This window comes from Lissotriton vulgaris, chromosome 11 (genome assembly GCF_964263255.1).
Source record: "Lissotriton vulgaris chromosome 11, aLisVul1.2, whole genome shotgun sequence".
In the NCBI taxonomy this organism is placed as follows: domain Eukaryota; kingdom Metazoa; phylum Chordata; class Amphibia; order Caudata; family Salamandridae; genus Lissotriton; species Lissotriton vulgaris.
Genome location: NC_141699.1, coordinates 11,908,765 through 11,980,853, shown reverse-complemented (window position 1 = coordinate 11,980,853; position 72,089 = coordinate 11,908,765). Strand labels below are relative to the sequence as shown.

The window sequence follows — 72,089 nt, the reverse complement described above, 5'->3', positions numbered from 1 at the left end:
ATAGAGCGGCCGGTAGAGGAGGGGGGATTGCGGTGATCCATAGGCCTTCTATTGACTGTGTGATTGAACCTGCGTCAATATCTGATTGTGAGGCGGGGGCTTTTTCGCTAAAGCTACGCCCTAAGCTGACAGTGAAAGGGCTATTGATTTACAGACCCCCGGGTCCCTCTACCCGCATTCTGTTGAATCTATCAGAGAGAATGGCCCATTTATCACTAATGAGGAAAACGAAAGGAGCCAGGCCCTTATGGACAGGTGAAGAGGCTGGACCCTATTTTAATCTGAACACCAAAAAAGTTGCCTCTCACACCTATATTTTTAACCACACTTGCGGAAGAGTTGAGCACGCTGTTAGTCGTATTCAACAAGGTATTTTTATTTATACCGAACCAATCTTGGAATTAATCAGATTTAAACCAACATATTTTCACACATAAAGACACATGGATACATTAATTATTTACACTGTGAATATAGAAGACATTCAAAATACAAATATGGTCCTAATTCTATTAAACAGAAACATTTAGAAGCAAAATAAGTAATAATTCAAAAACAAGACAAAACCATTTTAAACATGTGTTACATACAGTGAAACATTTTGAACTGTGGGGGATAATTGAAGCAAGAAAAGTAATAAAGAAGAAAGAAGGTAGAAAAGAAGCAAAATTAATTTGTGAATTTTACAGCAGCAGAATGACTACTGTCTCGAAATAAATCAAAACAACTCCTTTCTAACTGGCCGACGCGTTTCGATTCCAGTAAGAAATTTCTGGAATCTCATCAGGGCACAAGTGAAGTTCTGTCTGTCGAGAAAGAGCGGAATTGAATTAAAAATCTGAACACTATAAGTTCTATCTCCCACTATAATGACGCTCAGCAAAAAGAACCTACCAGAGTGTAGGAATTGTAGAATTGCACATGATTTCTAAATGTGCAACGTCAAGCTTCTAAGGCGAATGATCAAACAATGGGCTGGAGGTCACCTACGAATTTAAACAATTTGTGATCAGACATATGTGTGATGTTCATACACAATCCAAAGTAAATGAAATGAATGAAAGCGACATACCGTCCAAAGGTGAATGAGAAATTCCGCCTATCGGCGCTATGTCACCGTAGTGTTTTCAATGGGGAGGAGGAAGGCAGGACGAGGGGCTCTGACTTGCGCTGTGGGAAAAAGGGGGCAGAAGGTGAGGATCAAGAAATATTTATCTGGCAGATCTAACTGTGAGTTGTGTGGGGGGACCACGTACCTTTCTTTTTAACAAATTACGCGGCTTGGCGCTCCGTGGTTGTTTATTGGGGGTGTCCCATCATGGCTTCAAAGTTAAAGAGACGTCCGCTGTGAAAATAGCGGAAGAACATAAAAATACGTCCCTGGGGATCGGTATTTACAAATCAAGAAGCGGGGAGGGAAAGCATTGCGTACCTGTGTCCTGTGGATCTCTGCCTTCTGGCGTTCTGTGCCGAATCCAAAATGGGCGCCAGGTGTGTCCACCTGTATGTAGCTCACAGGTAAAGGACTGGGCATTGTGGGAATTGTAGTTTCTCACCCAATGCGTGTAAAAACAATTTACACGGTGAGGCGCATTTTCTTCAATAAAGGTTTGTGTAGGGGTGACCGATACATATACATCTTCAGGAATTTAAAAAGTGGAGGAATTGAGACATGGCATGACAAGCTTTTGGTTCTGGGTGATCTGAATTTACATTTAGAAGACCCCTTGAATAAGGAAGCTCTACATCTTCGCCATGATCTTCAGGCATTTCAGCTACAGCTAAAATCCTTCGCCCCTACCCATCAGCACGAACACCTACTTGACCCGGTGTTCGCTAATTGGGAGGATGTTGTAGTCTCTAAGCCGCTCCCAGTCCCTTGGTCAGACCATTTTTTGGTACCGGTGGTGATTAGACTCCCGGAAAGTGGCAACCGAGGGGTAGGGAGTGGTACCCACTCATTTAGGAAGTGGAAAACTTTAGATCAAGAGAGGTTTAATAAGGAGCTGACAGAGGGTGGCCCTCCATGTGGACTGGATAGTGACACTGCATGTCTGAATTTGGAGAGGCGCATTACTAAGGCGTTCGATAAGGTGACGTCGCTTCTCCTGAATAAGGAGGGGGCAGGAAACGCAAAACTGCTCCTTGGTTCACCCAGATGTTGCAGTCCATAAAAACGGAATGTAAACGCTTGGAGAGGAAATGGAGTAAGGGCTTTCATAATCAGGATAAATTGGTGTATAGGACACACCAACGGAAATACCAAAAACTGTTGAGACAGTCTAAAGCCACTTACAATAAAACTAAAATTGACTTGGCCGAGAATGCTACCAAATAATTATTTAAAATATATAAGGAAATCTCATCTCTAGCCGAGATGCCCACTCCTAGCAGAGGTGACGCAGAGGAGTGTGATCGAATCGCTACCTACTTCTCTGAGAAAGTGGAGGTGATATATTCATTTATCTCTGGGACGGTAAGAGGCGGAGCAGACTTTGAAGAACAGAGGATAGAGTCTAAAGTAGACCCTAAACTCAATTATTTCACTGTCCCCACCCCGGATATTCTCACGAGGATATGCCTCTATGTTAAATCTGGCTCACCCAGGGATCCTGCTCCGGCTAAGGTGATGGCGGATAGCCTGGATGTACTCGAACATTTTATTAGCCATGTGCTTCCAGTTAGGAAGAAGCCTAACGTAAGCCTGGACAAACTCGACAACGTTAGGCCAATTTCGCTTTTGCCTTTTTTGGCAAAAGTGGCGGAGAAGTTGGTGAATTGCCAACTGATGACACATTTGGAAAATTCTAGCCTCCTCCACTCGTCACAGTCTGGGTTTTGGGCAGGTTATTCAATGGAAACTGCCCTTCTAAGGGCCACAGAAACCATTAGGCAGGGGGCAGATGCGGGACACACCAAGGCTCTAATAATGTTAGATCTGAGCGCAGCCTTTGATACTGTAGCACATTACACCTTGCTGCAGTCTCTAAACAAAGGTGGTGTCTCGGGATCTGCTCTAAAATGGCTAAAGTCCTTTCTGACGGGACGTAGCTTTTAGGTCAGGCTGGGTGCGCACCACTTCAGAGATTTTGAATTGCAGCAGGGTGTGCCTCAGGGCTCTGCCCTGAGCCCCACGCTGTTTAATTTATATATAGCCCCACTCGCAGAGATAGTGGATGGCTTTGGAGTGGGGGCCGTCTCTTATGCGGACGACAACCAGCTGTTGATCTCCCTGTCACAGGCCCCGGAACTCACTGCATCTAACTTCAGGGCTTGCATGCAGGAGCTTGCTTCATGGATGAACAAGAACTGCTTTAAACTGAATGGCAGCAAAACCGAGGTTATGGTGGTGGGGGCAGTAGCACGAGCTGGTCTGCGGAGTGGTGGACCTCGAGTTTGGGTCCAACCTCCGTACCGTGTAACGAGGCAAAAAACCTGGAGGTGTGGGTTGACCCGTCGCTCTCCTATGAAGGACATATAAGAAGGGTAACTGGCATGTGTTTTGGAGTGCTGAAGACCCTGCGCAAAACTTTGGATCTTCTTCCGTTAGAGGCATGTAAGACCATGGTTCACGCGCTTATAACATCACGCCTAGACTATGCCAATATTCTTTATCCTGGTGCTACAGAAAAGAGTCTCGGTCGACTGCAGGTGCTGCAGAATGCCACTGCGCTGCTGCTTCTTAATCAGCCTAGGAGGGCGGCTTCAAAAAAAGCCCTCACCGCATTGCACTGGTTACCCGTGAGGCAAAGGGTGATGTTCAAGACTCTATGCGCTTTCCATCGCATCCTCAATAACGCTAGCCCATCCTATCTGAGGAACCTGGTCATCAGCTATGTGCCACAAAGGTCTTTGAGATCTATTGGCACCGGACTTGTGGTAATCCCCAAGGTCAAGAAGGCTAGGATGGAGTGGGGGGCGCTCTTTTAGGTTCCGGGGCGCTCAGTACTGGAATAAGCTTACTCAAAAACTCAGTCTGGAAAGCTCTGAGACCAACTTTAGAAGGATGCTGAAAACTCACCTATTCTCCTGCAGCATGTAATGGTTCTGTGAGGAGTTCTGCCCCTCTTCATCTCACCCAGCGCGGGGACCCGCCGAGATGGCGTAACCATTGCGCTTTATAAATGCCTTATTATTATTATTATTTTTATTATATCTTGGGGAACAACAGTTGGGGGGGGGTCAGCTCTGACCTGCAAGAGTCTCTAGTGGCTCATTTTACCATGTAACTGATGAATAAATGACATATGCATGGGAATGTACCTTGTCTCCTATCATGAATTACAACACTACTCTGCATTGAAATGAGTGTTGACATAAGGAAGAGAACACCACTGCAGTGCCATAAGCTGTTTTGCTGTCTGCATTTGTCAGTGCTTGGAAGGCATTGTAGAAAACTAACAATGGTAAAAAACAAGGACCCCCTGATTGTGGATCAATTTCCTGGGTCAGGGCAAGCAATATAATGACAAGTAACAACCCCAGGCAAACCAAAATTCAAAAGTGCAATGAAAACCAGCAGATTAAAAATGACACTTTACTAAAAAACGATTTTTATAAAAAATCAGAGTATTTAATAATTTTCTTAATACAAATTACACAAAAAATGCATATATTTTCTAAAAAAACGTATACATAATAATTAAAGCAGACATGAACATAAAATTGAAAAATGATGGTAAGGGTGAAGTAGTGACGGTTTCTTCAACGCGTTTCGACACCAAGTGTCTTCGTCAGGAAAGCACCATCATATAATTAATCTAAAATTAAAATTAGAATAGACAGTCTTTAATACATATTTTTACAGACTTTTCTTCCTAAGTAGATTATTAATTGCCGGTACATACATAGTCATAGTTCTAATTTTTAAAAAATATAACAGTTTTTGAATTTACATTAGGGAGTACCCTGGAGTGGGCTTCGAGGAAACAGAATTCAAGACAGAGCGTGTAAGTAAAGAGATAGCGCATATAGGCCAAGAACTAGATACCCAAGATGAAGGTGACTAAGACTGAATCTTGCCAATTATTAGATGATAACATTTTGTATGAGCTAACAGTAAAAATAACTGCTTGTCTATAGGGCGGTACTGTAATGTTGTTATAGCAGCAAAACACAGGATGGGGGCTGGCCTCATTTCGATATCCATTTTGTTCAAGGCAAAAGTGTCTTCAGATATAAAAGAACTAAACATTAAGGTGCGCATGTGCCAGTGTTATAAAACCTTCACACAAATTATATTTATAACCCGTTTCAATTATGCCTGCCAATTGACTAGAGGTAGAGAGAACAAGGATGCGATTCTATAAGTTTATAAGTAATCTCACCTGAAAAATTTAGTTTACGGCACTGCACCGTCAGGTTCTGATTTGTCTTAGTGATATTTGTGGTAATAGGGCGAGCATGTCAATCACTATGAAAACGCTAAGATCAAAAAGACAAGAATGAATAAAGTTTATATAAAAGGCAAGAGGGGGAAAAAACGTTTGTATGTGGTTAATAAAATTCAAACATTATCCTAGCGGACAGCAAATAATAAAATAGAGTTTACCAATGGAGTCCCCTATTATGTTTAGACAAATATCTTGCGCACTGGCAGGTCACTTTATGTTGAGCAGAGACGTTACAGATTAACAGATGCACTATAGCACCATTAATATTATCTGTTACGGTTACACAACAGTGTGCATACAAGAAGGAGAAATTAGCCCAACCAACTATGTTAAGGTTGCATGAATTAAATTAGCATATACCTAAAAATATTAGTACGGAGATTCCGCTGTTAACGGGGCTGGTCGGACATTCAATTGTGCAGCACGCTTGAATTTTGAAACTGTTAAACATCATTTCTTCGCCTGTCAAAATATTGGAACAGGACTGACAGGATGAACACCTTACTGTACCTTTGATTGGATTATTGCCATCTATTGACTTCTGAATAAAGGGGCGGTTAGTGTTTGTGGTGATATATCTAGAGTGCACTATTAAGTCTTTAATATTTTTATTGCGGCGGTGGGCAAAAAGAGGTTTATCAATACGTTTCTGATTCTGATCTAAATTCAAAAGGTGCCAATTAGAGTTGATTATTTGTTTAATGTTGGAGTCAAGGGTGGAATGTTTAGTGATGCACACTAGTTTAGGTTCTTTATGGCTCTTGGTGGTATTTAATAGGCAATCTCTGTCAAACTAACGCGCCCTTTTATAAGACTCCCTCACCAGCCGATGAGGGTAGCCTCTATCTAAGAATTTATTTTTCATTTCAGTGGCTTGGGCATCAAAATCTCTAACGTTGGTACAATTTCTTCGAACTCAGAGAAATTGTGAGAACAGGATGCTATTTTTTTGGCATCTAGGATGATAGCTCTGGAAATGGAGCAGTGTGTTTCTTGCTGTGGGTTTGATGTATAAATCAACCTCCAGGTTGCCATGACTGTGTCTTCTAAGGATGTCTAGAAATTCTACTTGAGTGGTGTTTGTGTGGGCTGAAAATTTTAGATTGCTATCTGTCAGATTGAGCCATAACAAAAATTATTTCAGAGGCTGTTCCCCATCGGTCCAGATGAAAAAGATATCATCTATATAATGATACCAATGGGAAACAGACTCATAAAAGGGGGCAACTTCATTATAAATAAATTTAGCCTGAAACTGGGACATATAGATGTTAGCTATAGATGGGGCAACAGAGGCCCCCATGCTAACTCCTTTGGTTTGGAGGTATAAAGAGTCTCCAAATTCAAAGACATTTTCTCTAAGAACTATATTCAAGCATTCATGCACAAAAGGTTTAGAGCATGGTATTTGGTAAGTTTCTCTAAACCACATAACTGCCTCTAATGCTTCCTGTTGTGGTATGTTACTATACAATGATTCAATATCCAGCGTTACTAAAATGTGCCTGGATGAATAAAAAGGTAAATGTTCTACTTTTGAGATTGTGTCTCTAATGTATGAGGTAGTGAGAGGAATGAAGGAACGAAGAATGTTATCAATATATTTGGATATGGCTTCAGTGGGTGTACCTATGGTTGACACTATTGGACGATATGGGGGGTCTTGTTGATTCTTATGGATCTTTGGTATCCCATAAATACAAGCAGTTTTTTTATCTGAATGATTAAGATAATCATATTCTTTGTTGGTAATAATTCCTGAATATAAGGCTTTAGTGGTTAATTTTTGTATTGATTTAGTAATTCTTTCTGTGGGATTACTGCGAATTATACTATAGAAGGTATGGTCATTTAACATATTTTGCATATTAGTTTCATAATCCTTAGAAAACGAATTCACCCACAAAGTGAGACAATAACGACCACTTCTTTTTTCATTTGACAGAAAATACTTCCCATTGATAATTCTCGACACCCATCGAGGGGCATTGGTGCTACCGGCAGCAGGAAGGATGCACAGATATGGGCAACTCCATAAGGAACCCAGAGCACCATTTGATAACACTACCTTTGGCCCCTTCCTTACAAACGTATGTATACTGGTTAATGGCTGCATGCCTTGAGGGACACTTTCAGCCAGCCCAGCCACTTATTCCAGCAGCACTTTTCATTCTGTCCAGTTTGCAAGTTTGGACTAAAAAATCATAGCATGGAAATGTTTCTTTATTCATGGATGCCAAGGAGCCACTTGGCAGCTAGGCAAGCATTCATCACGAGTTGTTAAGACTCCAGAAGTTCTTGTAGTGCATCATGGGCATTGTAGGCAGTTGCCTTCAGGTGCCATCTGAAATGGCCGCAATAGGGCATTTGTTAGCAACAAATGACCTTCAAAGTAGCCTTGTTCCTAGAGAAAAGGTTTGCCTATGCTGCACTGGCTGGTTAACAGGGAGGTGGAAGAAAGCCCTGTCTTATCTGTGGTGGGTAGTAACAGGTAATTAATTACAGACTGTGTAGGCATTCTGGAAACCTTTTCCTCCTACTACAATAAAAGTATTGAAAGCAAACTTCCGCAAACAATAGTTAGTGATCTCATCTTCCGCAAGTTATCAACACTAGACCAGGAATATCTGCATCTTCCTATCTCAGCGGTGGAGATTCAACAAGCAGTCAAGGACATGCCCCTGAAGACACCTGGCCCAAGCAGAATCCCATTGGAGCTACACAAATGATACGCATCGTTAATGATATGGGCGCCAGAAAGTGGTGCTTGAGAAGGCAAGTGCTACAGGTGCTTTACCGTATAATTTGAGGGTCTGACCATTTCAGTAATCCTAAAACAGGCAAATACCCTAATGTTTGCAGCTCTTTCCTGCCAATTTTATTAATGATCATTAACACCTTGATGCTTGTGACAAGGTCAACTCGTCATGGGTGTTACCTGCGCTGTGCGTTTGACGAGTTGACCTTGTCACAAACAATGGGATTTTGAAAATTGCAGCACCTCGCCTTCGCCTCGCGTTTCAGACAGCTCCCCGCACAGCTGATTGGAAGCTGTCGCGGAGGGAGACGCGCCCACTCAACAGGCCACGCCCCCTGCAACCTCTACAAAGCGCGCGCTGACTGGAAGCGGCGCTTTGACAGACCTACCCCTCCTGAGGCGGAAAGCCGGGAGACGCTCTACCCATTTTAAAAATTGTATTATTGTGCTCACTTGTGTGTGATTTTAAAACCCTTCCACTCGCTTCGCCTCGCGTTTCAGACAGCTCCCCGCACAGCTGATTGGAAGCTGTCGCGGAGGGAGACACGCCCACTCAACAGGCCACGCCCCCTGCAACCTCTACAAAGCGCGCGCTGACTGGAAGCGGCGCTTTGACAGACCTACCCCTCCTGAGGCGGAAAGCCGGGAGACGCTCTACCCATTTTAAAAATTGTATTATTGTGCTCACTTGTGTGTGATTTTAAAACCCTTCCACTCGCTTCGCCTCGCGTTTCAGACAGCTCCCCGCACAGCTGATTGGAAGCTGTCGCGGAGGGAGACACGCCCACTCAACAGGCCACGCCCCCTGCAACCTCTACAAAGCGCGCGCTGACTGGAAGCGGCGCTTTGACAGACCTACCCCTCCTGAGGCGGAAAGCCGGGAGACGCTCTACCCATTTTAAAAATTGTATTATTGTGCTCACTTGTGTGTGATTTTAAAACCCTTCCACTCGCTTCGCCTCGCGTTTCAGACAGCTCCCCGCACAGCTGATTGGAAGCTGTCGCGGAGGGAGACACGCCCACTCAACAGGCCACGCCCCCTGCAACCTCTACAAAGCGCGCTGACTGGAAGCGGCGCTTTGACAGACCTACCCCTCCTGAGGCGGAAAGCCGGGAGACGCTCTACCCATTTTAAAAATTGTATTATTGTGCTCACTTGTGTGTGATTTTAAAACCCTTCCACTCGCTTCGCCTCGCCTTTCAGACAGCTCCCCGCACAGCTGATTGGAAGCTGTCGCGGAGGGAGACACGCCCACTCAACAGGCCACGCCCCCTTCTACCCCTCCTCTCCCATATAGCCATGTGCAACCATAGGACGCGCAGCGGACGAGCGCAGCGGGCGCGCCGATTGCGCGCCGAAGGCGCGCTTAAGGCAAGCTCGTCTGCGCTCGTCCGCGCCCGGCCGGGCCCAAGGGCTACGTCCCCTGGCTCCTCCAGAGACGACAGACTGGTATACAGTCCAGACCTACTACGTCAGCTACGGCCACCTATCTCTCCTAAATGCGGCAGTCCGCTACACCCTTTGGAGATTCCTCGACGCTGTAAGTACTGCAACTTAGACTTATGTATTTCAACTACCAAACCAACAGACGAGTTAATGAATTACTCCATGCTCCTTTTAAACTGTAGGTCCCTCGTGAAACACTGCCTTGAGATCTCCCTACTATTAGAGGAACACTCTCCTGATGCAATGTTCCTGACGGAGACCTGGCTGAACCAAGACTCTCAGCCAGACCTAGCACAAGCCATCATCCCAGGGTATCAGATAGCTCGAGCAGACCGTCCACTGGGCAGAGGTGGAGGCCTCGCGATTATATATAAAGATAGCTACACTTGTCGTCACTTACCAGAAAATATTGAGGACTGCGAAAATCTCTCTTTCGCCATCGAATTCTCTCCTAATGCCTGTTTTTCCGGCATTCTCATCTACCGCCCCCCCGGTCCTACAGGACAATTCAATACTTCCCTGCTCTCTGTGACCTCTCAGTCGGTTGTCTCCCCTTCCAATTTCTCCCTACTTGGAGACTTTAACATTCATTTTGACAACCCATTAGACCCTTCGGCACAAGAGACCCAGTCAAGCTTGGCTGCATATCAACTCGAGCAACGAGTTCCATCTGCCACACACGAAAAGGGACACCTGTTGGACCCTATTTTTAGTAATTGTGACCAGCTTAAAGTAGGAAACATAACCAGACTTCCCTGGTCAGACCACTTCTTAATAGCCTTTAATTGGACCACAAGTAAACCATCCTCGACCTCATTTACTATTAGGAAAACTCGTAACTGGTCCAAACTCCCTATTGATAACTGGGCACAAACTCTTTGCACTATGAGACCCTCCCTTTCTCAAAACCCAACTGTTAACAACAAAAAATATGAAGAATGGATAACCACCTCTCTGAACCAGGTTCTCCCAGAACACGCATCAAAATCTAAGAGACATAGCAAAACAGCTCCCTGGTTCACAGAAGAGCTCAGGAACCATAAACGTCTCTGTAAAAAGCAGGAGAGAAAGTGGCGCACCTTCTACAACCCTGAAGAAAAAACCATCTACAGGGAAATGATCAGGAATTATAAATTGGCCATTAAATCTTCACAAGCTGCCTTTTACAATCTTAAAATAACCACGGCAAAATCCAAATCTAAAGAAATCTACCGTATAGTCAACTCCCTGATCAAACCCCCGCCTCCGGCTACAGATAACAACAACTCGCCGGCTAAATGCAATGACCTGGCAGAATTCCTCTTCCAAAAAATTAATAAAATGTATCTCTCTTTCCCCAATCCTCCCTCGGACTCCCCCGGCCAGAACCTGTACCTGACCCCAAACTCGACCAAGCGCCTGGAGTCTCTTCCCCTGCTAACACTGGAAATTGTACAGACACTGGCACAACAAATAAAATCCGGTTCCCCGTACGACCCTGCCCCCCCAGGCTCATTAAACCTTGCCAGCACTACTATTTTCCCCACACTCCTGGAGCTCATGAACTCCTCCATAACTAGCAGGACGGTCCCTTCAACATGGAAGCATGCTATGGTGCGGGCCCTGCTGAAAAAACCTTCCCTAGACCCGGCCAACCCCAGTAATTATCGTCCGATCTCATTACTCCCCTGGGCATCGAAAATTCTGGAAAAACATGTTAACACCACTCTGACAACGTTTTTTGAGGAAAACCACCTCCTCGACTCCTCTCAAACAGGTTTTCGTACCAAACACGGGACAGAGACGGCTTTACTGGCTGTGACTGAGGAGGCAAGACGGCTTCTGGATCGAGGGGGATCAGTGGCAGTGATCCTCCTCGATCTAAGTGCCGCATTCGATACGGTACACCACAAAATCTTGTTAACCCGCCTTGCCGACTTAGGAGTGACCGGAGATGCCCTGACATGGTTCAACTCTTTCCTGTCCGACAGAACCTTTCAGGTCTTCGACGGCGCATCACGCTCATCCACTCATCCCCTGGGATGTGGAGTCCCCCAGGGCTCCTCCTTAAGCCCTACGCTCTTCAACGCTTATATGAGGCCACTGGCTGAGGTTGTTTGTCCGCATGGTGTAAAGATCATCTCCTATGCGGACGACACCCAGCTGGTGGTCTCCCTGGCAGAGAAGAGCGGCCTCCAGGCGCCACCAGACCTAGCGGCGTGTCTGGAGGACGTAAAGAAGTGGATGATGAGCTCATGCTTAAAGCTGAATGACGACAAAACCGAGCTGATGATCCTAGGCACAGCCTCCCCTGTTTCCTTAGAGCCGATTTGGCCATCAAGTATGGGAGTGGCACCACCCCCCAGAGACAACATCAAAAGCTTAGGGGTCTGGCTTGACAAGTCTCTGAGCTTCAACACACAGGCCACTAAGATATCAGCCACTTGTTTTGGCCTCCTTAGAGTGATCAAGAAAGTCCTTCCCCTCCTCTGCTTTGAGGCTAAACAGATAATTATACAGGGCCTTATCCAATCCCGTTTGGACTTTAATAACGCCCTATACCTCGGAGCCCCGGATTATACCCTACAAAAGCTTCAACGCACCCAGAACTGTGCTGCTAGAGCGCTGCTGGGCATTCCCCGGAGGACCTCAGTGAGAGCCAGTTTAAAGACCCTACACTGGTTACCTGTCAGGGACAGAGTAAAATTCAAGTCGCTCTGCATTGCCCACCAGACCTTCTGGGAAACAGGCCCAGACATCAACCAGCCCCTGATTTCTCCCTACAGGCCTAACAAATCCCTCCGCTCTTCTACAGCATTCCTGGCTGAGATCCCCAGAATTCGCAGAGCCAGAGCGGGAGGACGTTCCTTCTCGTATAATGTTTCCAAACTTTGGAACTCTCTCCCTCTGCAGCTGAGAAGCAACCCCAATCTGACTACTTTTCGAAAACAGCTAAAAACCTTGCTGTTTAATGCCTAATAAAGTAACCTCAAGAGGGCTCCATCTGTTTTTAGCGCCTGGACGCCTCAGGGCAACTGTAGCGCTCTACAAGTCACATTTTCATTTCATTTCATTTCACACAGCGGGAATATACGATAGCAATGATGCGGTTAAAGTAAAGATTCGCCCTAAAATCCCAGCGATCAGCCAGGTGAAAATAATACAGGCACTTATCCACAGCAATCAAAACAGCTTTATACTGGGAAGAGGCACTTGTTACAATAGCTGGAGTTGAGTAACCACGAGGCAGGTCAGCCTTGTTGTCAGTTGATTTTGAAAAAGCCTTTGATACAGTACACTGGCCCTTCCTACAGCAAGTATCTCCATAAGAGCGATTCTTAACCTTTTGACTTCTGTGGACCTCAACTTAATCATTACTGCACCCCAAGACCCCAATGAGTCATTATTTGTATCCGGCAACCCCCACTGAGTCAGTGCTGGAATCCAGGGTCCCCGTACTAAGCATTTACGAAGATTTAAACTGCAAAAAAATACACATAAAATAAAGGGGGAAAACATTCATAAAACAAATGCACAGATGATTACATATTTAATTTAAATTCACAAAGAAATATAACAAAAATCAAACATTTTATTTCAGTGGGAAACTTGGACCTTTTCTAAATTCAAATGAGGCCACTCATCATCAATACTTCTATGTGCTGAACTTACACGGCTCTCACAACCAACTTAATTTTTGCCTCCAATTTCAATTTCTTCACATTTACAGAAGGTTTGAAATTTTTCAATTGAACATTTTGCTTGTTTATTTAAAATAACTTCATTAATCTGTTAATATTATTTAGTTTTCTACGCAGTCACAGACCACCTGAGTAGGCTTCGCGGATGCCCAGGCGTCCCCGGACCACAGGTTAAGAACCACTGCTCCAAGAGATAACATTTAACCCACTTTTTCGTAAATAGGCGCATGTTCTGGATACTGTCCCCTGGGCTTTCAGTTAGAGTGAGCGGGGTGCTGCAATAGAACGTGGTATGTATCAGGGGTGCCCACACTCCCCATTCCGGTTAGCGGCAATAGTGGAACATCTGGGTAGAGAGGCTGCGCACAACTGATGGGTTTTCACTGGAGGGATGAACATGAAAATAGGATGTCACTATATACAGACAAATGTATACAGATAGCATGTTGCTTTATGTCCAGCAGCCAAATACTTCCATCCCCGGGTTGATTTGGAAGCTATGAATCTATACAGACACTTCTGGTCTTGAAGTAAATTTGGAAAAAATGTATACGTTTCAACTACTGGAGATCTGTCTTTATGCCTAATACATGCTCAAGTAAAAGTGGTAGATAGATAATCATTCTAAAAATCTGTGTCTGATGGTTACAAAAGATGCAACAGGTAATCGGATACTGAGCATTTCCCTGTTCAGGTGCGCTAAGCAGGATATCTAGGGGTGGGCTTTCTTGACATTGACCTCAGTGGTGTGAAGTGCGCTCTTTACCGCAACTGCGTTACCCTGATTTTTGTACACTCTACAAAATTACTTACTTCCTCTTCCACTACAATTTTTCCAGAACCTACACTATCTATTAAGTAAATTCAGTGAAATGGCGGTGCTCAAGACCTGGCTCTTCGACTGATCCAAGGCTCCTCCACCCACTCGACCCCCCAGCGCCTTGAAACCCTCACGGGTGAGTAGCACGCTATATAAACCCCTGATTGATTGATTGTGCTCCGCGAGTTTCCTCTTCCAATGGTACACAGACACAATACGACATCGGGTTGGGGACCCCAAAAATACAATTGTAATATTGGGCCGCCCTTTTAATTCCACACAACCACTGGCTTTTTGGCGACAGAAATTATTCTGTGGTCACACTAGACCTAGAGCTGCTAGAACAGCATGATTTACACGTATTACTATATGAGTCAACTATCCCCTTCACCCTTCCATGTATAACTCAACTGCAATTGTTGGGTTGGTACGAGGTCCTGCAAAACCTCAAGTGGCAGAATATGTACACAAGAAATTGAGGGAGCGACAGTTCACCACAAAATCAGACGGTTCACAGATGTGAATTCCAAAAAATGTCCTTTTATTTGATGATTTTCAACAGAGATGATGATGTTCAGATTAGTAGCAAATCTTCATTTTTTCATAAATCAAAGTGCAACACAAACAGCCGACGCATTTCGTCCACAGACGGACATCATCAGGGCAGTGATCGCCAAAAACATAGAAAAAAATATCAAATTAATAAATTGATAAATTATAAATGTCAGATTTACAGAGTTCAAAAACATAGTACAACAGAAAAAACAATAGGACACCTGCCTATATAACAATATTTTACTCACGACAAAAGAATGGACAAATTAATGATAAGCGCGCTGGGTCAGGACACAGGTGAGAGAGCAGATGCGGAAGGAGGAGGAAGACGAGGTCACACGACGGAGCAGAAAAGAGAAGACGCGGGACCCGGTGACGCGGGACTCGGTGGTGAAGACGCGGGACCCGGAGGTGAAGACGCGGGACCCGACTTGGAGGATTCCGAAAATCCGGACGACGGAGAGGAAAGCTGGTCAGAGGACTGGTGGTGTCCGGAGGAGGCTGGAAGGCGGCCGTAACTCGGAGGAGAGTTACGGCGGGGTCGTGAGTATAACCTGTTCGGGGACACAGAGGGAGGGGGCGGAAGAAGACATAGCGGGAGGGCAGAGCACAGTGGGGCATCACGTGAAGTCTGTGTAATGTACTAAGACAGAATACTTGGAGATAGAATGCACGGGCAAACACACATGGTTCTCTCTTCCTTAGGCACTTAAGCTCACCATCCCCACGTTCCTGTTTCAAGACTCTCTCTTCCCTAGGCACTTAAGCTCACCATCCCCACGTTCCTGTTTCAAGATAAGAAAACACAGTACCATCCTGTACCGTGATAATCCCTGAAAAGTCACAACGGTGTGGTGACGGGAAAAGAATCCATATATGTATAAAAGAACTCCATTCTGATGGTACCCCTATATTGTTTGTTTCTATCCTTCTGTGAGCCTCCGGAAAAACCATCCCGGTCCAGAAGAACCAGAGGGCAAGAAAACAACTTTGCAAGCCTCAAGTTCCTCCGGCTCATCCAAGGAATCATCAGAGGAAGAAGAAACCCAAACTTCCCAACCCTTTCCACTTCCCCTTACTATCAATAAACCCATTTCTAAACCCTTATTGCAGCCTCCACGCCTGTTTATCAAGCCCGCACTCCCACAGTCAACCTCAGTGTTTTTGATATTTACTTCACCACCATCTAGAAACATACAAACGTAAGCTGATGACCATCCCAGTGTATAGCCCCTTCGGGGCTGAAATAATTATGGAATGAACAGGAATGAAAGGTATCTCCAGGTACGCCTGACACCTATGTACAACTGTATGAGAAATGGGATAATGGTGTAGGTTAGTGGTTCTTACCCTATGGTCCAGGGACACCTGGGTGTCCGCAAAGCCTACTCGTGGGTCCCTGGCTGCTTAGAAAATCAAATTATATTAACAGATAAATAAAGTGTATAAAAACAAAGTAACATAATGTGAAATTGAAAATTTAAAACATTTTGTAAATAAGGAATCTAAAATTGGAAGCTAAAAATTAAGTTAGTATCCTCATATTGAATCGTTGGAGAAGTGCAAGTCCATCATAAAGAATATAGTATGGGCAAGTAGTGGCCGCAATTAAATTTATAACAGCTTCAACCTTCCTAATAAAACTAAAATTGTTATTGTTTTATATTTGCTTGCAAATTAAATAAGATAGCTAATCATTTGTTTGATGGATGCTTGTCTCTGTATATTTTGTGCATTGTTTTGTGGTTCAAATTATCGAAAATGCTTATGTGGGGGTCCTCGGGTCAGTAATGATTCAGTAGGGGTCCCAGGAGGCTAATAGTGATTCATTGTGGGGTCCCTGAGTTACCGTAATGATTGAGTGGGGGTCCACAAAAGTCAAAAGGTTAAGAACTACTGACGTTGGAGACATGGACAAGGAAGATTGGACCAAATGAAGCTGGCCTCCTGCACCCTGGTCATATCTGCACAGTCCCAGCTGGTACAATTGAACTATTTCCACAGAATCTACTTTCGTCCAGCCAGGCTGTGGCAAATGGGTAAAAGGCATAATCCCCTGTTCTTTAAGTTACAGAGCTGTGTACGGCACCTTCATTCACACTATGTAGGACTGTCTTGTCATTGCACATTATTGGACAAAATCCATCAAATACTTGGAGATATTGTCCGGTAACCTGTCATTCCAGATCCTAAGATGGCCCTACTAGGTATAATTGATGCTTTTGGGGGGTTTCAGTGAGTAACCCACATATTACTGGGAGTGGGACTCGTGGTAGCCAAGAGGGACATGGCTCAAGAATGGAAGCATCAAACGGCCCCAGCGTTGAATGAATAGTGCTGGGGAACTGACTACTGGCATAACCTGAGAACACAGGGGCAGATTTACAATAAACTGACGCATCTCTGCATCATAGCAGAGATATAAGTTTACTTGTGTCACGCAAAAACCATGGTTGCGCTGAATTTAAAATTTGCGTTCTGGGACTTGTAGTTTTCCCTTTAAATACTGTGAGTCGGGTTCAACCAAATCCCCAGCAAGCACAGAGATTATATTAGAGAAAACGCCAGGGATGCTTGCTGGTGTCATGTCTGCCCTGGAAGCCACGCTCTTGGATAAGGTCAGTGTTCAGTGAGTGGGCGGCCCTGGCTCTGTTCCCCCATCATGGCGGCTCTTCTCAGCCTAGTCTCAAGTCCTTCGTTTGTTTTTATGATGTTCCGGTTACAGCTTGTCCTCTTCGTTCTATGGGCGGAGCTTGTTTTGGGCTTCTTTCGCCGCACGGTTGGGCGTGGGGAACTAGCACCACTTCCTGGAATCACCTCCGTGGAGTCAGCGATGGAGTCGGCGGGGCTGGGGCCGGAGCCGGCGAAGGACCGCGGCGCCAAACGTGAGCAGTGGGTGAGCGGGCGGGGCGGTGCCTCGTGGGGCCCCGTGTGCTGGCGGAGGTGTTCCCTCTGCACTGTGGGACTCAAGTGCTGTGTGAGGGGCTGCACCCTGCCTGCTTGGAGGGGAGGGGCTCCCGTGTGTGTCTGATCACGGCTCCCCGTGCAATGTGAACTCCCTGTGCACTGACCACAGCTTCCAGGGTACTGGGTGAGTTCCTCCCTGTGTACTGAGTGGGATCCTTTTGTAGTGGTCACAGCACCCTGTGTACTGGATGAATTGCTCCATGTCTGCTATAGGACAGCTCCCTGTGCACTGGGGCAGCTCCCTGTGCCAGTTCCCTGTGCACTGGGACAGCTCCCTGTGCACTGGGACAGCTCCCTGTGCCCTGGGACAGCTCCCTGTGCCATGGGACAGCTCCCTGTGCCCTGGGACAGCTCCCTCTGCACCGGGACAGCTCCCTCTGCACCGGGACAGCTCCCTCTGTACCGGGACAGCTCCCTGTGCCAGCTCTCTGTGCCCTGGGACAGCTCTCTGTGCCAGCTCCCTGTGGCCTGGGACTGCTCCCTGTGCACCGGGACAGCTCCCTGTGCACCGGGACAGCTCCCTGTGCACCGGGACAGCTCCCTGTGCACCGGGACAGCTCCCTGTGCACCGGGACTGCTCCCTCTACACTTGGGCAGCTCCCCCTGCACTTGGGCAGCTCCCCCTGCACTTGGGCAGCTCCCCCTGCACTTGGGCAGCTCCCCCTGCACTTGGGCAGCCCCCTCTGCACTTGGGCAGCTCCCCCTGCACTTGGGCAGCTCCCCCTGCTCTTGGGCAGCTCCCCCTGCTCTTGGGCAGCTCCCCCTGCACTTGGGCAGCTCCCCCTGCACTTGGGCAGCTCCCCCTGCACTTGGGCAGCTCCCTTCGCCCTGGGACAGATCCCTCTGCCCTGGGACAGATCCCTCTGCCCTGGGACAGATCCCTCTGCACTTGGGCAGCTCCCTCTGCACTTGGGCAGCTCCCTCTGCACTTGGGCAGCTCCCTCTGCACTTGGGCAGCTCCCTCTGCACTTGGGCAGCTCCCTCTGCACTTGGGCCAGCTCCCTCTGCCCTGGGCCAGCTCCCTCTGCCCTGGGCCAGCTCCCTCTGCCCTGGGCCAGCTCCCTCTGCACTGGGCCAGCTCCCTCTGCACTGGGCCAGCTCCCTCTGCACTGAGCGTGTTGCTCCATGACTACTCTGTGGCAGTTCCGTGTGTAGTTTTGGTGTGAGGGGAGCAGGGTGCTGGTGTTCCCTGCCTTCTGGTGACAGCACACTTTGTACTTGGGACTGTTGCTCCTGATGTACCAGGTACGCGGCTTCCTGTGTACTGACATGGCGGCAGCACTTTGTGTACCACTAACAACTCCCTCTGCACTGGATGAGCTGCTCCCAGTGTGCTCTCCTTGTGTACTGGTGACATCGCCCTGTGTTAATGGGATGGGCTGCTCATTATATACTTGTGACAGCTCCCTGTGTACCACTGGAGCAGTTTAGGGCAACCATTTTGTACCACTGGAGGGAGCAGAACTGCTCCCTGTCTGCCACTGGGGTGTGGACGGAGCTCCTGTCTATCACTGGGGAGGAGCCGAGCAGCTCCCTTGGCGCTACAGGGATGTGCCTGGCAGCCCCCTGTGTACCACTGGAGAGTGCAGAGCAGCTCCCTGTGCACCACTGGAGGGTGCAGAGCAGCTCCCTGTGAACCACTGGAGGGTGCAGAGCAGCTCCCTGTGTACCATAGGAGAGTGCAGGGCAGCTCCCTGTGTACCACTGGAGGGTGCCGTGACAGCTCCCCGTGTAGCACTGGAGGGTGCCGTGACAGCTCCCCGTGTAGCACTGGAGGGTGCCGTGACAGCTCCCCGTGTAGCACTGGAGGGTGCCGTGGCAGCTCCCCGTGTAGCACTGGAGGGTGCCGTGACAGTTCCCCGTGTAGCACTGGAGGGTGCCGTGACAGCTCCCCGTGTAGCACTGGAGGGTGCCGTGGCAGCTCCCCGTGTAGCACTGGAGGGTGCCGTGGCAGCTCCCCGTGTAGCACTGGAGGGTGCCGTGACAGCTCCCCGTGTAGTACTGGAGGGTGCGGGCCAGCTCCCCGTGGAGCACTGGAGAGTGCCGGCCAGCTCTCTGTGTAGCACTGGAGGGTGCAGGGCAGCTCCCCGTTTAGCACTAGAGGGTGCGGGGCAGCTACTTGTGTAGCACTGGAGGGTGCAGGGCAGCTACTTGTATAGCACTGGAGGGTGCGGGGCAGCTCCCTGTGTAGCACAGAGGGTGCGGGGCAGCTCCCTGTGTAGCACAGAGGGTGCGGGGCAGCTCCCTGTGTAGCACAGAGGGTGCGGGGCAGCTCCCTGTGTAGCACAGAGGGTGCGGGGCAGCTCCCTGTGTACCACTGGAGGGTGCGGGCAGCTCCCTGTGTACCACTGGAGGGTGCCGGGACAGCTCCCTGTGTAGCACTGGAGGGTGCGGGGCAGGTCCCCGTGTAGCACTGGAGGGTGCGGGCAGCTCCTGTGTAGCACTGGAGGGTGCGGGGCAGCTCCTGTGTAGCACTGGAGGGTGCGGGGCAGCTCCTGTGTAGCACTGGAGGGTGCGGGGCAGCTCCTGTGTAGCGCTGGAGAGTGCGGGGCAGCTCCCTGTGTACCACTGGAGAGTGCCGGGACCGCTCCCCATGTAGCACTGGAGGGTGCGGGGCAGGTCCCCGTGTAGCACTGGAGGGTGCGGGGCAGGTCCCCGTGTAGCACTGGAGGGTGCGGGGCAGCTCCTGTGTAGCACTGGAGGGTGCGGGGCAGCTCCTGTGTAGCACTGGAGGGTGCGGGGCAGCTTCAGTGTAGCACTGGAGGGTGCAGGGCAGCTCCCTGTGTACCACTGGAGGGTGCGGGCAGCTGCCTGTGTACCACTGGGATGTGCCATGCATCTCTATATGTACCTCCTGGAGGGTGCGGGCAGCTCCCTGCATACCTTATGGAGGGTGCCTGGCAGATGCCTGCGTACCTCCTGGAGGGTGCCGCATCTTTGCGGTAGCACAAGTAATAGGGAAACAGACAACGAAGGTAGTAACCAAGAACAAGCACTGGCGTTGCCAATAGGTCTCGCAGTAGGAAAGTTTGAGCTATTGGTCTTGTAAATGACATTTTTTTTTATTTATGTGTTGGTTTTGAAAATAGCTAAATTAATAGCTTTGTCATTTTCAATGCCAATAGTTATAACGTTCGCAAATGGGATACCTATAGCATTTGTAATGCAACATGTTTTGTATTTACGTGACTTGGACGTATTGATATTACAAATTACAATGGCTTTTAATTTTTTAAAATAATTAATACTTAAATAAAAGTGATTGTAATTTATAATGGCAATAGCTTAAACTTCTGTAAATAACTTTTGTGAAGATTATGTTCAGTGTATTTTATTGTGATGAAAATCCAAGAACAGAAATGAAATATTAACTTTTTTTGTGACATTTGTAATAAAGCTTGAAACATTGAGAGAACATATTTGAACCAGTTGTTGTTAATTGGTTGCAGAGATTGATGCAGGGGTTGTGCTGAGTGATGCAGGGGTTGCGCTGAGTGATGCTGGGGTTGCAAGGGAAAAACGAGTCTAACAGAGGGCAGAAGGGCAGAAAAACGCGGCCGCGAAATAAAATTAAATAAACGCGGCCGGGAAATGAAATTAAAAGCGGCCGGGCCGGCGCATTCCTTTGTACTGAAGCAGGGGGTGGAGGAGCGGATGCCTTTGAAGTTAAGCTCATGGCCTCGCCAAACAAAAATTAGCCTGTGAAATAAGAGCTGCTTGTGTCCAGAATGGCAAAGTAATTGAATAAAAAGAAAGCAAAAAAACAGAGGTGGGGGTATAACGTTGGCAGGGTAATAAATCGTCTTTGATTCGTACTGCCAACGACACAGGGCCGGATCCCTAGGAAGCCTTTGCTATAATTATAAAATCAAGTTTAAACATAGATAACGACCCCATCCTACCCTTAAACGCGACCAATTATTATGCACCTCTCAGAGCAAAATACACAAAAGCTGCTGCGCAGTGTGCCGACATACGTGTATAACCCAAAGTGCCCCCACCACACGTGGACCCATGTGTGAAAGGACTAGCAGCCCGTCCTGATCATAGCAAGATGGCCCGTTTAATAGTTGTTCAAAAAAGCACCATTGTTGGTTAATCTACACCCGAAAGTACGCAGGGATGTCACACTCCCTTCTTGGCACTTGAGAACTTTGAAGTGCCAGGTCGCTAGAGCAAGCGGTCAGGGGCCATGGTGCAATTAAGTGTTTGGATTGTGGCAAGCTGCGTGTAGGACAGTTTAAAGTGCAGGTCTGTGGAACAATACATCAACGACAAAACTGAATTTAAAGTGCTGGATAGTGGGTGAAATGGCTACTGTATCCTGCTTTTTGCACCACGTCCAGAGATCTGAAAGGCAAAAGCAGGGGCATGCACGGTGCCCCGTTTTAGGTGTTGGCACTTGTGGCGCATTACAACATGATCACAAAGCAATGGCTGAAGGGGGCTGACCGGAAGTAGGGAGCTCAAGGGGCTGGGCCAGAAGCCCACTGTATGTTAAAACAAAAAAAATCTTGGCTGCATTAGTATATTAAAGCAAGACCGACCAGCTTTGGCGTGCGGGCAGAATCAAACACTGACACACAATTGCACGTCAGAGAGACACACACACAGACTGACACATACTCAGAGGCACACACACCATCCCCTTCCACGACAACAGTCTTGCAGAGCAGCAGACCTTGATGAATGAGATCTCATTAAGGTGATGTCAGTGCCCAGCAAATAAACACGGCCCGGATGTCAGGCGGGACGATTGTTGTTAAACTGCTGGTAACCTGCGCATTTGTCCCCAGTAGCAGCAGATTGCAAAGGAGTTGACTCACTGCGCAGCAGCTCTCGGAGGGCTGGAAAGATCAACGGCAGAGTCCAGAAGTCAATTACGAGGTTTTTGTTCAGAGCGAGGGTTTTAATAAAAGTACAGCGTCGCCAGCCTCTTCCTTGTCCTCAAGAATGCCCGAAGCGGAGGGAGCGGGTTTCTTTTTTTACGCAAGGGGCACTGGAAGAGGGCACTTTTGAGTTAATGAATGAAGGAAGGCTCCCAGCCCTCCAGGCCGTAAGCGGAAGTGGGGCCGAGGGGAGGGGTATTGATTTACACATATCTATAGAACAGGTTTTACGAACAAGGTGAGAAGCTCCCCCTGCTTACACAAAGGGGCTTGTGGGAGGAGCTGGGGGGCCGTGGGTGCACGCTTAGCGGGGAGGGGTCTAGGGAACAGAGATGTGTGGGGGAGAGCAGATACCCAACAAACCGAAACTGCCCCTCCCACACCGCAATAAACGTGTGCCCACAAACATTGCATTTCAGTGCACAGAAGACAAGACCCTCACATCACTTGATAAAAGCCCACTATGAAATTGTAGACTAGTTCACGAACACCCACAAAACAATCTGCCACTGTGTTTGGTCCATTCAATCCAAGCGAGGCCTCTTTCACACGCCCCATCCATGGGTGTCATCAGATAGTTAATTGTAGTTTCTGTTTCCTTCTTCTCCATGTGCACATTTCTTTTTTCTTCAGTAGTAATTTACATTTATTTTAGATTGTTGTCATCTGACGATGCCTGATAATAGTGATCTAGCAGAGTGACTGCAGTGAGAATGAACATCCTGTCTTTGACAGGGGTGGGAACAGTAAGGTTTAGTGTGTAGTGTCAGGGAGATCTGGGTGGTGCATAGATGTGTAATGACAGGGAGCTGTGAGGCAGGGCATAGGTGGGAACAGCCAAGGGAATCTGGGGGTGGGGCATAGGTGTGCCCATCCAGAGTCCTGTAGATGGCGGGCATACATGTATACAGTCAGGTAAATCTGGGAGCGGCAAAAAAAAATTACAGGAGAAAACCTGAATTCTTTCCTTGCAAGTGTTTGGAGTTACTGAGAACACACCCAAATCAGCTGTTTAGAACAGGCAGAAAGAGAGGTGCTAATCACAGATAACAAAAGCTTCATTAGCATGACTAGAGAGAGTAACTAAAGTACACATTCTTAGTTCATTTTGACGTTAATTAAACACCGTGGTGGTTATAAATTGACAAGTCTACTAGACAAGGGTTCAATTGATGAATCAGTGTGGCCCGTTTCTTCAGTTGCCTGTAAACAGGCCGCCATACCCTGCAAAACACTTGCACAGTGGTCTGTGCAAGTTAACAAAAAACAAAAAACACCAGCCCTCGTTTGCATATTCGTGACACTTTAAAAAAAGCCTTTGATGCAGCAGAATCTGCATTAAAATAAACAATAAAATTCAAGCAGCGGTTCGAGGTCCAGTCTTCATGCCCTTCATCCTTCTGAGGCCAGTTAGACAAGTTACAGTTCCTTGTCACTGCGGTGCCTACGGGCGCCCAAGAGACATGAGCGGGGGTCAGGCGCTGTCTGGGGAGGGGTGAAGGGGTGTTCTTACAGTTGGGCATCGAGTACATACAATTCCGTGGAACCTGCAGCGCGCATGGAGGACTGACTTGCACCCCCTCCCTGGGCCTCCCCACCACCACCACCCCCCAAGTTCACCCGGCGGCAGGAGTGGAGCAACGTGCGAGAGGATGGGTGATTGGGAGGGGGGTTACACGGGGTATTTTATTTAATTTATTTAATGCAATTTTATATAGCGCGAACTTTACCCGAAGGTGTCGGAGCGCTTTACATAAGAACCAGTTGCAAAACATAAGGACTGTGGATTACTGCGTTCCATAAAAGATACAAACAAACAAAAATTGCAAATGTACAAGATTTGGCTTTAACGTGTGTAGGGTGGGGGCGTTATCAATTCAAGTTGGGTATGCGCAAATACTGGGAAATGGCAGAGGATGGATGTTTTGCCGGGCTCGGCCCACTGACATGTAACTATCTGTGAAGGAATAGAAGTACCACAGAAGGTTTAATGAGCGAGGCAGCCACGGGAAGAGGCAGCGACAGGTCTAGTTACAGGGCTAAAGGGGGGGGGGGGGGGGGGGGAGGGGGACACGAGACCCTCCAAGAGAAGGAATTTTCAGATAAGGAGAATGGGGTGGGCTGGCTATGAGCCATTGGGCGGTCCCTCAAATCTGGTTTATAGGGGTGAGACGGCGAAAGTTTACCTAGCACTCCGCCTTGCATCTTTCCAAGGCCAGTTACAGGAAAGACTGTCATTTCTTGTAGGGGGGGGGGGGAGACTGTCTGGGGCGGTAGGAAGGGAGTTTATACAGTGAGAGATGCGAGGGAAGCCGGAGCTGGTTTGCACAGGTGGGGGCAGAGCAGACTGTCACCTTCGGGAGAGGAGGGGGCCCCTCGAGGCGGGTGGCGGTTCGGACGCATGGGGAGTACGAGTCATACTCAAACAAGGAGGAGCATAAGGCACAGAGACAGGGAGCCAAAAGTGCCGAGAAGCACACAAGCAGTACGTGCTGTTGGGATAGGGTAACCGATGACTGACAGTGATAGAGGTCATTCCACAAGAGAAAGGCATGTTAGATGCTTTATGAATCCAAGGAAGTGATATCGGACCGTTAGCTTGCTTATAGTTCCTCAATTGGAATGGCAGGGGCAGTGTGCGAGAACACAAACGTAGTTACAAGGGCAGGGTTTAACAAGCGATGCGCGCTCTCTGCTGGGGGAGGGAGAGGGCCATTAAAGGAAGGGGGCGGAGAGGAGCCTGAAAGTTCAAAGAAAAGCGAGATCAAAGGAAGGGTGGAAGGGACATTGGCGAGCGAGCGTCATTAACACACAAAACATGTAAGCAACAAGAACAAGTTGAAGAGTTAATGGGAAGATGCTCCTGAAACAAGGAAAGCGAAAGTAAATGGGAAATCTAAAGCGGAGCTGGAGAGTGAGCGCACGCACGAGCTGCCTGTGAGAGGGAGGCTGATTACCTGATATGTGTCACTCGAGTGCATTCAAATATATGCGTAGATAAGTGACGGTTGCACAGAAGTATATAATTGTGGTGAAGGCACACTATTAAGAGAAGGAAGGGAAAAGAGCCAAGCTATAGGTCGGTCAATAAGGCACTTATGTTTAAGAGGTAACAACCAACATAATCACGTGAAACACTAAGGGAGAAGCATCGTGCCATGTTTTAACAAGTTGAAGAGTTAATGGGAAGATGCTCCTGAAACAAGGAAAGCGAAAGTAAATGGGAAATCTAAAGCGGAGCTAGAGAGTGAGAGCGCACGCACGAGCTGTGGGAGGGAGGCTGATTACCTGATATGTGTCACTCGAGTGCATTCAAATATATGCGTAGATAAGTGACGGTCGCACAGAAGTATAATTGTGGCGAAGGCACACCAGAAACAAAAAAATGAAACGCCGGATGGGGGCGGGAAAGCCTGGTGGGAGGCGTGAATGCGCGAGGGGAGGCAGGCGGATTGGGAGAGAAGCCTGATGGGGGCGGGAGAGCCTGGTGGGTGGGCGTGAAGGAGGGGAGGACTGGGCTGGGCTTGCATGCGGATTGGGAGAGAAGCCTGATGGGGGCGGGAGAGCCTGGTGGGTGGGCGTGAATGAGGGGAGGACTGGGCTGGGCTTGCATGCGGATTGGGAGAGAAGCCTGATGGGGGCGGGAGAGCCTGGTGGGTGGGCGTGAATGAGGGGAGGACTGGGCTGGGCATGCATGCGATGCGCGTGCATGTTGACGGGCACTGCATGAAAACCGCGGGCTGAAAGCCCTTTGGTTTGAAGAGAAAATAGCCGACTTGAATTCTCCCCATTTCCCATTCCTGCGGAATGGTAAAGGCTCGACCTAAAAACTTAATAAAATAGTTGAGTTTTGTCTTAAAACGAGAAAAATCAGAGACCTAGTGTAACAGCAGGGCAGATGATACTACAGCTTGGAACTAAGTACCTGAAAGTATCATCTACCACAATGGACCTGAGGAGCTTCAAATAGGGTGCAGGCCTTAGATCGAAGGAACATAAGGTTCCACTTGTTGCAAAAAAAAAGGAGCCATAGCGATAAAATACTTCTTGGATAAAACAAGAGTATCTTAGAGTGCCTGGAAACCAGTGTGGAGAGAAATGGACAGTGGAAACATGTTCAAACAACATTACACTACTACCTTTTTTGCAGCACTTCCAGTGATCTTGAAGACATCCTTTTTTCAGGAGCTTCGACGTTTACTCGCATCCCTAATCTGGAACCCTAAGAGACATAAAGTTAGGATCGAAGCAATGACCCCGGCATTTGAGATTGGCAGTCTGGGTGTTCCCGATTATGAGTTATACTACGCTGCTGCTCAGCTACAATGGCCACCATGGTGGATCCATGCTGTGTTATGCCCTGAAAGGGAAACACTGGATCTTGACTTGGGTGGACGTTCCATACGTGGATGGTTACTGACGTGTCCATCTCACCGGGAGGCCCCCAATGTTTTATCAAAAGTAGCTATATCGTGCTGGAGGAAATACACTCACAACACCCCTATGTTAACCTTATGGAAATCACCACTTTGCAGATCCTTACGGGCCCTCTACTGTATGGACGACTTGACAGCTGGTTATACGACATGGGAGGACGTGATAGTGGCCTATGCGCATGTTCGAAGACTTGACGGAGAGAAGTGGCCTACCCCAGGGCAGTTTCTGGTATACTCAGCTCTTCAGGATGTGGCTTGCAAAATGTGGAATGCCGGGAGAGATTGATGCTGACTGCCACAACCTCGCACCAAAAGATATCTGTCCTATCTGACACTGAATCGTGGTTTGTTTGGCCCATGCTCCATTGCCCTTTTGGGTTTAGCCCCAGATCTCTCTACTGGGGTGAATGTATGACATTGTTCTGCACTCAGTCCATCAATTGTTCTTTTTGCATTTGTCACCCCGAGTTGGACAGGGATGCCCAGACGTGGGCCCTGTGCTCTCCATGCCACTGGAGTCAAGCTATCTTGGCTGATGAGGGGAGAAACCCCCAAACCGGTCCTAGGATGCTTGTTTCCAGTCCAGGGAGGAACTGACCTGGCAGTTCAGGTTGGACGGTTCCCATTGGGCGCAGGGTCAAGACATTTGCACATGGTTGGGTCCAAACTGGAATGGCATGGTGAGCAAAAAAACGATGGATTTAGGCCCACATCTCTGTCCTGGGGTGAATGTATGACATTGTTCGTATTCTGTCCATCAATTGTTCTTTTTGCCTTAGAGACTGGTTGGCTGCCTAGTTGTCCACGGAATTGGTGGACCCTGTTTAGCAGCGATGTCTTAGTTCCCTTGAACTGATAACGCCTAACTCTACATTCTGATACATGCAATTCAATTACCTGCACCATACATACCTTTTTCCGGATAGACTAGCCAAGATGTATCCTGAGGATTGTACACACTGTTCCAGATGCAGTCATGATACAGCTGACTTTTTGCATATGGTCTGGACATGTCCAGTGATCTCAGATTACTGGCATGTGGCAACATCTTGTATTTCAACCATTACGAACTCCATCCTGCTGTGTGATCCCACTCAGTGTCTCCTTAACATAGGGGTGATAACAAAAAAACGAACCAATTATTGTGTTTCCAGAATCTGATGCTGATCTTAGCAAAGCGACGTTTAGCCATGTCCTGGAAGGAGACAGCCGCCCCTGTCATTCCAACATGGCAGGCGAATGTGGTACACCTGAGCTTTCCATTAGAACCAACGCTCGGGTAGGGATGTGAGATGCAACCCCATCGAGCAACGGGTAGATTATATTTACAAACTGACTACATTGTTGTCCCCTAGTGAATGAGGCCCCTAGGTTTTCAGAGAGGATTTTGAGGTCCCTCCGTCTCCCTCAACATTATGTTATATTGTGTAGGTGAAGGGGGTGGGAGGTGTTGACGGAGGAGAAGGGCGATTATGAGCTTAGTTGGTTTTATGTGATTCAATGTGAAGTTTGATTTCACTTTTCTTTCCCTATTTAGTTCTTAGACATCTGTGACATTGCTATTACTTTAATTTTGTATATGCATATCTTTGTTAGTATGTTACAATATTTACTAGTGTTATGTTATGTTATGTTAATGGGTGTCTTATATAGCGCACGGCTACTCCAAGGAGTGTCCCGGCGCTTTCTGACCCATGGCTGAAAGGGGAAAAGAGGAAACAGGAGACCTAACAGTTATTGATTGTAAGTGTTATTAAGGACTATCATGAGGCTTATGTTGTTGCCTCCCATGCAATAGCGGTTATCAAACTGATATCATTGTTTGCTGGTCTTTAGGTTGAATAAAATAAAGAAAGATTATTTTTTTTTCCAATGCACCCCTTCCCTTCATGCAGGGCTCACCGCCTAATTTTGAAGCCTTAAGAGCTTCCCAGTTAGGATCTTCAGAAAAACCAAGGTAGACCAAATAAACGTAGTCGAGTCGAGACCCAACCAAACTGTGAATCCTACATTTAATCCCCAGCAGTGAAAGGAAGGAGCTCTTAAAGGGTTTGCATCAAAAAACAAGATAACCAGACTTTCTGTTTTTTTCATGTAGCTTTATTCACTCTTTTTATAGTGTAGCAATAGAGAGCAAAGGAAATACCAAATGGTATATAATACAGTGGCCTATAGATAAGAACCACTTAGTGTGAGTTACTTAAACAATTTACATTATTGCATCAGACGGCGTGTAATCAAATGAGGATAATACATGCAGCTATCTGGAGTGTTATTAAGGTATTGTTGGTTTGATATATAAAGAGATGCGAGTATAGAGAAGATAAGAAAGGAAAGATAAGAGTTATTGTTTGTTGACGTCCTTTGTAATCGAGATGGTGACAACTATCATAGCAATGGGTGGCATCAGAATTACAGGCAACGCGGTCATAGTTGGTGGTATACAGCTACTATGTGGTGGAGGTAATGCTCTTGTTCAGTGTTTTATGTTTTCTGGGCCTCAAGTGTTATATGTATTTATGTATTTATTTATTCCATTTGTTAGGCGCACAAATCATCCCTGAGGGGATCTCTAGGCGCCTTTGCAGTGGGGGTAAGGTGGGACAAGCTGTGATTGAAGAGCTTACTGAGTAAATAGCCATGTTTTCAGAACTTTTTAAAAAAGTGGTGAATACAGAGCATGCTCAAATAGATAGAGGTAACTGATCCCAGTGATGGGGGGCCAAGAATAAGAATGAGCGGCTTCGGAACCTGGCTGTTCTAATGTTTTTGGGGCATAGAAGTAATAGATCACTTGAACTAAGCTGATGAGCCGGGATGTATGGCTGCAATTTGTGCCTAAGGTAGAGTGGACGGTTTCCATGCAGGGTCTTACAAAGCAAGCAGAGAAGTTTAAAGGGGCACGCTTTTTGATCATGAGCCAGGGAAGAGAGAGTGCTCCAACGGAGAAAGGGGGGGGGGGAGATTCAGAACCGACGAACAGCAGAATTCTGCACCATATGTAAAACCCAAAAATGGAAGTCTGGTAGGACAAAGGCAGGATTCATCGACAGCCAGGCAGTGGATACACAAGAATTGTCATGACATCCTGTTCCCTTCCATACGCCTTTAGTGCTATATGTAGCTCTAAGGCCTGTCAAGCAAGATTTGACACTCTGCTGTCAAAAGGAGGCCCACTCTTCCTGCACCCCCTCCCTCCAAAAGTCTCTGAGTCCAAGTTTAGTGTGGCCGAAGACTCATGACCTCTTTAACAAGCATTTGCAATGCAATAGGTCTCGCATTAGTTAAAGTTGGAGCTGGTGGCGTTGACAATGAAAACATTTTTACTTTTGTAGGTAAACACTTGTTGAAATCCTTAAGTATGTGGTCAATTAAATTTTAAACTAAAGGGAAACAACTGTAAAGTTGAACACCTGCCATGGTATGATGCTGTCTGATCCCGTTCTGGTTTTACTGCATCCAGCACCTTGGGAGCAGTTTCATTTGTGCACTACAAATACCAGAATGCTTTGTGTTACATCAAAACCTATGCCTGGATATAGTCCTCAAGACATGGGGTTGGTCGATGGCTAGCACACTGACAGCAAAGTTGCTCTGCAGGCTTGGTACCGAAACAGGGAGGAGTGTGTTAACACGACCCACACAACAACACACAAAAATAAGTGTTTTGTTTTTTTTTAAATCACAGCAACCTCATACTGAAAGGCAGTCTGCACCTTGACAGAAATAGGTTTACAATTCTCAGCAGAAAGCCCCAGATCTACCGAGTTATGCTGCTGAAGCACGCTCCCTGAAACCTGTCCATTTTTGTGACGGTTTTTCGTCTTTCTCGAACTCTCTTTCCGCTCTGTTTTCCCTCTACTGCATCTGTTGAATGATTGTATGCTTTTAACTTTTTTTTACTGTTTTGGTACTGCATAAATAATGTACACATGTTCCTAAGTTAAGCCTCTCTGCTCTGTGCCATAGCTGCCAGGGTGTTGAGTTCTCACTAATTTAGTGACTTTGAAGGTTCACCCTCATACAGGATTTGATTATTCCTTGAGGTGGGTAGTCGTCCACCCCAATTAATAATCCAGTTTCTTGCAGGCAGTAATAGCCAGAGTGACTTTTTTAGAGTATAGAGTTCCAAGAGACAAAGTGGAAGTGTGTGAGAACCATACGTTGCCAACCTTGTAGCCAAGGAGACAAAGGCTGGATTGAGGGTGGAGCAAAATAATGGTCTTGTTTGTTTCAGAAAGTGGGAATGGTGTGCTTTAAGTATGTGTATTTGTTTGTTTTTGTGTGCATGAGTCCATATACATGTACGTGTATGTATGTGCCTGGCATTGTGTCCCTCCTTTAAATAAATATTATTTTCCTAGAGGCAATTCCTGCTGTTGGGAAACACCACATGAATCTGATGCCCCCATTGGAAGGGTTTAATTTCTGGTTCAGTTATGTCTATTTCTGACATAAAGTTGGCACTAGCATAATAACAGTAAATCTTGAAAGTTGTGGGACAGATTTGGATTAATCAAGGCTTAAAGACAGCTGTCTATGCCATATTGTGAGTATTTGCGGCTTAATTAAGGCCAACTATCGTGTAATCATGAGTATCCTCGGAATAAAGATGTCTGTGGCTGACATGATGTAGAAGTTGTTGTGGGCAGCAATGGCACAATCATGCTACTGGCATTGTGTTGAGCATCCTGGGCATCCTGGGCATAATGTGGGCAACTTTGACTTTCTTGTGTACATCCATGGCATGGTAAAGTAAAACCGGGGCATGTGGGTCAGAAACTGTCTTTATGATGCATTTGTACCAGGGAAATTACAAGGTGATGTTTAAAGACCATGCATGAAATATGATTTTTGAGACAAAAATTGTTTTTCAGAGAAAGACAATGTTATCTTTGTAGTAAAACGAAATGGAAAGGTAATATTTGATAGACAACCATATATTTTGACAAACTGATATGCTGATGTCTGAAAATCATAGGAATGAAAATCCCAAACTTATTTAAGCTGCAGCACTAAATGATGCCACCGTTATTCATTAGTCTTGTGAAGGCATTTTATGGGATAATTCTTTTTCTGACATTGCTGGTAGTAACCCCGTCTTCTACATTGGGACGATTGGTGTTCTATTACAATATCGAATTTTTAAATATTGTTCAGCTAAAATTTTGTATCCAGATTATAGACTCCTACAATATCCTAATTGTACGCATATATAGGTAAATATGGTTTCACATTTATTTTACTCCACATCTATTTATCTTGAAGATATAAGGTATGCAGATGTTGAGTTTAGAATGGTAAATCTGTACTTTCATGTATATGTATTTTCATGATTAATATCCGTCAATTTTCTGGATATGATATTTTAGCATCTCTCAGTTTTGCGACATGCATCTGGGTGGTTCACTACTAGTAATCCTCCAAGCTGTGCCCGCTAGCTCTTGTTGTAGAAGAGGTTGTGAGCATTGCTATTTCTAAGTCGGGTTTGATGCCCCCCCAAGCCGGAATTCCATAATGAACTAAGCAGCAAAATGTTCCTCTGTGAACTTCCCTTTGATGCTTGCTTGTGAAGTGACCTCCAGTTTAGGAGGCAGAAAATGAGTCCCAATGGCCTTAAGCATGACCATTCCACCCTCTTGTTTCCGCTCCCCAAATATTCCCTCTCACAGCTCTCACTGAGGGTATTGATGTTAATGCTGATGTGGAACAGCTCCTGACCGGTGTAACTAAGATGGGTAACATGGGTCACACTGCCAACATCTCTCTAGGATTGTCTGAACTTGGCACAGCTGGGTGCAGATAGGCTTGTCTTTGGCATACCCCTGGTGCATGGGTGCATGGCTGCATGCTGCCAGTAAATAAACACCGATCCATCCGGAGCCACTAGAGCGCGCACTTAGGAAACTTGGAACTCACCGCCTGAGATGGACGTTCCTAGCAGGAAGCCTCCCAAGTCAAATGGCTCCCAAATACAGAAGGTGGTGCCACTAAAACAAAAGGAAACGTTTTTCTCATTGAGACATCCCAAATCCAATATGCAAGTTTTGAGGTGCCTCCCGTAGCTCATCATGCACCAGATCTCAAACTGCGCCTCATGGAGCAGCCTCAGTGAGGTGAACCCGGCATGGGGCTGTGCTTGTTGCTCTTTATAGGCGATGAGACCTCGCAGTGTAGGCTGGAATCATCCTGTTGCAGCAATACCAGGCTACTTTGAGTATTGATGCTCCTGTAGTGGCACAGTGAGCTAAAAGGAGATGGCTGGAATGGTTCAGAGTACTTGCCAAAGGCTTAGATGGATTCTCTGCGCACTATACAACTACTTCCTTCGTAGCGCAGAAGCAGTCAGTTACCTACATGCCATAGGTAGCCGCTGCAACAAACTGGAGCTAGCTGTCTTAGCACATAGCAGAGTGGAATACGTCTTGAGCACTGGCGTCTGTCCACCCTGTTCTTTCTGGTGATAGCTCCTGTGAATAAGAGATTGCTACCGCCTCACTGGAGAAGAGCAACGTGCTGAGAGAGGATTGGATGAGCTCTTTTGCATCAGAAAGAAGGGCAGAAAATGGTTGCTAATGTGGGTAATGCACAATAACAGGTTCACTATTCTCAGTAGGCTGGCAGGCTATCTCAGATAGCTGTCCAATTGAGATGTGTAGCAGGTCTTGCGTTTTAAATACAGGCTGGGCAGACTCTTGATTTTCCAGTCTAGTCTCTTTTTGTTGTATTGTAATTTAATTGTATTAGTGTATTATATGTTTTCCTGTGTTTGAATTATTGTCATGCACTTAATGTCATTGTATTTGTAAGGTTCTGTTATCTGGCTTTGTTTTTTCACTATGTGCCTCTGCCTGTGTATTGTTAGCACATATGGTAGGAAGGAAAGCAATTTTTAAATGTATATTTATGTGAATATCTTACCTATTTTTGACATTAATAAAATGTGAATTTATAAAATGTTGTGATACTCTATATTCTGCGAGACAACTATTTATATAGTGTGGATGAATCACCCATAATAGTATTACTGTTAACTTGTGTTTTTCCCTGCTCCCTTCCTCCCTATTGAGATTTCAGGGACCCTCTGTTGTTTATTGGCAGACTCCTCTTGATAGCCTTTCTTGGCCAGTATTGAGTGCCATAAACTGGGTATTAATATCATCTGTTATTTGCAGCACTTACAAATGGCAGAAGTGCAGTATAAAAGCAATTTATATTACTAGCTCACATACTTCTGAATCGCTTTTTACACAGTGAAAGCCACACCCCTGTGTCGATGGTAGCGGCCATTCTGTAGCAGAGGCATTCCTCCTTCTCTAGTAGGGGCAGGGACCCTCTGCAGCAGTGACGGCTGCCCGAGAACTGCCCTTCCTTGCCCTGGACAGCAGACCCATGTCACAAAGGACGGAAATCATTCAACAATACAACTCTGAAAATAGACCCCAGTGTTTGCAAAAGAGGCCTTCTTGGAAAGTTGCCAAACACCGCAGGCGTGCATCACATCCCATCTCTGGACCCAGACACTTAATACTCGGTTACGCCCTTGCCTTGAACCGGGAAGTGATATAAGTTATGTTTTGTTTGTGCTATAGTTAGTAGGATAGCTTAGCCGATACATTGTTCTGGTGATGCATACTGCTCAGGAGAAACTCTAGTAGGAATCGAGCAGTTTCCTGAAATGCTAGGCCCTTCTCTTGGCTGTGATTCCTTCTTTGATGTTTGTTTTGATTGAATGACACAGATTCTGAGTTTGATGTTGGAGGCAAGATCAATTTTGGCTCATGACACTCCCCTACATTAAGTTGGCTTGGACAATGAAAAGTACATTCAATCAAGGGTTCTTTCTGACCTATCGTCTTTTGTTATTCATTTAGATGATACTGTGATCGAGACAGCGGAGGAAGCAAAAGAGCCAGCAGAAGCGGATATCAACGAGCTGTGCAAGGACATGTTCACCAAGATGTCTACGTATCTGAGTGGTGAACTGACTGGTAAGTCCAAGACACTATATCCCCCATGCTTACATGTCTGTGGCCTGACTGTGTACAGGAGGCTCCCTGCTCTCTACCTTAACTTTAAGAGATTGCTTGGCCCATTCAGTCAGCTTGCTTCTCTGCCTTCAATTAACAGTGCAAGCCCTGCATGCTCGTCTATATTAATTTTGTTTTACTACTACCAATTTCTCACTTACCGTGTTTCCTGTAAAATCAACTTTCATTAATGGGTAAGCGGGAGCTAACCTTGACGATGAGGTTCGTTATCCACTGAAAAATGTTTTTAAGAACTTTGGAATCCATTACTAAAGATACCAACTTTTTAAAAATACAGACCAATGAACGGAGAGACACTCCGTTTAAGAAAAATGGGAGCCGTCATGTTAGGTGATACCAGGATGTACTCCTGAGTTGCATTACAGGATATGTTAAGCAACAGCCCTCTAAAATCTGCTCATTGTCACTAACTGAACTATTCAAAGTTCTTAGATGTTTTTAATTTTTCTTCCAGCAACCAGCGAAGATTACAAACTGTTGGAAAAAATGAATAAGCTTACCTGCTTAAAATACATGGAGATGAAAGACATAGCGATAAACATTAGCCGAAATTTGAAGGATCTGAATCATAACTGTAAGTAGCTACAAGAGCAGTACATGTGACGGTATTGGACATGGCAATAGGGCTGTGTGTATTTGTAGTGTACTCGATGAGACGTGGGTGCTGCTGTGGAACTTTGATGGACGGTGAAACTGTAGAATTTAGCACTATTTCCTTGAAGATAGTAACAAAAATGCGATCTCACTGATTAGTTATGAAGTTCGGGAAGATTGCATCACAAGACTAACTGGCTGCCACTGCATATGAAAACCGATATCTCTCAGGAGATATTATGTAATAAAGAAGAAAAAAGATTTGTATTTGCGGAACCAGGACAGGATAGAAAGCGCCGCCCTGGGATAAGATATCTAAGTAGGAAACAAAGTTTGTGCTGACGAACTGCGACCCTGAGTGATTTTCATATCTCCTGTGCTAAGACTTCTGAGCCGTAGGAGAACCCTGTTGGATAAGTAGCCATTACTCTGAAAGAGGTGTTTAAATGTGGAGCAACGATATGTCATATTAACGAACTAATAAGAGAAGAACCAGGGTGTAGAGAACAAGTTTTGATATATCTGGCGGGTCCTGATAAAGGTGGCTCCTATTGTTGCCGTTTGCCACCGAAACGCGTTGACCAAGTATATGTAAAATCCTGCAGTTTGTAGTGGCCCCGTGTTGGGCACTAGCCAAGAACCAACAAAACGTGTATACTTGCACAGATAGTTTGGATTGGGAATGTGTATTGTGAATGTGTGGATTGATTGAGTTAGTTCTTTACCTGGTTATGCATAGATCATTATATGAATTTGTGAATTATATATTGTGGTGTTTTGTTGTTAAACTGTGCTGATAAGGAATGAACTGATTAATTTTTTAATGAAAATAATGTGAAAAGAAAAAAGAAAAAAAAATAATTTAAATAAAAAACAAAATGAAAATGAGAGATATGTGAATTTGTGTTTTGGTTATGCCCATGTCTGAATTTAGAGGCTAAAACCCTCAAGGAAATAGAGAGGTCACGAGTGAACTTTTCTTATATTGGTTGTTATTTTTCCCCTCTCCTCCCTGACCCATAAATTATTGTATTAGAGGGGGTCCCATCACTTTCATAATGTATTTGTAGTGTCTGACATGGGGTGAAGGACAGTGTTTTTGTGTAGCGTGAGTGAGTTGTTGCCGTTTAACAGTTCTTTCATATTTTTATTGCTCTACTGCAGAGAAATGGATACAAATAGTAAACAGTAGAAACATCTTGAGATATACAAGCTCATGAAGGATGGATAAGATTTAACAGATGTAAAGTGGGGATGGAATGGGTTTAAAAATAATCTCGTTAAGAAAACAAGTAGTTTTGACAGCTCCAGTCAAAGTTTGGATTTGTGCTTTGGACACTTTATTTCTTGTAGCTTCTGGATATGAACAGTTCTTGCTCAAGGGTCCCCGTTTGTCTGCCCATGGTCCCAAATCGACCAGATAGGAAGACTTATTTAGGTTAATGCCTTAGTAGGACAGGCTGCAAAGTTTGAATTTTACCCTAACTTAGATGGTTGGACATTGTAAATCACTTTGCATCGGGGAGATGGGGGTCATGGCTTGAATGAGTGTGGTCATGAAATGAAAAACAGCCTTGAGCCGAGCGCTTGATGCTTGAGGAATAACTGCTGGCATGACTTATACAAAGTTCAGATGAGAGATAACTAATAAGTGTGCTGATGGTTTGTGGTGCTCAGGTGAGAGTAGGTGTTTAATCCTACTGAGAGAGTGAAGGTTAGTCAATCCCGCCATTGTGTTGATGGCGGGGGCAGCAAGAGAGTGAAGTAAAGCATGAAGCCCAGCTATTTGTATTGACGTGAGAACGACAAGTTAGTTTTTCATCTTGAGCAAACTATTGAAGATTTTTTAGGACCGGGCAGTTAAACAAGAGCAATTCTGTTTTCGGAGAGTTGAGCACCAGGAAGTTGTCTGATATCCAAAATTGGAGTTTCGCAGGGCATGGACTGAGAATGGTAATTTAAATGATAGGTGTGTGTTTTGGGGGTCCTCAACATACTGGGCGATGAGCACTTCCAGACCCTTTAACAAACTATATTGGCGGATGTCTTTCTGCAGTACCGAACTCGAAGTGGGAAGATGAGCTAAGTCTGCCTGGGGCAGGAAGAGGGCCTTTGTGCTGTGTAAGGGAATGAAGTCTTACGCGGCGTAGAGATCGATCAGTGCAGTGCGGGTGGGCAGTGGCTGGTGTGCAGAGGGAGGTGTTTGTGTTGTGAGAATGGGATTATGTCTGGGTGTGAAGGGTACTCTCTGGGTGTGGATGATTCCCGCTGTGATGTGAGGAGTCGTTGTGAGTGGGCTGAGTCTGACCTGATATGCAAGGGATTCTCCACGTGGCAAGAGTCTGAATGTGCTGTTGCAGGGATTCTGCGAAGTCACAGAACTATACTTGGGATTATGGGAATCTTAGTAGGCAGGGACTGAGTCATCCTACCACTTGAGTACCCATGAGCCCGGGACTGACTAGCTATAGTTTCTCACTTGCCCTCCTACTTTTTCATAGAGGAACAATTGATTAGACACCCTAGAACACAACATTTCTCACCGTCTCAGTAATCGTGGTTGCAGGAAACACACTTTTGCTCACACACTTGTACTAGTCCACAGTAAGTTCTGACATAGACACGAGGAAAGTTTAAAATGTTTATTTTAACTATCGTGCTCTAGTATGCAGTATACTTGCCACAACAAGTAGAACAAGCATTTGCAATGCAATAGGTCTCGCATTAGGAAAGTTTAAGCTATTGGTATTGTAAATGACAAATTTTGTATTTGTGTTGGTTTTGAAAATAGCTAAATTAATAGCTTTGTCATTTACAATTCCAATAGTTTTAACTTTCGCAAATGTTACACCTATAGCATTTGTAATGCAATATGCGTGTATTTATGTGACTTAGATGTATTGATATTACAAATAACAATGACTTTTAATTTTTTTAAATAATTAATACTTAAATAAAAGTTATTGTAATTTATAATGGCAATAGCTTAAACTTTTGTAAATAACTTTTGTGAAGATTATGTTCAGTGTATTTCATTGTGACGAAAATCCAAGAACAGAAGTGAAATATTAACATGTTTTTGTGATATTTGTAATAAAGCTTGAAACATTGAGAGAACATATTTGAACCAGTTGTTGAATGATTGCACAGATTGATGCTGGGGTGGCGCTGAGTGATGTTGTGGTGACGAGTGATGCTGTGGCGTTCAGTGAGGCTGTTGTGGCGCATTGTGATGTGCTCCTGAGTGATGCTGTGGTGGTGCTGAGTGATGCTGTGGTGATGCGATAGATAGAGTGAGTGCGATAGTGGGAGGGCGATAGATAGATAGAGGGAGGGTGATAGATAGAGGAAGGGAGGGCGATAGAGGGAGGGAGGGCGATAGATAGAGTGAGGGCGATAGATAGAGTGAGGGCGATAGATAGAGTGAGGGCGATAGATAGAGTGAGGGCGATAGAGTGAGGGCGATAGATAGAGTGAGGGCGATAGATAGAGTGAGGGCGATAGATTGAGTGAGGGCGATAGATTGAGTGAGTGAGGGCGATAGATTGAGTGAGGGCGATAGATTGAGTGAGTGAGGGCGATAGATTGAGTGAGTGAGGGCGATAGATTGAGTGAGTGAGGGCGATAGATAGAGTGAGGGCGATAGATAGAGTGAGGGCGATAGAGTGAGTGAGTGAGGGCGATAGATTGAGTGAGTGAGTGAGGGCGATAGATTGAGTGAGTGAGGGCGATAGATTGAGTGAGTGAGGGCGATAGATTGAGTGAGTGAGGGCGATAGATTGAGTGAGTGAGGGCGATAGGTTGAGTAAGGGCGATAGAGTGAGTGAGGGCGATAGAGTGAGTGAGGGCGATAGAGTGAGTGAGGGCGGTAGAGTGAGTGAGGGCGGTAGAGTGGTAGAGTGAGGGCGGTAGAGTGGAACATAGTGATAAAAAAGTTACTTATTATGTAAAAATAGCAAGCCCGGTGGAAAGATACCAAAACCTTTACAGAATTGAGAATCTGGCCTTAAAGTGATCATGGGATGGTACTTTACATCAGATAAGGTCCATTGAATATACTGACACACTACTAAGTTGTTGGAGCAGCTGCGGGGAGACGGGACGCCATTACATACTTGGTGGGCATGTCCCAGAATTAAATATTTATTGAAGGAGGTTCTCGCAGTCTTCAAGGACTTGGTGTGGGTTTCTATACCAGACAGTCCTAGGTATGTGACCTCCGGAGAGGGAGGGGGGGGGGCGGATTGGGAGAGGTGCTTGCTGGGAAATCGGGTGGTTGGTGGGAAACTGGAAGCTAACATATCAACCATTAGCACGCATGATAATCTCCACAAAAATGGAAACAAACCGCAGCTTCGACCAAGCACATGTGAGCTAGAGATTCTTGGAAAGAATTGCAGTGTATCAGCTGGTAGCCCATGTTGCCAAAGACAGGGACAGATTTTTAAAGACATGACAGCCCATGTTGTCCTTCATAGAGGGAGTTCATTGGGAAGTAATGAGTTTGCCTTAAACAAGAGTCAAATAGGTTATTGCATTTCATCAAATGTATTCATCAACAATCACTTGTCACCGCAAAACTAGATAGTGTGATACATAATTAACAAATGAAATAAAGTTAGTACAATTTGTCAATGTCTATTGAATCACACTTTTGTAATGACCCCATGGCCACAGGATATTTCGGATAACACCATTCTTCAGGGGGGAAAATACGCTGAAAATCAAATCTTCAGTTGGCTCCTGCTGGAACAACAGAAAACGCAGACTAAATGTCTTAAATTACAATCCACGCTCCATTTTATACAAATGAAATTACATCACTTTTCGCAGGCATATTCAACTAGCTAAACACCGAGACGTGTGTGAAAGAAAAAATTTTAAGAACAGAAGCGCCCTGCGCGTGGTGCCATGAGTTCAACACAGCTGTAGCCGTGACGCGTGTAACACAGTCTAAAGTCTTGTAACCATGAATCTTATGAAAGTGTATTAACCCGTGCGGCGATGTGTGGTGCACAAATGCCCCGCATGAAGTACATGAAGAAGAATCATGGTGCTGTTTTGCCCAGGCATGCTGCCCGCGCCACGTGTGTGCATGTGTGTGCGTGTGATTGATTGCAGGAGGCTGACTTGTCTCAATAGCGGGACAGGAGATGTGCACAGCGCATGGCTGTACGTGCACGTACACATGCTGAAATCACCGAGAGCTCTGCGCGCGTGCCCATCCCCTGTCCCACTTCCAGAGCAAGTCGCTAACAATAGAGGCTTCGCTGGACAGCAGCTCGACCTAAAAATGCCCAACACAAATATGGTTAGCATAGCAAGTAGTCCGTAAATCATAAATGGAGCTGTCGTTATATATGACAGTGTAGCCTAACCTCCCTCCCCTTCTACAGAAGCAAAATGAATATATAGGTGTTGGCAGTAGACCCCGAACAGATAAAAGTTTTACATCCCAGAAGCTGGCACGATCTTTTCCCTGGAATGGTCCCTCTCCAAGTGTGTTACCTATCTGTGCATACCTATATGACAAAAAGCGTGTGTTTCCAAACAACAACTGCATTTGCGTGTTTTGTCTAGGTGCTAAGTCCTGACCAGAACAGAATAACAAGGGGCATTGTTGTTCGACCTTGTCTACATGTTCAGACTAATCCCAGAAAAAGAACAGAGTGCAAAACAACAGCGTGTTTTGTGTGACAGTACATTGGAGCATAAAGCAGAATATATCTGTAAGGTAACGTGCAAAGCAGAGGATGGTCTGCAACGTGCTCATGCTAACATACGGAAAACGGCAATGGGCTTGCACGGGACTTATGACCGAGTAGAAAATGGGTGTCTTGGTGGGCAGGGCCTGAACCGGTGTAGAGTCGGGTCTCTGTTCTCCAGATAAGCATTATAGAAGAGGAGCACCTTCTTAAATGAGAATTAGTGCGCAGAAGCCGCCCATCTCTGGTACCTGCCCAGAGTGTCTGCTGTCACCTCTGCAGGGTCCAGTCCTGAGGACTACTTGGCTGAAGACTGTACTGCTAACGAGTCTTCAGTTGGTTTCAAACGAGGCAATCCATCTACAGCTCTTCAGGGGCAGACAGTGAGCAAGAGAGGTCCAGAGTGCCTTCTGTGATTTCAGACTCTACTTTATCTGGGAGACATTCCACAAATACATTAGTGGCACACCTAGCTTTCACTTCAGTACTCATTCTATCAGTTTTGCAGTTCTGCAGGACCATTCGATGCGTCTGTGGTGTCTCCATTCTGTGGCCTAATTCTGCACCTCTTTTCAGTACCTTGTGCTCAATTGAAAACTAGCTTCAGTTTATGAACCTGGATTTTCACTTCATAATCTATAGTGTCATGTTGCTTGTCACTGTGTCACTTGCCCACTACTCTTTATTTTTGTACAACTGGCTGTTGCACATCAAAGTCACAGTTTTGGAATATTGGTCCATAACAAGACACTTTACCGTTACCTGAAAAGATGTCTTTCTGCGTAATTGTTATCCATTTGATGCCCTTCCGTATAGATGAACGTCTGACCAGCTCGACCCAGGCTCAGTCGAAGCCATCGTCAATAGCGCTGCTGCATAAGTATCTGCGGGCCGCCTTGTGGGCACTAAAGACCATGAGACGAGAGAGCAATGCTGGGCTTTCTGAAGCAAAGGGTTTTGTTGGTCCCTGTCTGCTACAATAATGATTCTTCTCTTGGTCCTGAGATAGTCTGTGATTACTGGGAAGTTTCATGGATGGATACTGTTGTTTATTAATGATGTCTCGGACCCTAAGACCCTGTAAATTCCCTTATTACTCCTGATTCTCCAAACATAGCAAGGTTTAGCAGTAAAGGTTTACTAAAAGCAGGTTTGGGCCTTCTGCTCAGTAGGACAGGAATCATACACAATGAACACTGCATAGAGTAGAGCAATATCTTTTAAAATAGCAGATATTTTAATTGCATATAGAGAACGTAGTAAAATGAAAATGAACATGGGCTGAGTCAAGCTTCAAATATATTTATAGCTCTAGGCAATAAGGCAGTATTTTTCAAGTAATGGGGCCAAAGGCTGTGTTAGGCTGTGAGGGGAAGCTTCACAAGATCTTGGCTATCTCCAGATATGCTCTGTTTGGATTAGTTTATTTTGACTGCTGTTCCAGTCAGACTCCTCTGTGCTGTTGCAGCAGAGCTGGTCTCTAGACTGCCAGGTAAATCTAATCCACTAACTCACTGGCCAGTATCCATATATATCACATTTGAACTTGGCGGGAAGCCAGTACCAATCACACAGAGTGCAACAGTAAAACATTATAACTTTTGCTGACAAAACTAGATGGGCTTCATTTCTGGATACCCAGCTTTCTCAAGACGTTAATGTGAGAGCCAGCTGATTAAGGAAATGTGGCATCCCAGAGAGGCCATCTTCAATCTGGGGTATAAGCATTTTCGAGGCTGCCCTCAGCGGAGCACACAGGGGGCGCCACAGAGGGTCCCAGGATTTGCGTGGGGCCTCATCTAAATAAGACAGTCTCAGGGTAGGCCTCTAATGTCTGGGTAGGCTGCAGGCTGAACTCCTAAGTAACAGAATTGATTTTGGTCAGCGTTCTTTCTGCTCGGACAGGGCTCTTGCAGATTTTATATTGTTGCCAGAAACCAGACGTTGGTGAAGCTTCTACCGGGGCGTTAGGAGTTGCATCCCATGGACTTTCAAGGGATTTGGCAGTGGGATGGCTATTCCCGGTACAGGGCATTAACATTTTGTGTGCATGCAACATGCCCTTGCAGAAGACACAATTCATACCGCACTCTTATCCATGAACACCACATTTATGTGGAAGAGATGGTCCCCAGTTTTGGGCACTGAACAAATGTTACCTAGAGATTGTCAATAGTCTTGTTGCAAACATATCTATGTTCTCACTAGAATTAGGGCTGCTGCTGAACGCCTTTCTGTTTGTTGTGGGGGCAGTAGCAGTACTCTAATATGGGTGTAGGTGCACCTTGAGGGCATCCCCAGGTCAGCAGTGCCTGGTGCTACTCTGTGCGTAGCACCTCATTAGTTCTCACAATGTGTGAACACAAGTCACTACATTAAGGGCTTAGTTATGTCTAGATGTATATTTATTTATGTTTGAGCCAGCAGGATTGCCAGTAGTTTGTTGTCAGCTTGCAGACCACCTTTGTGGACCCAAGAGTCTTATGTGCCCTACATCTAGATGGAGCCATCCAGCAGTGGGGGCCGCGGCGAAGAAGGACCCTTTTTAGAGAAAAGGTTTCCTCCCTACAAATAGGCAATATTAGCAGGCTAGCTGTGGGCATTGAGGTGACTCCATAACAAATTAGTTGAAGTGAGAGAGCGGAGAATGGTTGTTGATTGGGTGAATGCTATCAGCTGATTCAGTCGTGCTTTGTGTGATTGCTGAACAGTGACTGACCTGCCAAGGGTGAGACATCTAAGGAACAACTGGGAGCTTTTCCCAATGATTAGAAAACGCTGCTGGAAGACTGTATAAGGTCTGAGTTTTAGATGACACATCAGGTCTCCGAGGGGCTTGAAACCAAAGGCATAATGTGTAAATGTTGAACCCACACACTCCACAAGCTGCTTCCTGGTGGGGTTTACATGTTCTTCACATGAAAGTAAATGGACCTGTGTTTGTGTTGTGTAGCGAAGGCTGATGATACTGCCATGAGCATCACCTTGTGCTGCTGAGTAGGCTTTCAGATGGGTGCTTTTTTGCATGGTGTGGGACAAATTAGTTCCTTTTTTGGTGCTTCAATCCTTAATATTTTCTACCTTCTGGTCAGCCGGTGTTGTTTTCAGTTGTGGGGTTCCACAAAGTTCCTCCTAGTACCAAATATTATTTAGCATTGAAATCGGTTCTTACTACAGCTCATCTGCTCGTTCGAAAACCGAGCGTTCTCCTGTGTGGATGATATCCATGCTGAGGTGCAGCTCAACCAACATGTGCTGGTTCTGCTTCCAGCAGGATGCTCTCGGTGCTCCCCAGCAATGGATGACCCATCATTCTTTGAATCTTAATGCTGATAAGACTGAGTTCTTACTTCAGGGCAGAGAGAAGCATCGCTAGAACAAGAGTCTGTGGCCTTCATTGAAGGGTCTTCCATGACGCTTGTGCCAAAGGTGAAATAACTGGCAGACTTTTGACACGAATCAGTCCGCCTACTACCATACCTCCTTTGTGGTCAGCACCTTCTTTGGACCAATGAAGGCGTTTAGCAAACATTTACCGTTCCTCTCAGACCAATCCCATGCAGCCGTAGTATCCTTGTGCCTTATGTCCAGGCTGAACTATGGTAACTCTCTCTACTTGGGCTTTATGGCAGCCAAAATTGCAAGACTCCAGCTCATTCTGAACTGTGCAGTGAGAGTAATCAGCAAATTGAAGAAATATGATCATGTGTTGGATGCAAGGAGTCTTCATTGGCTGCCAGTGCAGCGAAATATTAGGTTTAAGACCCTCTGCTCGACCCAGCATCTTCTTTATACTGTAAGCCAGTCGGTCTTGCTTTGCAATCTAAAGCCCTGCTGTGCACAACGAACTTTGAGTTCTTCTGAACAATCTTTCCTACAGGTTCCCAGGATAAATAAAGTGTGCAGGGGGAGACTCCAACACAATCCAATGGTCTCCCAATGTCCTTATGATACATTAAAAATAATATCTTTATTAAACTTAGTGTACCATTCTTGCTTAAATGATTGAGGACTGACTGTCTTCTCTGTTCTTTTAAATACCTTTCCTCTGCTCTGACTTTTGGTTGTGTGCAAGGGTCAAGACGCCACCGGCTGGTGTATGTTGTGATTTATAAATAAATCAATATACCCTCCTGGCGCCACATAGCAGAGTGAAAGCATTCTATGGTTTAATTGAGTGGTTTCCCCACCATTGAATTCAATGTTGTTAAACTGTCAGGGTGAGATGAACACTCCTTTTTCAGAGTGTGAAGTTGTGTGCACCATATCACTGCACAAGGATGAGGGGCAGTTTGTCTTGAGTAGAAAGAAGCGGTACAACAGCTACCATGAGTGTGTGAGAGTATGAATATTCACATACCAAAGTGCTGTTAAACACGTTCCATAAACTGCACAGTTTGAACCAAGAGGAAATTTTAAAGAAATATATATGAGAAAGATTCTATTTCACATCTTACAAAAAAAAAAGAGGGTGTGCTATTTCACTCTTTCATGTGTTATTATAGTGCTATCTTGCTGCAGCAAAAATAGTGCTTTTAAAATACATCCTTACTTTTTACTGCTGTGAAACGACGGAGCAGAGCAACATGCGTCTTTTAATGTATTATATAGTACAAATTGGCACAACCAATCAAGTTTATGTAATTTGGCCATGGTGTACAATTGTTCAGTGTACAGAGATCTTTATTTTTGTTTAAAGCTCCCCCTCGCACATTCCTAGCCCAGTTCAAAGTGTGTTTCATTTGCATTGCAAGGTGAAAGCACAAATGAAGAATTTAAGTAAAAAAATGACTACTTTTTTATGTAGCACAACTTTTACCCATAATGGGTGTCAATGTGTCAAAAAGTCTTGAGGTATCATTACATATAAGCGTTTAAGAGTAGGAAGTAACCTTCAATACACGATCCCGAAGTTGCAGCTTTTGTTGAAGTATTGATTGTGAAGTTGTCGCCTACAGTAGTTAATGCACCATTTATTAAGGGAAGGAGGTGCGAGGGGAGCTAGCAATGAAGATACGTGCTACGGCTGTATGCGTTTAGTTTTTTGTAAAATGGAAATAGGCTTTCTTGGAATTTGTAGGGTAGAGAATTTCTTAAGGAAATACCAGCTCCAAGGAAGGATTGTTGTTGCGAAGGGGGAATTGATGCAGTTATTTTTGCTTCAAGAACCCTTTTCTGTGCAGGAAATCTTTGAGGAGGACTGTAAGCAGACTTTGTAGTTTGAGAGGTTTATAGGTTAACCATGCAGGCGAGACCTAGATTCTGAACTCTCGAGGTAGCCAGTGGAGTCTCTCAGCACTAGGGTCATGGGGTCACTTTTCTTGGAGCTTGAAAGGAGTGGAGTTGAGATGCATATGGGCCTCAGAGTTTACCTAATCTTGTAAGTCAAGCATTATTGTAGTCCATTCTCACGGCCATGAGAGATCCGACTACTGATCCAAACTCTGGTTTTAGTGGGAATCTGTTTTATTATGGACAGTGGTGCTGCTCTAATAAAGGCAATAGTGTAATCCGTGTGAGAGGTCATAGATAGCTGGGGGTTGAGCCAGAATACTTTTGGTGTGAATGTCTAACAATCTTTATACACATCTCACTCTTCTGGCACCCTCGCAACATGCTCAAATGTGCAGAACATTTCAGGTTGCCCCTTTGCTGTGCTAAGGAAGGGCTGACCTATTTAAGATTGCAGATCGTGGTTTACTTGTTTTTATGTACATTTTTTGCAATTGTTTGTTCCTAACACTACTGTGAGCTAAAGGTGTTTTAGTTTAAGTGTCTGAAAATGTATTCAACATACTATGTTGGATTTCTTCCTTCTCTAGATGCCAGCCTTCAGCCGTATTTGGAACAAATTGATCAGATTGAGGAGCAAGTGGCATCTCTGGAGCTTGCAGCGTACAAGTTGGACGCATACTCTAAAAAACTTGGTAATGGATTCACATTTTACACACTTCCTCTTTCAAAATGTGGTATAGCTGAGGGACTGTGGGGCATATTACACAATCTAAATAATTGTACTAATTCCTGAACGGCTAAATGTGAAATGCCTAGTGATTCCTAATGCTCAGATGTTTTGACAGATACACTTTCACAGATAAGTCCATTCCTTTCAAGTAGATCCTCTGTGTAGCCATATACAGCTGAGCAACAAAGGTTCATGGGGTAGGAAATGATGCATTTAACTGCACCGTAAAACATGCAGATGCAACTGTCCTAGTGAGAATAATTTCTACTTGCTAGTAGTTACAACAAGCTCCTAGTCCCTTCACACATCCTGCCAGGGCATTGGTCCACTTCAAAGCAGGCTGCACCTCTTTTCCCTCTTTTCTGTGAACTCTTCACATATACCACCAACCTCGCCTGCAACTGCTTCATTCACCTGAAACCACATTAGATGTATGGGAAAGTATTGTTATTTGATAATGCAGGAATAGCCATTGACTGTCGCTGCTGACAAACACTTCTCTTGACAAATGTCAGGCCTTGCGCATCGAATCCTACAGTTTTTTTCACTCCATGCGTCACTCCTTTTCACCATACGCTGCAGCATCCTATAGGGGACCAAGTGGACACCTACCACAGCACACAAAATGTTTTCTTCACCAGGTTTCTCAAAGTCGCTATCCAGAAACCAGTAATCTTATTGGTGCTTGGAGTACCCCCAGGGTTATGAACCATTGCAAATCTTCACCCATCGGAAAGGCTGTCTTTCTTCATATAGTCCCAGCTTGTATCTTCGCAGTTTACCTTGTCATTCCCCAGTGAGATACTTGTCCATTCACAAAATGACAAACCCACTGCTCCACCGTTGTTACCCCGATTTAGGTGCCCCTTTGTCCATCACCAGAAAGTGAAATGGAAATCAAATCACAGAAAAAATATCCGCTCCCAGTGCCTTACACAAGGAGATTGTTCTGAAGCCGCAATTAGGATTGTTAAATATCTGGGAGGCAAATGATTTGAAGGAAGTGAAAAAGCAGTTTGTGACGCTGGGGTACACGCTGGTAAAGCGGGAGATAGCTAGAGGGTGGGGGACAGCAAGTATACCGAGCGTCCAGGTGTGGACGAAAAAACTAGACAGATGCATGCTGACGGAAACTGAAGTGTTTATGGCTAGGGGGTGCCCCAAAAAATGGGACCGGAAATGGTCGAGTTGGAATAAGTATCGAGGAGATCCTGTGGTGTCCCCAACGGTGGAATTAGCAATGTATAATAGTACAGAAAGTGCTGAATCTATGTAACGTTTCTTGATGGTAGCTAACTGTCCAGGTTTGAAGTTGTATGTTGGATTTACTGCTATGTATGCACATGATCTTTTGTAGTCAATATAAACATTAAACAAAATAAAATAAAAAAATCCACTCCCATCTGTACATTTGCTGTACAATTTGTCGGCATAGGATAAAACATACACCTCGTTTTTAATACCTTTTTATATAAATTCAGAGGTTTAAGGGTATATGAAGCTCTACATTCCCTAGGAATTCAATGTCATGACATGGGAACTCCGTCACACAATGAGAATCTCACAGTTTCTTCCCTCCTATGGAGCTTGTTCCTTTCTGTGACCCCATTTTTAGGTCGAGCAGACCTACTCTCAATGCGTGAGCATTGAGAGTGTCTGCTTCAGACCTTTTGTGGCCCGTATTTAGGAATGTGGACAGCTACCAGACGCGCGCTTTGACGAGGTCAGATTTCACCTCGGGAGTGAGCGTCTGGTAGCTGCGCATGCGCGAAGCAAATCCCTTGCTCACACACACACATGCAGCCCCCACCCCTCTGCATGCATGCATGCACGCACACACACACACAGGCGCGCGCATGCACACGCAGGCATACGACACACATACAGGCACACATACAGGCACACTATCCCCTACCTCGCATTCTCTCTCAATCACACAGTCACGCATGCGCACACACATTCCCTCGTGCACACACGCGCGCGCACACACTTCACTTCAGCCCTGGGCCCCACTCACCGACTGCGCTCTTCTGGCGGGCTCCGCTCCTCACGGCGCGGCGCGTCTCGTCTCCTCTTCACAATCGGGGCTTCCTCAGGTCCGAGGAGCCCCGCAACAGGCGCCACACTCCTCCTTCTCCCCGGCCCCCTCCTGGGGACCTGGGCTGATTCGGACCGGCAGGGCGCTCCATGCGCCGTCAGCTCGCGGACCTCGGGAGGCGGGACTTCCGGGTCGCCGCGGGCAGCGCGGCGGCACCCTACAACATGAACTTGTTTACTTTTTGTTGTGTCAGCATATCCGTTTCATGGGAAAAATATGGTAATTGTGGAAAAACACAAGTATTAAACATGCACACCTTAATTATATTTGAATAACTCTCCAAATCCTTCAGTTAATACTTTGTGTTAACTTTTGCTACGCACTTATTGAGATAGGTGTTTGCTCACCGTCCACACCTACTTTTGCTTCATTTGACCATTCTTCTGTACAAAGCTGTTCGTACTGTGCCCAGTTCCTTGTAGAGAGTCTATGGACCATACTCCTCAAGTAATGCTTCATATTTCAGTTGGATTGTTTTCACTTTGGAGCTCAGTTTAAGGATTTATGTGTGCTTTTGGTTGTTGTCAGTCATCCTGTAAGATGAACTTCTGTCTCAGTTACAGCTTTCTTAATAAGGGCTGCAGGGCTTCTGTAGTCTCCTCCACTCACATTTCCTTGTATTCTGACAACTCACTACGTACTTGTGGATGAGAACTATTCCTATAACATAATGCTCCAGCTACTATCGTTCACAGTACGAAGGGTGTTTTTTGGTTGATGTGCTGTGTTGGGTTTGCACCGAATGTAACACTTTCCATTTGGATCAGAAAGTTCCATTTTTTTTCATATCATTTTTTTCTCATGTCTACAAAATTGTTCGGAAGGTTTTTTTACACTTCAAACGGGCTCAAGATCATCGTTCTTGAATAATGATATTAATGTTATGTGAGTTACTGTTGGCCTGTCGCTAGCCTCTCCGATCCGTCTCTACTTTGCATATTCAGTTTGGGGGGATAGTTGGATCATTTGTAGGTTTTGTGGTGGTTATTGCTGAGTCTTTGAATTTAAAAGCACTACCCAACAGGGGAGACCGGAGGGGAATGCTGAATCTGTCCTGAAATCATGCTAATAATGCCATTGTACATTAGGGGACAGTTAATCTTGGAGTACCTCAAGTTTAACCAGTTGTCTTTCAATAGCGCCTACCAAATTGACAGTATAAGTGAAGCGAGGGAATCGTGAGGTAGGTTGGAGAGACGAGTACAAATATGTAATGTCTGTCAATTCCAGTTACAAGGCAATACAATTTGAACATTGTGAAAGGGGGTGTAGACTTTTTACATAAGCACAACATATTGTAGACAAGCATTTGCAATGCAATAGGTCTCGCATTTAAACGAGTTTGAGCTATTGGCATTGTGAATGACAATGCCTTTTACTTATGTTTTAAAAAATAAGGCATAAATAAAAGGCATTTTCATTTGCAATGCCAATAGCTCAAACTCGGTAAATGCGAGACCTATTGCATTGCAAATGCTTGTTCTCTTTGCCGATGACTCTGTAACTTGGACATGGCCTTCCCAAAAACATGTAGAACTGCTTCCTTCACCCCTCACTCAATCCTAGGAGACATACTCACGCATGTGGTTTGTCCATCAGTACCCATATAATGTGAGCATCTTCCTTCCTGAAAGTGCTGCACCCCATTGCAACATATTTATCCCCTATAACCTTTTTTGGAATTCAGCATGCTTTTTGCTGGAAACGTTATGTGAACTATATAGTTTAGAAACACATTCTGTAAACAAGTGCATGTACTATATAACGTTTCTGAAAATCTTGGAGTTAGAGAACGTTTCTATAAGAATGGAAACTAGGAACATGTTATTAACTATAACAAAGGAAGTCGGTTAAGTAGGGTGGTTTGGGGGCTGCTGGTCATAACTCTCTGCCACATAAAAAGGGTTCCTGTGAAAACTGGTATGTTTAGTCACACTATTTGTGGTGCAGTTTGTTTTTTTGCCTTAATTTTTTTACACCATGGGTCTCCGTATTGTCCGTCCTCCTTGTTCAGAAGGCATTCCAGCCTTGGATGTAAACTGCATCTGGATGACGTCAGCCACGGTGTCTGTGTCCAGATAACTACAGTAACAAAAATAATGGGGAGTGCAGATACACTAAACTCTGTTCAGGTTTCCACCTGCACTACTCTTGAAATGTGTCCAAATTACTTGTCTCTCCAGCTGCGTACCACGTAAAGGTACTGGACTGTTTTTGCTGTTTGATCTGAAGAAGGATTAAAAGGTGAAACACTCATCTTTAAATAAAATACTACCTAAAAGTGTAAGATGGGTAACCTAAATAAATACCCATGATTAAAAGTTGCAATTACATATTCAGTATTTCACCTGTTATACAAATAGAATTACTTATTTAAACCATATGAAATATATCTCAAAATTAAGGCTTAACTCAATATTAGGGGTTAACACCATCGCTGCTAGCGATATTTTGCTCCTGTGCTGTAATTTTCAAAAGTCCATTGTTCATGACGAGCTGGGCACGTCATCAGCCTGGTAGGAGGCTACTTCATGACGAGCCCAGCTCGTCATGAGCCTGGAAGGGGTTAAAGCCCTGCTTAGAGCCTTATATTAAACAATAAATGGGAACAGAAGTAAGATCATAGGGAACTAAATCATTTTCTGGTAAGAAACCCAGTGATTTGAACATTTGCAATTTAGGTGTGGAAGAGGAGAATTTTAAATGGAAAACAGATTTAATCTGGAACAGACTGCTTCCCTGAGCATAACGCTGGAGGTGGATGTGACCCTCCCCTGCTATGGTCTGACCATTATCTTATTAATTTTAGGGTACCCAAGTCGGGAGGTGGCCATCAATCTCCCGCAATTAAGAAAGAATACAGGTTCAGAGCCTTCCTCCGAGTCACTCCCTCTGCACTTGGAGAAGCACTGGAATCCTCCATTCCCCATCTCTCCGGAAATCCAGAGAATGGCGCTCTTTTGCTTGAATCGTGGGTGCTCCATAGCGCTCCCCAATTAGCCCCTCTGCGGACTTTGCGCCCCCAAGAAAACTAAAACCTTGACTCCCTGGTTCAACCAGATGCTAAGAACTAGTAAAAGCGCCTGTAAAAATTCTGAAAGGGAATAGCAGAAAAACTTTAAACCGGTCTCTAAATGCGAATATAAACAAGCGCTTAAAGCTCATTATAGTAAAGCCTATGAGGCAAAACTAAAACTATCTTACAGACAAAATTGAGTCTTCTAGCAACAAAAGTAAGGAGCTGTTTAAGTTTGTTAAAGCCTTTACAGACCCGCCCCTGGTGGCCAAGGCCCTTCTGCTCTCCTCCGAATGGCCTCTCCAATTAGCAACCTTTTTCCATGAGAAACTTGTGACGATAGAAGATGCTTTCACCAGAGCATCACCGCCTGATCATAAAATGTTGCTAGCTCCTCCTTTCGAATCTATACCTAGAGTTGCCCCCGCTCTTCTGCAGTTTCTCCGGTTGGCACGAAATTATCCCTAGCCATCATCAAGGACCTTCATTTAGGCTCACGTACCGACCCATGTCCAGCAAAATTCTTAGCCTCTGTTGCCGGGACAGTAAATCCGGTGGTTAACAAAATACTCAACTCCTCATTAGCCACCGGACATAAGCCTTCTTTATGCAAGCAGGCTAAAATTATGCCTCTGCTTAAAAAATCCTCTGCTGGTCTAAAGGTGTCGGCACATTATAGGCCCATTTCCCTGCTACCGACATTTTCTAAGGTCCTGGAGAAATATGTAAATATGGTCATCACTGACTACGTGGAAGCAAATAACCTTTTAATTATCAGTCAATCTGGCTTCAGAGACAACTACAGTACTGAGTCCACACTGTTAGAGGGTTCTGAACACATTAAGGAGAGCCTTGATGGGGATTAAAAACCATCTTGATCCTATTAGATTTGTCAGCTGCCTTTGTATCCTATCCCAGAGCCTATTTTGGGGAACAGTATCAGACTCTCTGTATTGATGTCTCTGTTCTAAAATGGCTCTCTATCTTCTTGGAAGATAGAGACCAGGCGGTCTGGACTCCTCCCTTTGCGTCTGGAATCCCTAATATGAATGTTGGGGTTTAGCAGGGTCCTATTTTGAGCCCCAAACTATTCAATCTATATATGTCCTCTGGCATCTGTGTCGGAAGCAAATGGAGCGAAAATCATCTCATACGCTGACTACACGCAGCTCCTATTTACCCGTGACCAGGGAAAGGGCTTTGAGGAAAGGAAAGATTAAAACCTGCCTCTCAAAAGGGTTTACATAGTTAAGGACCAACCAGTTAAAATGTAACCCAGAAAAGTTGGAAATAATTTTCTTTGGCTCACCTCCTACGGAGGAATGGAGTCTTTGGTGGCCGGAAGATATGTCGGCCCCTCTCTCCGCACAACAAACGGTAAAAACCTAGGCATTATGATGGAGAACTCCCTATTCATGAGAGCCTAACTCCAATCAGTATTAGGAACCTGCGTTGGCCTCCTTCGGATGCTGAGGAAATTCCTTCCATTCCTGTCCTTGAACTGTAGGAAAATCGTGGTCCAGGCATTAAATACCTCCAGATTGGACTATGTCAATGTCCTGTACCTGGGCCTCCCATAATATCTGCTTAAATGCTTGCAGATGACCCAAAATGCAGCGGCCAGAGCTATTCTCATGCTTAAACCCAGGACTCGTATGTCCACCCATCTAAGAGCTCTTCACTGGCTGCTTGTAAAAAAAAAGAGGATCAGGTTCGAGGCCCTGGTGCTATTTTTGAAGACCTTCCACGGGAGTGGCGCGACATACCTCATAGGAGAGTTACCCATTACACACCATCTAGAACTCTGAGATCTTTCTCCCTGAACATGGCTTTGGTCTCAAATTGCATGCCCGGTTGGGCAGCTACTCTTTCAGGTTACTAGGGGCCCAGGCCTGGAATGCGCTCCCTGTGTCACTGAGATCGGTGACAGATTTAGCCACATTTATGAAACTCCTTAAAACCTGGCTATTCAGTCCTTAGCACCATTCCTTAGCATCTGGTCACCACAGCACTTGGGGGGGTTGCAGAGAAGGCCTTCGGAAGCGCCGCGACACTCTTGTTGAGTAGCTGTGCGCTATATAAATGCCTGTTGAAACTATTGTGCTCGACTGTACCGGTGCCACTTCCATTAACATTGTTTATACCCCAACCCGGTTTCGTTTCTCGGCTTGCGGCCATTTTGTTGTTGTTATTGTGCCTCCCTTCCCGGATCTCTGCCCCGCTCCCGCCTCCCAGCTGACCCTCCCTCCCACTGATACTGTCGGCCGCTCTGCCGCTTGTTGCACTGTGAACGCCCTGACTCCATCAGCTGCGGCCGCTCCTCACGCAGGTCCCTGCCCTACAGGACGCCTGGTATCTTAGCGCTTCAACGCTACACTGCTATCTGCCACCTGGTATCGTAGCGCTTCAACGCTAGACTGCTATCTGCCTTTGCTCCCATATTCACTATTGCCCAGATTCCAGCTTAGCTAGATTGCCTGATTGCCTACCTTGCTGAGCATAACTACACCATAGCGCTGGTGTACCAAAGTGCGCTTTTAATATCGTTTGTACTGCGCTGTGCTGCCTGTTGAAACTATTGTGCTTGACTGTACCGGTGCCACCTCCATTAACATTGCATTGTTTATACCCCAACCCGGTTTCGTTTCTCAGCTTGCGGCCATTTTGTTGTTATTGTGCCTCCCTTCCCGGATCTCCGCCCCGCTCCCAGCTGACCCTCCCTCGCACCTCCCCTTCCACCATCCACATATGAGAGATGCACTTGCACGCAGCGGTCGCGCCCCATGCGCGCCGAAGGTGCGCCAAAGGTAAGCCCGTCTACGCCCGTCCGCGCCTTGACCGCGCCCAGCACCAGACCCCCTGGTCCCTGCAAAACCCACTCCACCCGCCTATCGTACGACGCCACTTCCCTCCTTGCCCTCAACCCCGGACGCACAGCACCATGCTGCACAGCTACCCCAGGATACACCCATGGACCATTCGCCTGCCACTCCTGCAAGTTTACCTGCATCAGATCCCACACCAAAGCCACTTATTATTATTTTATTTATTTATTTTATTTTTTACATTTGTATGGACCATTCGCCTGCCACTCCTGCAAGTACACCTGCATCAGATCCCACACCAAAGCCACTTATTATTATTTTATTTATTTATTTATTTAATTACATTTGTATGGCGCTCAGCTACCCAACAAGGGTTTCCCGGCGCCTTTGTCACTTCCTCCAAAAGCAGATCCAACTCTTACCGCCTGAAGTGCATCCCGCTCGGTGCACAGACACGCCACTGAACTCTGGGATCTACTCGACACTACATCGCCGGACGTCGCCTTACTTACTGAAACATGGATGAACGCCTCATCAGCACCCGACATCGCCGTAGCCATCCCGGACAATTACAAGATCATTCGAAAAGATCGCGCCATCCAAACAGGAGGAGGCATCGCCATCGTCCATAAGAACACCATCCGCATCACGACCAGCTCCGACGACAACCTCGCTACTGCCGAACACCTTCACTTCCAGATCCACACCGACCCCAGGACCACACTTAGAGGCACCCTCATCTACAGACCACCAGGAACCCGCTCACAATTCAACGAAGACATCACCGACTTCATCAGCCCACATGCCCTCACATCCGAGAACTACATCCTACTGGGAGACCTAAACTTCCACCTGGAAAAGAACAACGACGGCAACACCACCACCCTTTTGGACAACCTGGCCAATTTCGGACTCAAACAACTTGTTGACACCCCCACCCACTTAGCCGGACACACGCTCAACCCTATCTTCACCTCCAGCAAACACATCTCCTTCGATCACACCTCAGCTCTCTATTGGACGGACCCCAGCTGCGTCCACTTCAGCTACAAAAAGACCATAACCCACAACCCCTCACAACCTATTCCCAGAAGAAACTGGAACAAAATCACCACCGACCAACTCACCACTTCACTCAACCGAAACCCTCCTGCCATTTCATCAGACCCAAACCAAGCCGTCACCAAACTCACACAATGGATCACTCACAGCGCTGACGAATTAGCACCCTTGAAAAACCACTAGTTCAAACAAGGTAGCAAAAAGGCCCCCTGGTTCAACGATGACCTTAAGAAATCCAAGAAGTTATGTCGCACCCTCGAGGAAACCTGGAGAAAAAACCCTACCACTGACAACATGACCTCCTTCAAGAACGCTACCCGCAAACACCACCAATTGATCCGATCCTCCAAGAAATCAGCATTCAAGGATCGTCTCGACAACTACGCCCACAACAGCAAAGAACTATTCAACATCGTCAAAGAATTTACCAACCCCACCGCGGGCACCAACGACATTACCCCCTCCCAAGACCTCTGCAACTCTTTATCCTCTTTCTTCCACAACAAAATCGCCGACATACATAACAGCTTTAAAAACCAATCCGAAGAACGGTCCACTCCACCCACATCCGGACCAAAACAACACTCTCACAACCTCTACACCTGGAACCCAATCACTACTGAAGACACCATCCGCCTGATGAACTCCATCCACTCAGGTTCTCCAACCGACCCATGTCCTCACCACATCTTCAACAAAGTAGACTCCATCATCGCACCCCATCTCCGCGATGTCAGCAACTGCTCCTTCAACTCCGCTACCTTCCCGGAAAGCTGGAAACATGCCGAACTCAGCACCCTCTTGAAGAAACCCACAGCAGACCCCTCTGAACTTAAGAACTACCGCCCCATCTCACTCCTCCCATTCACCGCCAAAGTCATTGAGAAAGCTGTCAACAATCAGCTCGCCGCCTTCCTCGAATCCAACAACTCCCTCGACCCCTCACAGTCCGGCTTCCGAGCCAAACGCAGCACCGAAACCGCCCTCATCGCAGCTACAGACGACATTCGAACGCTACTGGACCACGGAGAAACAGTTGCCCTCATTCTACTTGACCTCTCCGCCGCCTTCGACACAGTCTGTCATAGTACCCTCATACAACGCCTCAGCAACATCGGAATACAAGATAAAGCTTTGGACTGGATCGTCTCGTTCCTCGCCGGAAGAACCCAGAGAGTCCGTCTCCCCCCATTCAAATCAGAGGCCACCGAAGTCATCTGCGGCGTACCACAAGGATCATCTCTCAGTCCCACCCTCTTCAACGTTTACATGAGTCCCTTGCATCCATCGCGCGACAACACAACCTCAACATCATCTCCTACGCAGATGACACCCAGCTGATCCTCTCCCTCACCAAAGACCCAAACACCGCGAAAACCAATCTACACGAAGGAATGAAAGAAGTAGCCGAATGGATGAAGAACAGCCGTTTAAAACTAAACTCTGACAAAACGGAAGTCCTCATCTTAGGATCATCCCCCTCTGCCTGGGACGACTCATGGTGGCCACCGGCCCTGGGTACAGCACCCATACCTACAGATCACGCACGTAACCTGGGCTTCATCCTAGACTCCTCCCTCTCGATGACCAGACAAGTCAATGCTGTCTCATCTTCTTGCTTCAACATCCTACGCATGCTCAAAAAAATCTTCCGCTGGATCCCCATCGAATCAAGAAAGACAGTCACCCACGCACTGGTCACCAGCCGACTGGATTATGGAAATACCCTTTACGCCGGAACCACAGCCAAACTACAGAAAAAACTCCAACGCATCCAAAACGCCTCAGCCAGACTCATACTGGACATCCCCCGTCAAGCTCACATTTCCGGTCACCTGAAGGAACTCCACTGGCTTCCCGTCAACAAGAGAATAACATTCTGTCTCCTCACCCACGCACACAAGGCCCTCTACGACCTAGGATCCGAATGCCTCAACACACAACTGTCCTTCTACAAACCCACCCGCCAACTTCGTTCATCCAATCAGGCCCTCGCCGCAATTCCGCGCATCCACAGATCCAATATGGGAGGTAGATCCTTCTCCTACTTAGCAGCCAAAACCTGGAATTCTCTCCCCACCCACCTGCGCCTTACACAGAACCACCCCTCCTTCAGAAAGCAGATTAAAACCTGGCTTTTCGATAAATAATGCCCCCTCCATCCCTCAAGCGCCTTGAGACCCTCCGGGTGAGTAGTGCGCTATACAAATTCTTGAACTTCATTCATTCATTTGTGATTCTGCCCTGCTTTGTTTGGCGGAGGGTATGGCTTTAGGCCCCACCTTGAGGTTGGATGATTTGACTCAAAATAATTTACTCTGCTAAAAGGGCCAGCCTTTTGGGAGGTTGTTGTTATTCTTATGCCTCGGCTCCTGTTCTGGAATCTGAATTCTTTTAGGATTGTTGCCCCTGATTTGAGCCGTTCCTGCCCATGCCCTTCCCAGGTGACTATCTTATCTCGTAGGGTCTCTCTCAGATGTTGCTACACAGCCGTGAAGCCTTTTCTATAGCTCCTAAGGCAGTAAATAGTTACAGGGCAGTATCCGTGGTGGCAGGCTTGAACTGCCAAAGGATTGGATGGGTGCCTTGTGGGCCAAGTATTTTGTACATTATCTGAATTTTGAGGAAACTCTAAACACACTATTGGCACAGATGTTTACCATCATCGGTGGCCCCCAGAACTTGGTACGGCCCCCTCACCCAAACTAGTAGTAAACAAGTATTTGCTATGCAATAGGTCTCTCATTTTCGAGAGTTTGATCTATTGGCACTGTAAATGACAATTCCTTTTATTTAGGTGTTGTTTTTAAAACAGATAAACAAAAGGCATTGTTATTTACAATGCCAATTGTTTAACCTCTCGTAAATAACATGACAAAGTAAAAACACACGTTAACAGGGGGTGTCGCCATGGGAAGTTACAAAATTAGACCTGACAGTACTAAGGAGGGACTACTAAGCCTATTGACCATTGAACAGCCACAGTTTACACTGGACAATTACACAAGCCAATGAAACATATAGGCCGAGAGTGGATGGAGCTTCAAGTCCCTACCTGAATACAGCATGCCTCGCAGAGCATCCCATGCGCTGCTCAGGCTCGACCTAAAAGTCTGGATGGATCAATCTCGAACTATGAAAGAACAAGTTTTGGCCACCACAGTCTCATGTTTCCACATAATGCGTCTGCTTCTGAGAAGAGCTTTCCCTCCTCTACAATGCACAGCATGGAAAACTTTAGTTCAGGCGTGGTTATCAGCTGTCTGGACTACAGTAATGCTCTCCTGGCCTCAGCCAACAAGACGTTGCTCTCTAAACTTCAGGTGGTACAGAACACCATAGCCCGTCTCATTTGCAATCTCCCTTCTGGACCAGCATCCTCCCCTCTCCTACATGCTTTAGATTGGCTACCGGTGAGAAACAGAATTATCTTCAAGATCTGCTGCTTAACTCGCAAAGCTTTATATGGTGAAGGGTCCACCAAGCTATCTTCTAAGATCTCTCGCTACTCTCCCCATAGACTCCTAACATCTTGTGACAAAGCTCTGTTCACAGTGCCTAGGTGTAGAAATCCCCGATCAGGAGACAGGTCGTTCTATTTCCTTGTCCCTTTCTTTTGGGATAAGTTGCCTCTTCAAATGCGAATCTGTGAACACCACCTCCAATTCAGGAAATGGCTCAAGACTAACCTATTCCAAAAGTAGTACCCTCGGCCTGTTAACTTGGAATCGGTGCCGAGATATCCCTCCCGGAATGATGCGCGTAATAAATTAAAATAATATAACGTAACAACCAGAGGCAGAACGTTTGCTTGTGGCTGTTTTTCTTTAAGGCTGGGGCTAACACATGACCTACTGGAAAATCTGGGCAACTGTCAAGGCCCATAAAAATTGGGAACAAACCTGCACATCATGGAGAAGAGTTTACTGCTATCTGCAAGAATACCCGCAGTTGGAAGAATATCTGTGTGGAGGGCACCTCAACACAGGTCGCCACTGGCTGCTAGAATCTTGCAATCCACCTCAGAGTTTTTGCGAGCATGGCTGTCATTCCTCTTCACTCCTGCCATTTGAAATGTACTCTCTCTGCTGTGGCTAGTCAGTCTGATTTGGAAACCATGTGATTCACCATCAAAATCCTTGCAGTTTCAGGGATGGTTTCAGTTAAAGTCCTGGTAGTTCCTAAGTCTAGTTTCCAATTCCCAGTTGCAACTGCGCCTTATGGGTGTCGCTAGAGCATCTTGATTGTCCTTTTTGAGCAACAGGCACCTAAAGTTTGGAACCCGCTCTGGACTTTACGGTGGGTGCTAACCCACTGATGCCCTACCCATGTCAAAAGATTCAGCAAAAAACTTGGGAATCCTAGTAGAAACAAATTTGTCATTTGACCTTCAAGTCAATCGAACTCTATCGGCATGTTTTTGAATTATCAGGATTCTCAGAATGGTGCTCCCTTTTTTTCCTATTTCAGCACTTAAACCAGCAACTCTGGCCCTGATTTCATCTAGGTTAGATTATTGTAATGGGTTGTACTTGAAGATCAATAAATCTGCTATCGCCTAGCTGCAGCTAATACAGAATTTGGCAGCGAGACTGATTCTCGATATCCCCAAACATCAATTTATCTCTGCTTGGATTTAGAAGCTTCACTGGCTACCTATGAACAAGTGTATTCTGTTCAAAGCTTCATATATTGCCCATAAGACGCTATAGAACACTAGGCCGAGAGGACTGTGAATAATGTTTAATTGGTATATCCCCTCTCGATACCTTCACTCTGCATACCATGTGGTGGTTCCTAAATATCGAAAGTCTAGATGGGTTGGCAGAGCTTTTAGAGTTGCTGCAGGTAAGCTATGGCATTTTCTTCCTCTATCTGTCACCTACTTTCAGACTCTAGTCCCTTTTCGAAAGACCTTGCAACCTGGCTCTTCACTCTCTAGTGATTTTGCAATGATCCCTTGATGGTTTTCATTTTCACTGTAGGTTTGTACTGAACAAACCCTCTCTACAGTTCCTTGACGCCCTTGGCCATTCGTTTGCACTATATAAATCCTCTTTCATTCATTCTCCGTCACAGGATCTGGGAGACCTGCTGGGTTGGCAGCTAATCTGCGCCTGGACTGAGTGCTACTAGATATCACATTGTTAGTTGAACTGGAATTGTACACTAAGAATCCATAACCATTTGATATACTTTGTAACTCTTGTTGTTTGGGTGGTGGGTTTCTAACCAAAAGGGTATCTGACCATTTTTCTAAACTGGGAAGTTGTCGCACTGAGTTTGCATCCAATGACCATTGAAACAGTGTCAGACATATGATAGTAGTCTTGTGACACTGATTTTGTCTGGCACCTTAGGTTGTTTGCTTGCACTTTGTGTACAAACACTAGACTAAACCTGATGAGTCCCAAAGATTGCTGTGCTTTCCTACACGCTCTCCCAGAGACAAGCGGTGGCCCCAGGGGCCACTGTTGGAAATAATCTGCTGCCAGGCAGGGAAACGTTATGTCAATGTTTGGGTCGTATCTCATCCCAAGATCCAAGCTTGCACATTTTGGCCTTCTTTGTGGGGGTTTACATTTGCACTTAACCTGTTAACAAGCTCCTTTAGATAGTAAGCTTGGACCTCACTGTCCCAGGGGAGTCAAGTGCCCAGAGGGATTCACTTGGTTGTCCATTTGGAGTGCAGTAGAATCAGTGATCCTGGGACACCAGGGGCAAAGGTGGGACCCATGTAGGTTACTCCCAAGAAACCTCTGCCTGCCACAGAGCACCAGAAAAGGGAGGAAGAGCACCTTCTGTTTTTTCCTCCTTCTTCCTGGGCGTATCTGTAGCCGTGCAGAGGACCCGCTGGTCCAATCAAGCGAATAGGTTGTGTAGGTTGGGCCCAGATAATGTGACCCTGGTCATTACTACACCTCTTTAACCCTAGGCACTGGAAACAGTTTACTATTTGTCCCTGGGGCCAATGTTATCCTTTGGGAGGTGTTCAGGTCAGCTGAGGTTCTCTTTGAAGCGCTCTGGTTTCCTTTTCAAATCAAGAGATCAACTGCGTCTGTATAACCAAGCCTATTTTCAGTATGCAGTGATTTGAGCTAATGGAATGTACTCCCATGTATTATGACACCTTCTTCTATAAACCCACTGATGCCAAACTAATCTACTACCCAATAGTGGATTGCCCACCCTGCAAAATAGTGTTTCTCTGCTTCTAGAGGTTTTCTCGGAAGTGATCTAATCGGGCTGTCCAGAGGAAGGGACACAGACCATTGCACTGGAGTTCAGAGTCTAGAAGACTAGTCTAGTTGGAGACATTGGTTTGCTATTGAGCAAGTGCAGCTTTGTGACCCGTTGTAGATGGTCTTTGGATTTGGGGGCTGAATATTGGTACCGTTTGGCCGCTGTTGAGATTTTCTGGTGACTGGTGTACCTATGGTTCTGGGGTGCCACAATAGACACTGGTGAGCCCACTGGCCATTTGGCTATCAGCCTAGACCATGGGTACTCATAGTACGGCCCGCGGGCCGGTGGCGGCCCGGCAAGCCTTCCTTGGCGGCCCGCGGACCTTGCAAACATCGTACCCATGTATTATTTTAAAGAGGGTCTGCTGCAGCGCGACTCTGAGAGTCTCTGCTGCTCTGTGGGGGTCGGGGGATTCTCACTTAGACAGAGTGGAACTGCAGGAGCCTAAGATGAGGTGAAATACAACAAAGCCTCATTAGCATGTAAATGGCCTGTAATAACCTGTGAATTGCTTGTGTGTGGCTGTGTGTGTGTGCACCTGGAAGCTGTCTCAGCCCAGGCTGACACACAGGCAGGGTGAGGTGACAGAGGGAGGTAGAGAGAGGGAGGGAGGGAGAGAGGGAGAGAGACGGGGAGTGAGAGAGGGAGGGAGGCAGGGAGGGGGAAGTGAGAGAGGGAGGAAGTGAGAGAGGGAGGGAGGGAGGGAGTGAGAGAGAGGGAGGGAGGGAGTGAGAGAGAGGGAGGGAGGGAGTTAGAGAGGGGGGGAGTGAGTGAGAGAGGGAGTGAGAGAGGGGGGGTGAGGGAGGGAGTGAGAAAGAGACAGACAGAGGTAAGGAGACAGAGAGAGACAGACAGAGGGAGGGAGACGGAGGGAGGGATGGAGAGAGGGATGGAGAGAAGGAGAGAGGGAGTGAGAGAGGGAGGAGAGAGAGAGGGAGGGAGGGAGTGAGGGGGAGAGAGGGAGAGAGAGAGAGGGAGTGAGAGAGACAGAGGGAGGGAGAGGGAAGGAGCAAGGAAGGGAGCGAGGAAACAAGGGAGGGAGTGAGAGAGAGAGAGGGAGTGAGGGAGAAAGGGAGTGAGAGAGAGCGGGAATGAGAGAGGCAGACAGAGGGATGGAGCGAGGGAGGGTTGGAACGAGGGAGAGAGAGAGGGAGAGAGAGAGGGAGCGAGGGAGGGAGAGAGAGGGAGAGAGGAAGCAAGAGAGGGAGTGAAACAGGGAGGGAGGGTGGGAGAGAGAGAGAGGTAGGGAGTGAGTGAGTGAGGGAGGGAGGGAGGGAGGAAGTGAGAGAGACAGACCGACAGAGGGAGGGAGGGTGGGAGCGAGGGAGTGAGAGAGAGGGAGGGAGCGAGACAGGGAGCGAGGGAGCGAAATAGGGATGGAGAGAGAGAGGGAGGGAGAGAGAGAGAGAGAGAGCGAGAGAGGGAATGAGTGCGTAAGGGAGGGAGGGAGAGAGATGTGTGTATGCCGGGTCTGGTGGCTCAGTGGACGAAGGCATCCGCTGCAGGGACCTGTGATCAACCTCATGGTCATAGTTTTTTTTTGTTGATCTAGCCCGCACCCTCCCCCACTGACCCCGCCCCCACCGGTGCGGCCCTCTGACACAAAGCACACTGTAAATTTGGCCCCCGAGAGAAAGTTTGTGAGTACACATGGCCTAGACAATGATGTCGAAACCCGGGAACTCAACCCACATCATCTCTCAAAGCAGAACATCAAGAGAAATAGTTCCACTGTCAGTGTAACCTCCTCCAGCTGGTGATATAAGTAACCAGGCTGGGCCAGTGGGGGAGCCCACCTGTGCCCCCTTCTGGCACGGCATGGAAGGAGTAAAGTACGGGGGCCCGCAGTGAGGGCTTCAGGAGCAGTAGGCTCATCCAGCCTCCAATTCACCAAAGCAGATCCTCTGGGGAAAGCTGTGGCTATTTGGTTGCAATAAACCCAGTACTTTTGAGGTTTGCAGAGTATTGTCATCAGGTCTTGGGCCGGCAAGTCACACCAGTTCTGAAATTCACAGGCAGTCTCTTCAGTCTTTGCCCACCCCAAGCAAGAGCAATCTCCACCTGCGGGTAGCAGCTGACGGTCTCTCTGACGTCCACCCAACCTTCTATTGCACTGGAGTATTCCAGAGCTGCGTGCGCCATTCCAATGCAAAGAAGATGAATCACAAGGTCGCAAACTGACTTGCTCACAATTATGTTGGTATGTGGAAGCCCACCTCTGCCAGGAAGACAGCTGACCCCCGCCTCACCCCAAGACTGCTACAGTTGTTACTTAGCAGCCTGCATGAGCCCACACATTGCTGCTAGAAAGTACCCAATGGCCGTGTGACGCCACTGGTCTTAGCCCTGCGCGGTTATCACTAGACCACACCTTCTCCCATGAGGCACATGTTCACTGTAATGTAATAATTAGAGCTTGTGTGAGATGCCCGCTGAGTATTTTTAGATGAGCTCATTTTGCTTTATTGATTACCTTTTCTTTTCACCCCACAGAGGCAAAGTTCAAGAAGCTGGAGAAGCGGTAACTATGATGTTTCAAGTACAGAAATAACACTGGGTGTCCTGCACTGAAAAGGTCCCTTTGCTGGTAGGCAGTGCCGCTGGCTTTGCAATGCTTCTCAAGTAATATGAACCTGCACATGCCAGCGTCCTGTTCTTGCTGTCGTCCTTTGAAGGTTAGGCCTGGCAAGTTCCTGCTGTATGAGACATCAGTGGCTGCAAAACAACAGCGAGAGCTGTGCGCAGATGTCTTTCAGACTGTACAAGTCGAGCAATATTTCATTGTTTCATTGGAATTACCCTAGGGAAACAATTACAGTTCGCTCAGTCGACTACAACACTCTGTCATGCTATAATGTCTGCCATTTTTATCTGCATCCTTTTGACGGAAGCAACACTTAGCTGAATGAGAGGCGTCCGACCAAGTATGACACCTTTTGTAAAGGAAATCACAAACTAGTTCAAGAGGTTATTCTTGCAGCAGCCAGCTCACAAGGAACATTGGACAAGAAACCAGAAATGATGGACTACCACTGCCCCCTGCTGTTCAGAGGCACTAGCTTGTTAGGATGTTGCACATGGGTTCTCCCAGACTAGTGCACATGTGGACTGGTACAAAATATAAACAAATGTAGAGTTTGTGCTTTACTAATAGCGTCTGCCTTCGCTGTTCATAAACACAGAACCAAAAAACAAAACCAGACTTTCAAAAATCACACTTATCTGTGTTTTTATATGTGTGTGCTTAGCTGCTTAATTTCCTACTGATTTGTAGCGTGCTGTCCTTTTGGCTAATTCTGGTCTAATGTGAGGAACACCGTCCACAGTGAAGCTACTGAAAGACAATTTGGAAAGGTGTGCATCATAAAAACATGGCAGACTAAATCATTACAAATGCCTGCAAAAACATGTTAAAAACAGGTGACTTTTAGTGCTTTATTTGATGAAAATGAGACTTATACTTTTGTCACTAGGTAATGCAGCTTTAAGGCCTAGTTTAATGTGTGAAACAGTGCATTGCTGTAAATGTAGAGCAATTTAAGCTTATGTTTGAAAATGTATGTAGCCAGCTGCAGTGGTGGCTAGTACGTCAGAATCTACCCTGCCGCTGCAAATGCTTAGGTTAAAGTTTGTTGGTAATTGTTCATTTTGTACATTTACACACACTCGTTTTTGTGGTACGCTCTCAAAGCTGTGATTTGTGAGTGAAGCATCTCTCCCATAAAGACTTGTGTTGCACAGTTGTATGTAGTGTTCCTTGCAAGTGCCCAGGTGCCAGAGCTCATTGTGGTCTGGTAGCATGCTGTTCCGCTGGTTGTGCGTGGCTGGAAGGGTGTGGTTTTCGAGTGTCCCTTATTACTACAGTCATTATGTGTTAAGTGTGAAAACCAGAGTTATGCCTTTATTCAATAATATACCATTGTTTCCTAGCTTGTAGTGGGCTGGAAAGCGAATGGGCCATCAGATGCTTAAGCATCCTATGACACTCAGTGGTTGGTTGGAAGGGTCTAGGGACAGTGGCCATTCTTGGGACAGTTTTGATGTTTTGTGTGATTTGGCGGAGGCCAAAGTGTCCCAGATGTGGGCTACAACTCTCCACTTAGTGTAGTGGGTGGAGAGGAGCTGAGGTGTTTTGAATGAGGGATCACCCTGAGCAGTGTAAGTGAGTGAGGGGAAGAGTGCAAAAACAAAATGAGTGAGTGATTAAAACTATCTCAATAGTTCAATTTCTTTATTCAGTGGTTTCCTCGGATAGGGTTAAAATTGAGAGGACTGGAGGTTCAGAACAAATATACCAACGTGGTGGTCAACATGTTTCTGCCTTTACTAGAATCCAACCGGAGTTCTTAGGCATTCTTCAGGATCAAACTTCAGTACAAGTCACTCTGCAAACAACAAGAAAAATTTAAACACGATGGCTATACTGGCTGTAATCATGTGCGGTCACAGGATCAATGGGTAATCAATACACGATCACCATCTGTTTGAGGAGATACACTTAACCTCTCTACAGCCACATGGTACCGCGTAAACTGTCTGAAGCGGGGTCCCAGCGAGAGGTGGACTGGAAAGCGAATGGGCGATCAGATGCTTAAGCATCCTATGATACTCTATGGTTGGTTGGAAGGGTCTAGGGATGCACGGTGGCCTTTCTTGGGACAGTTTTGATGTTTTGTGTGATTGGCAAAGGCCAAAATGTTCCTGATTATACACGTGAATGGAATGAAGGAGAACGAGTGAGAGAGCTGCGCAGGGGTTTGGCCTACTATCCTTGATGTCTATTTGTTTCCAGTTCTAGTGTTGGGAATGATCCAGAGTTCTGTGGCTTCTCCGTTGCGCTTGTTGTGGCATCTCCGTCACACTTGCTAAGGCGTATGTCCATATCTGCTCTCTGGTGGGACTTTGTCTTCTTTGGAAGAGCTATATATCATAAAGCAGAACGGACATCTGGGGGAAGACAATACGTAAAACCAATAACATATATGCTACATTACACATGTTGACATTTGTTTTTTCCAAAACAACTTTTTGCCTTTCAGAACCGAGAAGAAGTGATATGTACACTGGTAAAAAAATATCTGTAATAGCACAAATAAATCTCATTAACACGCACACGACCGGAAGAAGAAAAAACGCAAATGGGGATAATTGCTCTTATCTGTTTGCGAATGCAAGTCCTAGCAGGTAACTGTTAATGCAGTTTGTAAAGCAGTGGCAGGGAAAGGCAGATAGTTGGAGGTGAGTTGCTCTACATTCTTTTTTTTTTTTTTTTTTTTTTGGAAAACCTTTATTTGTAGAAAAAAAGTACACCGCTATTCAGCCATACATCCTGGAGGCCAGGCAGCATTGAGGTAGCAGTCACATTTGTGTACCAAACGGTAAGCCGAAGCCATCAGGTTTAATTTTCAAATATATTAGAACATAAGAGTAAATAAACCAGATAAACAAGAAGAGCTGCAAGGAGTAAAGTAAAGAGGAGAAAGAACGAGAGAAAAAGGAAAAAGGAAAAGAAGGAATTAGGCTGAGGACGGATCACAGACGGTGGACTCGCATCACGGGGAGAGATCAAGGGCTGCACACCCTAGTCAGCTCACAATACAATTAGCGACAACAGGTCGTGTGGGGAGTAATACAGCAGGATGACCGGCATGGAACCACAGGTAAGGGGCACTACGGAGACAGGTGGACATCAGGGTCTACCTCCACAGGGGGCGCGCAGATGTCACCTCGATACGAGTTCCAAGCTCCCCACACAGACCTCCACATTTTCGGTTTGCCCCTGGCCACATACACTGTTTTCTCGCGCAGCATGCACCAGTCCATGTTGGTTTCCCACAAGCTAATCGAGGGAGGAGCTGGCGCGCCCCACCTCTGAGCAATGTCTCTCTTGGCTATCATGTTGCCCAGAGTGGCCCAACGGGTCTGGGCAACGTTGTAGTCATTCGGGCCCCAAATGTTGAGTAAGCAGCGCCGGGCCTCCGCGGGTAAAGCCACACCAGTCACTTCCTTCATCACTTCGTGCACACGTACCCAGTATCGAGACACTTCAGGACACTCCCATATAATGTGCATGAAGGTCGCAATCATCCCACATCCTCTCCGGCACATACCATCCAGGGAGAGCCCCATGTGTATGAGTCTGGGGCCCGTGACATAAACTCTATGCAATATCTTTAGCTGGACAAGGCGGAGTCGTGCCGATATGGCCACCTCCCTAGGGGAGGAGACCGCCGACTGCCACTCCTCATCATCCACCTCTATGCCATCGTTCACCCAGAGCTCCCTCAACCGCACCAGCAGATCAGCACGCACGTTAATGAGCTTTTTGTAAGTTAGGGAGATAGCGCTGTCCGGCATATGGCCGTCCAGCACCCTGTCTTCCAGGGGCGAAGATTCAGGTACCGTCTCCCCCGCCGGAATGCGGGAAGAGAGGGCATGCCTGAGCTGTGCATATCGGAAGTATTCCGTCGCCCCCAGTTGGAACTCAGACTGCAGTGCATCAAATGACTTGATCCCTCCCCCGGCCATCACATCCCCCACCTTTGATATACCAATGGTGTCCCACCTGTCAAAGCCTTTGGTGTGCCACAGCTTCCCCAACATGTCAGAGTCATACAGTGGAGTGGCCATGGTAACCCTACCCTGCCAGCCCAGAGTTTTGGTGACTGCCCGCCATAAATGCACCACCGTTTTATTGGGACCTGTCAACTTCCGATCCAGAGACTTGGAATATAGCGCCCTGTAGTAGTTTCCATCGTCCATGAGCCACCGGTCCATGGCGTAGCCTGGGCTGACTGCCGGGCCATAGAGGCCATGATTGAGTGCCGCGAGTTGGGACGCCCAGTAATAACGCCGTATGTCAGGCAGGGCTATGCCGCCGTCATAGCACGGTATGGTCAGTTTAACCAGAGAGATCCGAGGTCTACCATCCCACAATAACGCTCGCTGCAAGGATTCAATCTCCCCAAAATATTTGGCCGGTACAGGGTCCTGGGTGTTTTGCAGTGCATAAAGGAATCGTGGCAGCGCCATCATCTTGAACAGCGCCGCCCTGCCCATCAGGGAAATCGGCAGTTTTTTCCAGCCCTCCACATCTCGGCGCAACCGCGCCGGTGGCGGAAGCAAGTTATGTGAGTACCGTGCTCGGGAGTCCCGCGACACATAGATAGCCAAGTACCGAAAGCCCTGTTGGGCAATCTGTATTGAGCAGCCACGGGGGAGGCGCGGAGTGTCTCCACACAGCGTGTATAGTGAGGACTTGGACCAGTTGATAACCAGGCCCGAGTAGGTTCCAAAGGTACCCAGCAGGTCAAACACTACTATGAGCGAGCGGCAGGGGGAGGTAAGATACAGGAGGATATCGTCTGCATAGAGCGACACCCGGTCTTCAAATCCCGGAGACCACGTTATCCCAGCGACATCGGGATGTGTCCTGATCCAAGCCGCCAAAGGCTCAAGTGCCAAGGCGAACAGGAGTGGTGACAGCGGGCACCCCTGCCTGGTGCCTCTGCACAGTGCTCTACATTCTTGAGCCTAGTTAAGTAAAAGACCTATGCAGGAGAGTGCACAGGGTAGAAAAGGGCAGAAAATGGGCATTGTTCTCCTGAACATACATTGCAACCAGCTTGGTAGAATTTTAGCGAGATACGTTGGAGCAAGATCTTTAGTACACTTATTTGACGCATAAATATTACAAATGAAGGTGATATAAAATAGACAACCAGTGTAAATGAGATACTCAGGGAGTAATGAGAGCAGAGTTAGAATGACCAAGAAAAATAAAGAATGGACTGAAATAGAAGGAAAGCATATTGTGGAAACTGGGTTATAAAGGTCAACAGTAGTGAATTGTACGAGAAGTAGAGATTGAATCAGAAGCTTCGCCTCGTAACAGAAGAAGATTAATTCTCTCAATATTATATAGTTTAAAATAATAAGTATGAGCAAGTATACAATCTGTTTTTGAAAATTAAGAGTAGAATCAAAAGTATTGCTTTGGTTGTGAGCAAAAGATAATGACTTACTAAGAGAAGGCGGAAACAGAATGAATCATAAGCAGGAACCAATAAAAGATCAGTATTTGAGAAACAGTACAGAGCTTTAAAATTGCAAGTATAGAAGATAGTTTGTGACAATGAGAATAAAGAATAACGTTAGAGCCAACAAACAATGCAGTATCGGCAAGAATCCTGGAACCCTCTTTGCTACAAAACCATTAACAGAATTCTTTCTCCAACGTAATAGTTGGATTTTGAAGCAGTCAAAACTTTGTGTTTGTTGTTTGTTCGATCAAAGAAGTTTTTCACCTTCACTTAACTCCATGTTGCGCTTGGGAACAAAATCGTCCCTCCGTCGTGATGTTCATTTAATTTATTTTAGTTTTTAATTTACACAAAATTGTCCTTCAATAATTACAAACATATAAAAAGGAAAAAGAGATAAATTATATTCATACAAATTCACAATCTTAAAATCCTCAATTTCACCGTTAGTAAGAAATCTCAAGGTCAGTTGGCACATTTAAAGCTGGATTTCTACTAAAAGATTATTGTCTGTGGAGCACGTCTATACATTACTCTTACTAAATAGACTGGGATCTTGCGCCCTGCCTCTTTTATGGGTAAAAGATTCAATATTTGTTTCTTTATAATGTGACCGGCACTTACGCTCCGTATAGACTAAACCAGGTTGGAGACCGCCCTCAAACCTGCCCTAACCTATTATGTACCCAGATGCATTCGATAAGGTGACCAGTCAGGTATTGCCTCGAAACTTTTAAAATAACACTTCTAAAACATAAATGCTTTGCAACAGCAACACTTCCCAAAGCATGTGTTCTCGAAATGTATTGAAGTAAGGATGGTGCGAAAGGAGAGAAGTGATTAAGGGTGTAGGATAGAAGTGTTGGGGTATGGGGTTTGGTATCAGGTTTAGGGTTTGCTATAAAGGGGATTATGGTTTGATGGTAAGTGGTTAATGGTTAGGGTAAGTGGCTTAGAGTTTGCGGTATATGAGCATGGAGTCGGATAAAGAATAATGCTTAGGTGGTTATGGATACAAGGGATTAGGGGACTGGGTTAACAGTTTAGGATTTAAAGGGTAAATGTTAGCAGTTAAAGCAATGGGCTTAGACATTGTGGTTTAGGGCTTGAGGTATGTGTGTTATGGGTAAACGGTTGGGGAATAGGGTATGCAGTTTAAGGAAATGAGGTTGGGGTTAAGATAAAGCATTAAGGGCTTGGGAATTAGGGTCTTTCTGTAGATGTTAATGACATAATGGTGTGGCTAAGAATATAAAGTTACAGGGTTATGGTTTAAGTGCTTTGGTTATAAGAATATTAATACATATTTGTAAAGTGCAAACATGGCACCCCTTAAGGTTTCAAGGCACTGGCGGCCGTCGGGGAGATTAAGTTAGCTATTGTCCAGAGTCACATGGTGCTGAGCTGGCGCTGGGGATCAAACTGTGAGAAATGCAAAAACAACAAATGCAAAATGTGGCATGGAGAGCACGGGAATCGCACCATGAGCCCTGCTCTCCGGAGTCAGCCGCTCTGCCCGCTACACCACACCTCTCCCTTA

At 46.1% G+C, this 72,089-nt stretch overlaps 1 protein-coding gene across 1 annotated transcript; it reads left to right on the top strand.

Moving 5' to 3' along the window:
* Positions 1-17,415: 17,415 nt before the first annotated feature.
* BLOC1S2 (biogenesis of lysosomal organelles complex 1 subunit 2) lies at positions 17,416-66,247 on the top strand. Its single transcript, XM_086942661.1, has 5 exons — positions 17,416-17,538; positions 34,820-34,936; positions 35,451-35,570; positions 47,118-47,222; positions 65,001-66,247. The coding sequence occupies exons 1-5, from the start codon at positions 17,487-17,489 to the stop codon at positions 65,030-65,032; spliced, it is 426 nt and encodes a 141-aa protein (XP_086798787.1). The 5' UTR covers positions 17,416-17,486; the 3' UTR covers positions 65,033-66,247.
* Positions 66,248-72,089: the final 5,842 nt, after the last annotated feature.

What these genes read in the sequence shown, in the direction of transcription:
- BLOC1S2 (XM_086942661.1), top strand. Translation starts at nt 17,487, where the DNA reads ATGGAGTCGGCGGGGCTGGGGCCGGAGCCGGCGAAGGACCGCGGCGCC. An exon ending in TCTGAGTGGTGAACTGACTG is followed by an intron (nt 34,937 to 35,450) that starts GTAAGTCCAAGA and finishes TTTTTCTTCCAG; the next exon opens with CAACCAGCGAAGATTACAAA. An exon ending in GAAGGATCTGAATCATAACT is followed by an intron (nt 35,571 to 47,117) that starts GTAAGTAGCTAC and finishes TTCCTTCTCTAG; the next exon opens with ATGCCAGCCTTCAGCCGTAT.